The 71,797-nt window shown below is 38.7% G+C and overlaps 4 protein-coding genes across 4 annotated transcripts; 2 read left to right on the top strand and 2 right to left on the bottom strand.

The window, feature by feature from the left end:
• Positions 1-11,925: 11,925 nt before the first annotated feature.
• On the bottom strand, positions 11,926-49,960 carry drd3 (dopamine receptor D3). The gene is made up of 7 exons (XM_037694146.1): positions 49,645-49,960; positions 36,348-36,460; positions 32,524-32,660; positions 28,673-28,866; positions 25,090-25,155; positions 19,995-20,367; positions 11,926-12,133 (listed from the first exon to the last, which is right to left on the bottom strand). The coding sequence occupies exons 1-7, from the start codon at positions 49,933-49,935 to the stop codon at positions 11,937-11,939; spliced, it is 1,371 nt and encodes a 456-aa protein (XP_037550074.1). The 5' UTR covers positions 49,936-49,960; the 3' UTR covers positions 11,926-11,936.
• A 5,396-nt stretch (positions 49,961-55,356) lies between these two features.
• On the bottom strand, positions 55,357-56,685 carry si:ch211-161h7.8 (thiosulfate:glutathione sulfurtransferase). Its single transcript, XM_037693895.1, has 4 exons — positions 56,447-56,685; positions 55,991-56,116; positions 55,742-55,904; positions 55,357-55,544 (listed from the first exon to the last, which is right to left on the bottom strand). The coding sequence occupies exons 1-4, from the start codon at positions 56,646-56,648 to the stop codon at positions 55,490-55,492; spliced, it is 546 nt and encodes a 181-aa protein (XP_037549823.1). The 5' UTR covers positions 56,649-56,685; the 3' UTR covers positions 55,357-55,489.
• A 3,791-nt stretch (positions 56,686-60,476) lies between these two features.
• Positions 60,477-63,234, top strand: LOC119426910 (cystatin-B). The gene is made up of 3 exons (XM_037694500.1): positions 60,477-60,588; positions 60,691-60,792; positions 62,781-63,234. Exons 1-3 carry the CDS (start codon positions 60,517-60,519, stop codon positions 62,916-62,918), a joined length of 312 nt encoding a protein of 103 aa, XP_037550428.1. The 5' UTR covers positions 60,477-60,516; the 3' UTR covers positions 62,919-63,234.
• Positions 63,235-64,971: 1,737 nt separating this feature from the next.
• LOC119426771 (cystatin-B) lies at positions 64,972-66,179 on the top strand. The gene is made up of 3 exons (XM_037694351.1): positions 64,972-65,137; positions 65,221-65,322; positions 65,884-66,179. Exons 1-3 carry the CDS (start codon positions 65,069-65,071, stop codon positions 66,010-66,012), a joined length of 300 nt encoding a protein of 99 aa, XP_037550279.1. The 5' UTR covers positions 64,972-65,068; the 3' UTR covers positions 66,013-66,179.
• Positions 66,180-71,797: the final 5,618 nt, after the last annotated feature.

Genomic DNA, 71,797 nt, shown 5'->3' with positions numbered 1-71,797 from the left:
GCTTAAATTAGCAGAAAGAAGTCAATTAGATTGAAAGTAGCAGAAATTACCATGAAAAACTTGAATTTGTCTGAAAACAGCTAAAATGAGCTAAAAAAAGGTAGCTGAACAGGTAGAACAAGCTTTAAATAGCAGAAGAAAGCAGAAAGAACATGTTTGTCCAGTTAACCTGAAAAAAGCAAAAATGAGCACAAAAAAGTGGAAATTATCTGAAAAAAACTGAAATTAGCAAAAGAGCAGCTGAAAAGTAGCTCAAAAATCAGAAAGAAAGTAAAACTACAAGAAAGAAATTGAGCGAGCACATTTTTCACTGAATTAGGCTGAAAAAAAAGTTTAAATGAGTGCAAAAATGTGAAATTAGCTGAAAAACCTTAAATTAGCATAAAACCGCTAAATAGAAGCTGAAATAACAGGGAATGCTGAAACTTGCAGAAATAAGCAGAAAGGAGCATAACAAGCTGAAATTAGCTGAAAGAAGTTAGAGGAAGCATAAAAATGTTGTAGGAGAAAGAATGTGAGCACAAAACAGCTTAAATTAGCTGAAAGTAGCAGAATTTTGTTTTTTACATTTGCACAATGACGCTGAAAAATGCTTAAGCAGAACAAAATGTGAAAGGAGCAGTAAAAGGTTGTAAACAGATCTAAATATCTGAAGGATGTAAAATGAGCTCAGTTCATTTTCTATGAGATAAAAGTGGCAGAAAATGCTAAATATTTCAATAAGCTAAAGCTGCACCAACCAAAAGTCATAACATCATTCTCCTGAACAAGCTGAACATTTTAATACATGATTTGCTGAAATAGCACAAAAGTTGTGGAACGAGAAAGATGCCGAACAAAACGTACGGAAGAAAAATGGATCACTGAGTGCTTCATAAGCGTTCACACAATTAACGTCTCTGTATGTTTAAGATAAAACAAAAATAAAGCCATTAATAGTTGTCGTCCCAGGCATGACTGCACATTACCACATTCTGTCAGTCAGTTCGCCAGAATTAATTTGCCAGCACTGCAGCATTTCTACATCCTAACACTTGACCTTTCTACCTCAAAATGGCATTAAATGATCAGTCAGGCAGCACAGACGACAGGGAAGGGAGGATGATTATCGTGTTGCTTTGACACACTGGTGGGAGGATGAGTGTCGGGTGAAAAAGGACTGTGACAGACTCGAGGCGGGTTGCCACTACTGACTGTAATCAACATCCTGATCCATCATCATTATCCACTGTTAAACTCAGTAGCTGCTTATCATATTGTAAGTTTGTCCACCCACAGACAGGGGGGACAAAAGTCTTTGAAACACATTATGAAAGAAAAAGGAAGCAGGTGGAGAAACACTATCATTCCAAGAACTGGAAAATCAGGGGCTGTACGTTTAAGTTTAAGACCCGCACCTATTCAAGAGGAAGTGTGTACAAACTTTTGACTGATACTGTATATTTTACCTCCTCAGGCAGTGTTGAAATAAAAAGTTAGGCGTTTATACACAGGAGCCTGAGCACATCGTAATTACACAAGCAGCAGCCATCATTCAAGCAGGCATCCTCTTCCTTCTGAGACTCTCTGATAAACATGTGAACGCTGCTTTGCATTCATCCTTAACTTCCTCCGTGCTACAGAAAAATAATGAGCCGCACAGGCAAACACTCCCTCCACCTTTCACTCACACATGGACTCCTTTGCTTCTGACCCTCCTTGCTTACTTTACCAGTTTAGAAACATTCCATCTCGCACACTGCATTAACGCATACAGATAAAAAGGAAGCACTTGTTTGCGCTTGCAGGAACATGCACACATCAGCAAATAGTTTCATCCCCAACGGCCAGGCATGTGTCCTTTCAGGCACGGCTGCGTAGCATATTAATATCTTGTAATGTCTGTTCAGAAGAAGATGAATGCAAATGAAGTTGAGGGGCAAAATGAGTTTGCATGTCTGTTATTCCACTACAAATACCTCGACCTTTACCTTATAAAAGCTTCAAAAGCATTTGAATCAACTGTTTTCCTTATTGTGCCTTATTACAGGTTTGATATGCAATAGAATCAAATAGATTAGTAGCACTAAAACTTTCATGACAGACTATATTGTCCAAGAGATTAGAAACAAATGAAGCTTTACATGTTCATCCAGCTCATATATATGTTTGCTATCATTGTTGTATTAGTTAGTAAATAAATAAGAATGCCATGATATTGATTTGGTGTGTTAAAAATGCAAACTTTTCCCCTTAAACCCTAAGCTGTTTTTTTTTTCTTCTCTCATCTTATTTTTATTCTTGGAATAATTTAATTTACTAGAAATATAGCAGGGGAAATTAAACTGACAGAATGGAGCCCCATCCAACAAAGTCTCGAGTGCACCTGTGCAAAAATGATAATTAAAAAATTAATTAAAAAATTGCATGCACAAATATGAAAAGTCATGGTTTCGATAGGGTGGCACAGTGTCGTCCAAACAAGTGAACCGAGCATCAAAGTTCATGCTCAATAATCCAGGTAAAAAAAAAAATCCAACAAAATTCAGTCAGGTCATCTGGACGGTTTCTTTTTTATTTGTTGAGACATTTTGTCCTTCATCCAAAGGACTTCATCAGTCCGAGGAGCCACAACAAACTTAGTCCAACAAGCAGCACACTCACATAGTGGATCAATCAGTTTGTTGATGATAAGATGGTTTATCTCCCCCATCAACTCCTCTGAGGCAGCCATAGCCAAAGTGGTCCAAAACATTAAAGTTCATGCTCAATAATCCAGGCAGAAAATCCAACAAAAGGTCATCTGGACTCTTTATTTTTCTTTTAAAGACATTTTGTCCTTCATCCAAAGGACTTAATCAGTCCAAGGAGCAACAACAAGTTTGTTGTGGCTCCAGACTTAACTTTGCTGTGGCTCCTCGAACTGATGAAGTCCTTTGGATGAAGGATGAAACATCTCCAAAAAATAAAATAAAATAAAAAAATAAAAAACAAGATCCTGACTGAACTTTGTTGTATTTTCTACCTGGATTATTGCGCATGAACTTTGATGTTTGAAACCACTTTGGGTGAGCCGCTTGTGGGACTAAGTTAGCCGTGGCTTTTCAGACTGATGAAGTCCTTTGGATGAAGGACGAAATGTCCAAAAAAAAAAAAAAGAAACCATCCAGATGACCTGACTGAACTTTGTTGGATTTTTTTTGCCTGGATTATTGAGCATGAACTTTGATGTTTTGAACCACTATGGCTATGGCTGCCTCAGAGGAGCTGCTGGGTGAGAGCCCCAGAAACCATCTTATCACCAGCAAACTGGTTGGTCCACTATGTGAGTGTGCTGCTTGTGGAACTAAGTTTGTTGTGGCTCCTCAGACTGATGAAGTCCTTTGGATGAAGGACAAATTATCTAAAAAAAAAGAAACCATCCAGATGACCTGACTGAACTTTGTTGGAAGTGAACTGAGTATTCTGAATGTTATTTTAGCCCTGCAGCATTTCCATTCTTATTAAGATATCTACTTTTTTATTGCAGAATGTATCTAGATTCCTGATAGACATCATGAATATAATGTTGCGTGTATAAATAATGTTAAAAATTCAGCATATTTCTGTAATGAGAAAATAATTCAAATGGATATGACAGCAACGTTGAAACAAAGGAAAAAAAACGGCATTGATTAAAAACAGATTTCTTGGGGTTTGAACACGACAGGTAGGATTATGGCAAAATTTACGAGCTCTATGATATAATGATATAATGATCTTCCCAACAGGTGAATACTTTGATTGAACGACGCTCGCTTTTGATAAATGTTCCTTTAATTATTTGCCCTTTCCAAGCCATTTCTAATTAGAGCTACCCAGATGGCTCAGTGTAACAAATTAACTGCCACACAAGGTTGGACAAATTTAGCCACATGTAAATCAACACAACATGAACAAATGTCTATTAATTGTGACGTTCGAACGTGTTTGTATAGAAACGAGAACGCGTGAAAATCTTTAAGCATTGTGTAAACTTTTACAAGCAAAATAAATTATGTCCAAAATGAAACTTAAGTGCAAAACTGTGTTTTATGTTGGTGCGCAGAGTTGCTGCACCCTGAGGTTTTGATCTCTTTTCATCATTTCCTTTGTAAAAGCAACTCAAAATCTTCCTGTGTGAAAACACTCATCCATTAGTCAGTTTCATTTTCTTCACTTCTCCCAGGCCAGCTCTGCAAAGCCAAATTTTAGGGGATAATTTTGGAGAAAACTACAAAGAAAGATCTAACAGAAAACTCACATTAGTTGGCACGTAGCTTCATCAGAGGGCTCGGTGCACATAGAGGTTCAAATTAAAGACTTGGGATCTGAGGCGCCCCACGGTGCCGCCCCATGAAGGCTTTCCAACAAGCAGCAGGAGCACAGCAGAGAGGACTTTGAACACCGTCAGAATTTAATGTCCAACTTAACGGCGGTGGGTGAGAGGACCAGCATGTCTGTCTGGCCTGGACAGTGAGAAAACATATTTATCTTTGTCATTCATTTCCGTTTGGATAATTTGAAGTTTTGCACTTTATTTGTGTTTTAATACCGCCCATCTGTCGAGGGCCTGTCACACTAAAATGCTTTAAAGTTTAGCGCACAAATGAAAACATTGCCCAACAAGCTGATACGCTGAAGATGGAATAAAAAAAAGCCTCTTTTGGACATATACATATTGTATTGGTAACTTGAACTAATACATAACCCATGAGTAGCTTATACATAATTTATGCAAGCGTATGACAGCATTTCTGAGCTTATGATTAACGTTAGTTCAATTTATGCAGAGTACGTTGAAGTGTATTGTGGCGATCATGTGGTCATATTAAAAGGGCAGCTCTCTGCACCCTGCACCCCCCAGTCCATAATTTTACTTTGATCAACATGCCTCAGAAGAAATGAAACAAATCGCTGTGGTTGACCAATCAAACTTCATTCTCATCACCTTCACGCCCACCCACATCTGCATCTGTCAAAGGTTGTGGAAACATCTGATATAAGTTGCAGATATGTTAGAAGTAAGTTGCTCATAGGTACGTACGCTACACAACGGTCCAGCTAGTTTCGGACATATGTCATAACTTTCTTGTCGTATAATGCTTAACTTATGAGCAACTTGTCGAATGCTGAAATTTTTGTGCACGCACATGACAATTTATGCCATTGCCTATCAGCAGGTTTGTCATTTTTGTCACATGTTGGCACATGCAGATGCTCTACCTCTGGAGTTAGCTAAATGTCTTATGAACGCTGGACGAGTTTAAGTTAAACTTTCAGGAAGTGAACACTGGGTGTGCGTTTAAAACTACCGTAATTGCCGTTGTACAAGCTGCTACTTTTTTTGCCACACTTTGTACTCTGTGATTTATGTGCAGGAGTGTCTCTTTTTATTTTTTTGGAGCGTGGTGGCACAGAGGTTAGAGAAGATGGGCCTGTGATCGGAAAGTCACAGGTTCAACTCCCGGTACCGTCAACATCAAAATGTGGGTGGAAAAGGTGAAACACCCACATCTGCCTCCACCCTCACTTGCTCCACTCTGGGTCCCTGAGCTAAGTCCTTAACTAGTGATGTGCGGATCGATACTAAAATATCGATGCCAGACTGTTTAGCTCTAGAATCAATATTAAAATCAAACTATTGATAGTTTTGATACTTCAGCCAATTCAGGTAATGCATATCATTAACAGGAAGATGGTGGAAAGTAATTAAACTATTGAGATCTTGTCTAAATGATATGCGGTTGGAGGGAACTACTTTGTCTTCCAACTGAGTAAATGCGTAATGTGTTTCAGCGGAGCGGCACGCTGCTCGTCAGTCTCTCAGTCTGTAGACACAGCGGCGGAGCTTAACAGAGTCATGTGTGGAGCTATTTCAGCTCCAGAAACAGCCGAAAAGCGGTTTGTGGAAAATCTGTAAAGAGCTATAGAAACACAACAAACCTTGTAAAACACTTCCGGTTAAATCACAACACAGAATATGAGGCATTGATGAGGCAGAGAGAGAGCAAAGAGTCAGGTGCTGCTGCTCTGGAGGAGTCCCTCAGGGCTGCTGGACTATCCAGGTACAGAGGGAGGAAATGTGAAGCTTCAAGCAGTGCTAAGAACTGCTGCTGTTGGAGCTGTTCAAATTAATCAATCAACCTTTATTTAGACAGGTAAATCCCATTGAGCCTCGAGGACTCATTTACAAGAGAGACCTGATTTCAACAAAGAAGATGACAACAATGGACAACAGCAACAAGAATCCAAGCACGCCACCCCTTATGAGAAGATGCTATTTATAAGACTGAGTTTATTGCAGCTCCTCAGACTGATGAAGTCTTTTGGATGAAAGAGGAAACGTTTCGACAAAGAGGAATCCATCCAGAGGACCTGACTCAACCTTGATAGACTTATCCACCTGGATTCAATCAACCTTTATTTAGACAGGTAAATCCCATTGAGCCTACATATGGTTATGAAATAATTAAAATTTAAATTCATGCTTCAACAAATAGTTGCATGAGTTCAGTTTGGAGTAATAATATGTGTATCACTGAGATAATCTCACATGGGCAAAAAAGCCTAGATTTATTCAAGTAAGGTTTCATAAAGAAATGATAATTTAAAGTGGATTACATGTCATCAAATTATACAAAGCAACGGTGATAAAACAGCCTTGGTGAACTCTGAAAAATATATACTACAAAAAGGTGAATAAAAATATAACATATTATCTTTAACATATGCCATTATTTAATAGATATTTAATAATTTATTTTAATAGTTTTATGATTTTTCTTTTTATTGTTTGACAAAACATTTTCACATATTTTGTATGATGTCCTGTTTGTTTTATAAGTTCAGACTAAGTGAGGCCACTGCATCAACATACTCCTGAGTTTAAAATAAATACATTGTCTTGCATTCTTTATGCAACTTTGATTTGAATACACTGCTTTTCTTTTAGGTTTATTATATATTAGGTATATTTGCAAAAAGTATCAGCATCGATACCACCGATATCGAATCGGACCAGAAAATCCTGGTATCGAACAACACTATCCTTAACCCCCACCATCTGCACCCAAAATCAGGTCTCTTTTGAAAATGAGTTCTTGTGACTCAATGAAACTACCTGTATAAATAAAGAGTAAATGAAAAAAAAAAAACAATGTATTTTTTTTTCATAATTTTCAAAATGCATATTATTATATTCTATTTTGAAAGACGTCCTACCATCATTTTTCTTTGAGTGCTCGTGGTTCCTGGCACCACCTTTGTTAAAGTGAATGCCCTCAGGTAATCAGATCGGATCCAGAGCCTGTCGCTCACCGTTTCAGATTTCTTACCATAACTCCACCCAGTTTGTCATCATGTGACCAGAAGTCTAACCTTAATGACCAATGAGATACTGTCATTGAACTGAGTGGGAGGCTTGGATGACGAGCGGCGAGAAATCATTTACTAATACTGGCCGCATGCGCAAAGCAACTTTTGCCCAAGTTTGCCAGTGGATCCTGACAGTGTTGGGCCATGTGAAAAAAATCCACCATCAACAACGGATTTCGAAAAACTGGACTGTTGCGGGATGATGCAGACGGGACGAGGGAAAGTGACGCCAAGAGCGAGAGGGAGCCAGTGTGTGATAACGTTTTACCTTTTGGGAGTCAAAACTCAATTCAACATGGCCGCCACAGCCATTTGAACATCGCTAACATAAACTGGCTATAACAGTTAGCTTTACAGACACTGAGCTAAAATTTGTCTTGTAGTAGCTGAGGGTTATTACTAACACATTACCTGAGAGCTGCACCATTTTGCAAGATTTCACATGAAATTGAGCATAACGTTAGAAAATTTCACCGAAACAACCTATAAATTTTTATTTATTTATTTTTTTAAAGCAATGAAAGGTAGTGGGGCCTACCATTCCTTTAAGGCCTTCAAATACAATGAAGTATAAGTGTGATTTTTTTTATAAAGTTAGGATGTCTAGATGCTCACCACCCTCACAAGTTTGCTTTGCCTTCAGGATAAAATGTCAGAAGACAAGGATTCTTCCCGTGTAATAACAGACTGCCATGAAATTGGATGAACACTGAGAACATACATGATCCCAAAGGGGTAAACTCCAACGTTTTATTGACCCTGTAACTTTTCCTCCAGCAGAAATTAAGGACAAATGGAACTTTTTTTTTTTTTTATCAACGCTGCTGATAAAAATGCAGACCTGAATCCATTTCAACCACTTGATATTTCACATTGCAGAACGTAGATATTTTGCAGTATTCAAGCATTTCAAAACTCCAATCAGTAAAAGGTAAATAAAGTGTTTTTTAAAGTATTTTGAATGTGTGGTAAAAATCTACATGAAAGCAAATGATCAATACCATAAAATCCACCTAAGCTGAACTAATGCATATTAAAACAGCAAATCCTTTATCTCCGTTTGCTTTATGTTTGGATTACGCCCCTGAAATATACACTTATTCAATTCCCTGCTATGGCTTATGTATTGATTTCAGCTGCATGACAGAGTTTTTAATAGAGGGGAACATAAATCAGTGCGATGTACTATTGATATTTACGTTAAGACGATCACAACCAGAACGTTCCTCTCGCATCACGTTGTGCATCCATTAAAAAGCCTGCACTCACACGCACACACTAACACATATATTACATAAGGTGTGTCACTATCATAAGCACTTTCAGTGGAACAAGGCTGAGTCAACAGGCACAGAGTGTCAGGGGAGCAGGTGTTTGCGTCTCAGAGAAATAAAACGCCCAGAGAGGGACAAGCTACATGTTTTTTATTATTCTACAACCATCCACAACCTATCTTCATCCTCTCCCTTCTACAGTCGTTTTTGAACTCGTTCTCCTCGTTTCTGTCCTTTTTATCTTAGCACACTTAGCTCACCCAGCCTGCCTCAGCTTGTTCTCTGCTCGACTGTTTTCATATTTTCATTTTCTTCCTGTGGCTCAGTCTCCGCAGTATCTTGTTGATCCTAACGTCTGTGGGCTTTGCAGGAAACCAAGACTCTAGTGAAGTCTGTAAGACTATTTTAATGAATTTCACATGGAAAATATTCATTTTTATTTATTTACAAAGCACAAGTATGAGTTTTTATTTTATTTTATGACGATTTGAAGATCGCATCGCTGTCTAATCCTGGACAAACATAACTTAATGAGTTTTGAAAGCTTTTATAATATATGTTTTCTTAAATTAATTTTTAAGTGCATCAGTAAGTTAGCTCCTGACCCATTGAGCTCATTTATACAGAAGCAAAACAGTTACAGAGTCACTAGAGGATCATTAGAAAAGAATTGCATAACTCCCCTATGTATAACCTTGTTTGGTCAGACCACTTTTTCATATAAAAGCACAACATTATGGAACTAATTGCCCCCAAGCTACACCTGAACTTAAAATGTTTGTTTACATGACTCTTGGCTAAAGGAAAATCAAAGATGTGATCATTTTTAATACTCAGATTTTATGGATGAGAAAGTCTGTGTATGCATTAATGAGTTAGTATTATTTTTACAATTTTTAGTTTGTTAGCTGAATGAGTGTGGATGGGGAGGTATTGAGGATGTGTAAGGATATTAATATAAATTTGGAGGTTGCAAGGTTATTTTGGAATTTGTAGAGTGGAAAATGTTTTGTATTTTTATTGCATTTACATTTATAAATTGTTCGTATTTTAATGTATAGTTTTTATTATATGAACTTGGAAGTTGTAAGGTTGACTACATGAATATGTAGGCATGAATACATATGTATTCTTACTATATTTTGATTGATAAATTGCATTACTGCGTAGAAATGCCCAACCAGGGACTGGAGTTGTGAATTAGCTATAGCTACATACTCTTTGTGCAACGCATGTCACAGACTTGTTATGTTCTATGTTTGTGTACATTGTCCCTGTCAAATAAACTAAAAACAAGAAAAAATATATCTTACCTGTTGTAAATAACCCTTTGACAACCTCAGTTTTCGAGAAATGGAGTTTAATTGTCACCCGATTGACAAGCTAATCATTAAACTGAGTGGCAAAGTGTATTACTACGATCTTAAAACAATTCCAATCCCAAAACATTCATAAAGTTTCATGCAAATTATACAAACCTTTACGCCACTATTAGTTTTGTATTAAATGATTATTTACGTGGATTTCTTTTGTTTTCTGCAAGTGCAAATAGTAGCAGATATTAGCTGTAGTAGATTCTATTCAGCCTGGGCCCTTCATGTATAGAGCTGTCATTTCTAACCTGAACCCATAGCCCGGCCCCGCCCGACCTGGATTACAGCCGGGCTATATTAATGTGTTAATGTGCAGGCCGGATCGGGCTTTTGATTGCGTCAGCGAACACAATTGCCTGATGATCCAATTATATGGTAACGTTGCTTGCCATACTATCACCTGTCGAACGCAACCATTTGACCGCACGCTGACCGGCCTTGAAAGAGATAAAAAGTTCAGTTAAGCTTCAGGTGGACTAGAATGGACGCCCAGATGGACGTTCATTCAGCTGCTGCACTCAGCGGACGCATGTGGCCGATGACCCAAACAGGTGAGATCACAAAATATCCAACATGTCAAAGCAGGGTCCATGTCTGAATAATGCAGAATGCAGGCCGCGCACGTCTGTCAACCGTTAAGAACTATATAAGCAGTGGAGGGTTTGGGTTCGGGTTCGGACCTGTAATTACTGTTAATTCGTAGGGTCAAGTCGAGTTCGGAAATGATGGCTACGGGCTGGAGCCAGATCAGGTTGGATTTTTTTGAGCCTGAATGCAACTCTATTCCTGCACGAGTATCATATTTTTTCCAGAACAACCAAATTTGACGGCCATGTAAACCTTTAAAAAACAGGGTTTGCAAAAGCTGCTGAGAAAAGTTGAAGGACGGAGCTATGTTAAGAAGGCAGCAGTCTACTTAGAACACAGCTCTACTTTAACTTGTTAGCTCAATAGTCTAGGCAGAAATAAATTGTTCAAACTGGGGCCGTTCAAAGAATCATCTACAACAGGTAAGATACTTTTTGTTTATGCAGTTCAGAAAAAAATGTTCAGAAGATTTGAATTATTACTTTAATATATTAAAAAAAAAAACTTTTTTTTTCTCTAAGAGCAGCCAGCAAGCAGCTCTAAATCACAGTAAAGATTGCCAATAACAATCCCCCCGCCCTCCCAACAATCAATGAAAGTGTTTTTACAAATTTTTATTTCTGATGAATCCACACCGAGTACAATGCCTGCACATCAATACGTATGACAATCTTCAGAATGATTTGAGCCTCGGCAGGCACCAACGCAGTCCTCTGAACATGTTTTCAGCACAGCTGGGATTTTTCTGATTTGTACATGCGCTGGCGAGTACCTGAAGGTCGGAGTGATGAAGGAGGGGCGAGCGGAGGAGGTGAATATCATCTGTTAATCCACTCGGTGCGGAGGCAGAGGGCCTTCGGATGAAGTGGCCCACACATCCTTTTAACAGCCTTAAAGCTCCATTTGGGCTCCAAAGAGCCTTTAAACTCATATTGACCTGAAAGTCCTGAATTCATCAACCGTGCCAATGAGTAATACCAGTAATATACAATGCATTTTCTAAAAAAACAAAAGAAATAAAAACCCACCTTGTGCTGTACTGTGTGGATGTTAAAAGTTTTGTTTAAGGAATAATACTGTTCAAATCCAGCTTTATTAAACAGAACGATCTGAGTCATCACTGGAGTCGGGAAATAAAAATCCATTGTAGTTGCATTTATTGCTCCCCGCATCCTTTATTCAGAGACCTCACCTTGCCGGTTGCTGTTTGCTTCCATTCACCGGTGTGCATCTGGGGTCACGGTTTGCAAAACACGCCACGCTTGAGTTACTGCGCGAGCGCACAGCCTCATTCATTTCCATTTTAATCTCCTGACATGTTCTCCTCTCAGCAGCTGAGGATTTTGATGAAGGCCCGTCTGAACTCGATGTTGAAGGTGGTGTAGATGACGGGGTTAAGGGCACTGTTGACATACCCCAACCAGGTGAAAGCGCTGTAAAGTTCAGGAGGCACGTAGCATGTCCTGCAGTGGGTGTTCAGAATGTGAGTCACAAAAAAAGGCAGCCAGCAGATGAGAAACACCCCTGAAGCAGGAAGACAGCAGAGCCGTATGGAAGGACAATGGGGAATTCAGGATGGAAAGAGGACAAGGTGGTGAAAAAAAAATAGAGCAGATGGAAAAACATGAATATCGAATCAGTTTTGGGGGATTTGAAAAAAAGTGAAGAGACAAAAGAAAGAGAGAAAAAAGAGACAAGGTTAAGTTTGTGTCTTCACCGATTACTAAAGTACTGCTTTTCAATTACGTGAACACAGAAACATCTAACACGAAACAATACCTTTTTAAAAACATTAGAAAAGACTCAAACAAGCAGCAATAAAAAAAACTGTTTAAACACATTTTACAATTTGTAGCACAATCAAATGTTAACGTTTGACTAACACCAAAGTCCATGCTCAATAATCCAGGTACAAATCCAACAATGTTCAGTCAGATCATCTGGACGGTTTCTTTTTTTTTTTTTTTTCTGAGACATTTCATCCTTCATCCAAAGGACTTCTTCAGTCCGAGGAGGCACAAACAAACTGGAGTCCCACAAATACCACACTCCCATAGTGGAAATGGTGATGAGGTGATTTCTGGGGCCCGCCCTCTCCCCCGTCAACTCCTCCGAGGCAGTCATGCCAAAATTATTTAAAACACCTAAATTCATAAGCAATAATCCAGGTACAAGTCCAACAATGTTCAATCTCCTGGACTGAAGAAGTCCTTTGGATGAAGGACGAAACGTCTCAGCAAAAAAATAAAAAAACCATCCAGATGACCTGACTGAGAATTGTTGGATATTTGATTTGTGTTTTTGAAAGGGTTTTGTTCTGTGTTGTGCTTTTTCATTTATTTTTTGTTTGTATGTGCGTTTTGCGTCCTCATGCCAACATGAGTATTCTGGTGTTACCCATCAGCGGATGTTCAACGCTGAGGTGGCCCCTTTTTAACCACACATATTAGACCTTGTCCTCATTGAATTGTAGTGTTTCCAAAATGAACTTTTGTTTGATCTTTTCTTAAAGCATTCTCGCAAACAGAGCATTGTTTTTAAAAATGTCTTCATCCACACAGGAACACCATACACGACTCAAAACACCGTAGTACCAAAAACAAAGCGGGGAATGTGCAGAAAGCCACCGTGTGCAAAATGTAAGCACAACATGAAGAAAAGGGAAGCCGAGGCTCGTATGTAGGTTAGACTGGAAGAAATGATTAAACATGATTGTTTTCAAAAAGTTGTGTTTTGGCTGTCTACATGAAAAAACGCAAAAGAAGCAATTTTAAGGCATAAAAAGTGTTATCATGTAGACAGCCCTTCATACAGTACTTTCCATGATGTATTTGCATTCAACATTGCACAGTTACTGTACAAATATACTCTATGTTGCAATATACTGTTTGTGTCACAATCCTCAGTGTTGGAACCCAATTGCAGAGAGGCGAGCGAGGCAGGAGTTTAAAAATAAAAATAATTAATTTTTTTAATAACAAAACAAAAGGCTGTCGGTGCAGCAAAACTTACTTGGGCAGACAGGATCAGAAACAAGGCAGAGCAGATAATCAGGTGGACAAGAAACAGACAAGACAGAAGAGGACTGAGATGTCTGTAAACACAGAACAATGACCGGACAAGGAGTGAAGGAGAAAAAGGCTTTTTATAAGGCAGAGGGAGAGTGAGTAATGAGAGCACCTGGGCAGGTGGCTGATGAGGGACAGGTGTGAATGATAAAGACTGAGGAGTGGAGAGGCAGACTGAGGAGTGAGTGGAAAACAGGACCAGATACACAAAAACAGAAAACACACAAAGAGCAGAGGCTTAGGCAGATGGGGGGGCAGCGGGGGCCGCTGACCGTGACAGGAGTGGAGAGGCAGACTGAGGAGTGAATGATAAAAACTGAGGAGTGGAGAGGCAGACTGAGGAGTGAGTGGAAAACAGGACCAGATACACAGAAACAGAAACCACACAAAGAGCAGAGGCTTAGGACACAGAAACAGAAACCACACAAAGAGCAGAGGCTTAGGCAGATGGGGGGGCAGCGGGGGCCGCTGACCGTGACAGTTTGTGTTTTACATTCTTAAGTTTTACACTGATAATCATTTAGGAGCAAAAGAGAATGGAAAGTGGAGGTGGGGTTCAAAACAACTTTGTAAAAACGAAATATAACAACAACTAAGCTACAGCTAAGGCTGATGAAAGTAGGGGTGCGCAGAGTGCTGCAGCACCCCATGATGGATGTCAGAGGAGATGCACGTCCATGTACACAACTAAAGAACCAACTAAACAAAAGCCTGTTTCGTTAGTGTTGTTTGATAGTTTGATGTTAATAAAATTGGTAAATTTGGTGACCTGTATCAACCAGCACGGTTATTGTGCATGCTTGCAAATGCTTTAAAACTTCTTTATAAATTAATAGTTTTGTTTTTCCAGAGAAAACTGAATTTCAAAACAATGTAAACAAGCGATACATCGATGTCAATAAGCAGAGGAAGAAAAAATGCGTACCGGGGTTATTTCATTACAACTAATTAGTATCCTGTACCAGAAAGGTTACACCCAAAGAGCAAAATGTGTGAACAGTCGAGAAGCTACGAATAATTCTGTTTTTTTTTTCTTTTTGTTCATAAATAGTGTTTTTCACGTTCAGACTTCAGGCTTCGTTTTTTTTTTGTATCCATCAATATAATTACTGCTCAATTAAAGCAATAATAATAGCCATCACAGCTGCAAATTAATAAGGCTCCCCAATCTACTCAATAATTATCAGTGCTGTGCGGTTTGTTGTAATTTTCTTGGCTTTACATTGCCGTTAAAAATAGATAGTGAAGCTCGTAACTCGAGGAACTTACTCACCGATCTCCAGTGTGGATGTTTTTTTGTTTCACTGCATGAAAACCTGAGGATTCAGATGATTAAAGTCCTTGTTTTTAAGGTAGGAAACTCTCCAAGCTTTGGAAGAAGATGGTGTATTCTGTTGATTGTGAGCGACAATCTCCTGATTTAATGTGCAGAAGTGTCTGATTACCATTCTGATAATGATTTTATGTGGCAATATTCATGTTTAATTAAAGCTTTTCTCACCGATGAGAAGGTAGTAAGCTCATGCACCATCTTCTCAATCAATAAATTATGCATATGGTTTTGTCAAACCACCCCATTGCCACTGAGTATCTGCTGAATGTTATTTTATAACCTTTTCTTCAGTGATAAATAAAGAGGATGTGAACAATGTACTGGACGCTCTATATGATTGTGATTAAAGTGGAAAATAAAAAGTGAGCAGAGCAGCTCTATGGTGGCAATTTTATAGATATTGTCTGTAAATGTACAGAATGTTGTTAATGTCTATACTCTGACAAGACAACATGCATTGCCAGTGTGCATTTCATTGCAAAGATTTGGTAATATAGTATTTTTATATGGGTGTTTAGGGTCATGAAAAATTTCACAACCACAAATACACACTGCACGCCCAACTGAACCATGCGGCCATCTCTATAGCTACACCTTACAAACAGTGACAGTTCAGTTTTTAGACCTGCACTTTAAGCATGATATGACTTCTTACTGTTTTGGTGCGATGGATGAGGTGGCATCTAGAGTTGAACTTAACCTGTCACTGTTACGCCTCTGAGCCACCAGAGTTGACAGAGCCTTGTAAAATGAAATGAGAAGCTCTGCCTAGAAGGTGATGTAATTACAAACCACTTGTGTGGGATCCAAAATGAGTCCATCACACATTTTTTGTGCAGTGTTAAGCTAGATTTATTGCATAAACTGAAGAAATGCTGCTCTCTCTGACGCAGTCACAAAATAAAAATGACGCGATTTTTGGGCTAAACAATCGTCAAAAATAAACTGAATGGCCATCGTCCTGAAATAAGATGTTCTCCATCAAATGAAAGACTTCCGCCTCTGTGGATGTCGTAGTGAAACACAAAACAAACGTATTTCCACGTCATGCAGTTGATGTGTTTCTATTGGTGTCCAGAGCTTAATTTGAGCCGGATCCTGCTGGAACAGGATCCGGGAACTCGTTAATTTCGACAGGGTGCGTTCCGGTAACTGTTTGCTTGGATCCTGTAACTCTCAGGCGTACTAATAATAAAGATATGAACAAATATGGCTGCCTTGAATGAATAAAACTTATATTAGGGGAAGTGGTGGCGCAGAGGTTAGAGAAGGTGGGCCTGTAATCAGAAGATTGTCGGTTCAAGCCCCGGTACCGACAACATCAAAAATGTGGGTGGGGTAGGTGAAGCACCCACACCTGCCCCCACCCTCATTTGCCCCACTCTGGGCCCATGAGCAAGGCCCTTAACCCCCATCTGCTCCCTAAACAGGTCTCTCTTGAAAATAAGTTCTCGTGGCTCAATGAGACTACCTGTATAAATAAAGGGTAAATGAAAAAAAAAATTGGATATGTAAACTGAAAATATCAAAGTTCATGTTCACTAATCCAGATATAAAATCCAACAAAGTTTAGTCAGATCATTTGGATGGTTTCTTTTTTTTTTTTTTAACTGAAAATAATTACATAAACACTAATTTTAAACACAACAGCCACTTACAACTTCTTAATACCACATACGGTCTGCCTCTTCAAGCAGCATTCTACACTTAAAAAAATCTCCGCCCCTAAAAGAGTGGTGGAGGTGGGTGTTGAGCTAACCAGGCAGTCGTACGCGGGCAGGAGCCCACAGGCAGCAGAAATGAACAGACAGAGGAGGCGCTTGGAGGTTCACATGTGGAGTCGGACAGTGAATCCAGAAGAGTCAGCTTGGAACCATCCAGTAAGGGGGAGGACGGGGTAGGATGCTTGACAGAAGCGGAGTGTTTACAAATGTAGGTAAACATATATGATTAATAACTCGTTAAAATACACCAAAATGCAATCGCATCTACTCAAAATTTTCTGGGGGAGGACCCCAATATGCTCTGCCCCTCTCAGTCGGCCCGCCCACTATTTGCATTCCAGCATCTATTGGTTTACAAATTAAGCCCTGTTGGTGTCCAACAACTGAGCGCTGAAGAGGGTGTGACTTAGCAGAGGGGTTTTAACAAGAGTATAAAATATCCTTGCTGAAAAGAACATCTCACGATAAAGAGAGCTGATTTCTTCACTTCTCACAGAGTATATTCCAGCTTTAGTTCTCCTTGCTGGTGAGTTGGATTCCACACCACCTTTGGTTCTGTCATGTTAACTTCTTTTGTGTAAGCTCACTTCAGTGTGGGACAGACAGCTGGATAATTCATTTATTTTGTGTATGTTTGAAATTGTGACAAAATTAAATTAATTAGTTAAAAATGTCTTAGCTTCATAGTAACTGATTTAGTAAAGTAAGTATATGATCATAATCATAATGTTTATGTTATCAGCAGTTTGGTGCTCATTCGTTCTCATCTAGGAAGCCATTTTATGCCCATCTTTATGTGATTGTTTTTTCAGTATTTAAAATAGTTTTTACATTTATTTCTAGGAAGTTAAGGATTCCTTTTGACCATTCAAAGAATACTGATTTTAAGCATCTCATTTTAAATATCACACCTATTGTCTCATGAGAAAGTCATTAAAACAAGCCATGCTCGTTAAATGTTAAAATCTAAATTTAAGTTCACAGACATGTTCAGTCAGTTATTAAATATCATTTGAAAGATCAAACACTGAACTGAGCTAAAATAACGTCACAGATTGAAACAACTACCCTAAGCAGTTTAATCAATTAAACAATTCAAATAAACCTAACTAAACAATTTACATAACAAATTATTTTAGTTGGGCTAAAATAGATTGGCAAGTTCAAACACATACCCTGCGTGCACGTGAAGGTGCTCAGTGGCCTGTCTGTTAGCAAAATAACTCGTGAACCACTTTTAACAAAGACCTTAATCACTGTACATCAAATGATGAACTTTGGAGTTGACTTGATTCAAGATGGTCATTAAAGCTTTAAATCCTATTTTTAACTAAAGTCTCGATTAAAACAAAAATGTTGAACCGTTCAGTGTAAATAAAACAAATAGTAATGATAGTTGATGAAAAATAAAAAATAAAAAAAACATTTTAAACTACTATTTTGTTTGAGATATTGATTTTGATATAGAACAGTGTGAATGTTAATGAAGCATATCGTGATCCATTTTTCTTCTGTACGAGTGACGTTTTTCGGCATCTTTCTTGTCCCACAATCTTTGTGCTACTTCAACAAATCATAAATCAAAGCGTTCAGCTCATTCAGGAGAAGGGTGACTTTTGGTATTGGTGCAATTTTAGCTTTTTGAAATATTTAGCCTTTTCTGCCATTTTTTTCCTCATAGGAAATGAATTGAGCTCATTTTACATCCTTCAAATCTTTAGATGTGTTTACAACCTTTCACTGCTCCTTTCACATTTTGTTCTGCTTCAGCTTCTTTCAGCTTCCTTCTGCAAATTTTAACTTTTTCAGCTACAGATACTTTCAGGTGTTTTTTCAGCTGTTTCATCCGTTTTGTGCTCTTTTCAGATTATTTCTGCTAATGACAACATTTTTGTGTTTCTTCTAACTTCTTTCTGCTAATTTCAGCTTTTTTAGCTAGTTTTCAGTTGTTTTTTTTAATGTTGCTAATTTCAGCTTTTTTTCCAGATAAGATCCACTTCTTGCTCATTTCTTCTTCTTTAAGCCTAATAGGGCAAATGTGTTATTTCTGTTTTCTTCTGCTAATTTAAGCTTGCTCTAACTTTTCAGCTAGATTTTTTTTGCGTTTTTTAGCTAATTTTTGCCGTTTTCAGATATATTCAAGTTTTTCATGTTATTTTCTGCTATTTTCAGTTTAATTAACCTCTTTATTCTAATTTCGGCTTGTTATGCTCCTTTCAGCATTTTTCTGCTAGTTTCAGCTTTTTCTGCTCTTGCAGCTATTTAGCTATTTTGAGGCTAATTTTAGCTTTTTCAGCTAATTCCACATTTTTTAAGCTTATTTTCATTATTTCTGCTTCCTTCTGGTAGTTTAAGCTTCTTTCTGCCTATCCAGCTACTTTTCAGTTATTTTTGTTAATTTCAGCTTCTTTTTTTAGCCATTTCCCTAATTTTTGTGCTAATTTCTGTTTATTTAAACCTAATTTAGCAAATATGTGTTATTTCTGCTGCTTTATTCTGCTAATTTAGGCTTGTTCTTCCATTTCAGCTACATTTCAATTTTTTTGCTAGTTTCAGCTGTTTTTCATCAAGTTCACCTACAACGAGCATTCACACTGCATTTTCACAGGAAATGCAATTTCCCTAGTTAAGTATCACAGCGCACTCCTGCAGTGCAGCAGAAATTCAAACCCTGTAGCTGCAATCTGAAGAGAAGAATCACCTGAAAAAACAGATGGGAAACTGGCTGGACTGAGACCATCCTCTGTGTGTGTGTGTGTATATGCCTCTTTTCATTGACACCAGTGTAATATAATGAGACACCTCTTGATTAAAGTTTTGTCCAATATTTGCAGCACCAGAAATAACTGGACCAGGCCTGAAGTAACATGGCTGATTAGTGGAGCATATGGAAACCATGTCAGGAGCTGCAGTGTGCGTCCTCACACACACATTGTGGACCTGCAGTCTGCTAGGCTTCTTTTTGACAATTCAGCTTTTTAAAATATATTTCTGCAAGATCTACCCCTAATGCACACAGATTAGGCAAATGCAGCTGTGGTATCATGTCCAAAAGAGAGCAGGTACATGAGGCCAAAAGGTCATATGTAAAATGTGAAGGTAGCTGAAGTGGATTGAAGAACTCGGTTGATTCTATTAAACCACCTGCAGCAACTCGATCATATGAAATTTGCATAACATTTCCTCTTTTATGCGTCTCTGTGACATTTCCATTTTCATTTTCCCAGCTTATTCCATCGGAATGAGCTGCCTCCACTCACCAAGCACGATGGCCAACATCTGTGTAGCCTTTTTCTCTCGTGCGTGCAGGGTTCTGAATCGTGGATTGATGTGTGAAAGAGACATCGGCCGCAGCGCCGTGTGCGTCCGTCCGTTTGACAGGTCCATCACCTCGCAGCCCATCCTGACAGGAGGATGTTCGGCCTGGTTGTTGTCCTGTCCATCCCGCTCCCCTCGCTCCTGCTCCAGATCCAGCTCTGTGCGGCCACAGGAGGCGTGGCTGATGCTGCAGTAGTTGTGCGTGTCCACTGGGGGCAGCACCAAGTTTTCCACCGGTCCTGTTTTGGGGCGTTTGCGCCACAGGCAGCCTGAGAGTAGATTCGGCTTGGAAAGGCCCGGAGGTTCTACACTCTGCTGAGGAGACAAGAAATTAACAGTCAGCACAAAGACCCGGTATATGGGTTTAAGGTACGTAACATTTTCTCTTTTACTGTTTCTGCAGCTTAAAGTACTTTTACCGAACTCTTAGGTTAGCCAGAGATTAAATAGTTATTGCACTCCCCAATGATTTCTGCGGGCTGTCAGTCAGCTGATAAAATTTTTCCTCCACTGTTTTGGGATTTTTCCTGGTCTCAGAAGTACGACAGAGCTTTAGGGCCACGCTAATAAAAAAAATAATAAAGCCATAAAATTACGAGAATAAAGTCATAGTATCATGAGAATAAAGTCAAATAAAGTCTTAATATTACGAGAATAAAAAGTCATACGAGACTTTTTTTTTTCACCTCTCCCTTACTTATATTTTTGCCCGCGAGTTGGATCCATGATGTGACCTGTCAATCAATCTAGTACCATAGGCATGCCAGCGAATGACCAATCCAAAGCTAAATGCTCCTTACCTGCAAGGAGCTGTGCTGCAACATTTTTCATTTTATCACAGTTAAAATGTGGTAAACCCTGCTTTATCATGGAGCTCGGATAATATTACGACTCATGTAGTTTCGGATTGGCCATTGGCTGACACGCCTACTGGATTGATTGACAGGTCGCGTTGTTGATGCTATGGAGAGCCATTTCATTCAAAATTAAATAAATGAATAAATAGTGTTATTTAAAATGTATCAATAAATATTCCATGAAATAAATAAATGTTCCCATGAAATAAAACATTTAAATAGAAAATGTTGTTTTTTTCCCCCAGATTTATTTATTATTTATTTCAAGATTTATTTTTTTTGTTATTTCAAGATTTATTTTTATGCATTTCAAGATTTATTCATTTATTTAATAATGGAGTTTCATTTTGTGACAATTTTATTCTGTAAAGGTATATATATATAAATGTATGTATATATGCACTATATAAGTGTGACTTGCACAGCAAAGCTACTTATTTATGTTTTTTCCCACTTTATTATACATATTTGGACTGATGCGACTCTTACGGCAGTGCGACGTGTTCGACGGCAAGAACGGTAGTAAGATTTTTAGGCTTTGTCAGAAAAAAATCATGCTTATTGACAGCACCAAAATAAATAAATAAATAAAATCACAGACAAAAGTAAATGTGTGGCTGATTTTTTTTTTTCACCAAAAGACGATACAAGGGTTAATTAGCCGTGTTTGCCATCTTGAATCAAGTTGATTCCAAAAAGTTATTAATTGAAAATACACATCCAATGATTAAATTTTGCAAGTATTATTATAATCCATCCTCTGGATTACGTGATATTGTGCTAATGGACAGACAAAGTCACGATCACACAAACACACACAAACACACACATACACAAAGGCAATTCATGATTGCCTTTCTTTCATTGCAATGGGCACAAACAAAATTAACATGTGACGTTATTTTGGGACCAGTAACGGCACGAGTTATAACTGTTTTTTTAATAAAATCACAAGACGCTCTAAAACGTTTGGTTTAACACCGTGAAACCATGACACTGTGGTATTTTTGCTCAAGGTTATACTTCAGCACTATTTTTCGGCAAAAACAGCTCCCCCAACAGCCAAAATGATAAATAATAAAAATAAAAACCGCTGGAAGACAACACAAGTAACATGGAAACATAAAGAAGCCATTTATCGGCTGAATCAGATGCTGCTTTATGCCAGCTAACCATTTGTTCATACAACTTTAAAAAGGGATGTTTCTAAGCTTGTTTTGCTGCTCCTGTGTGTTTTTTTTTTTTTTTTTTAAAGAACATACAGTAATTATTGAAGCTTAAGGGGATAGCCTGGTCATTTTTAAAACAATCTACTATATCAGCTGTGACATAAGTCAAACATCAGAGCATAACGAACTTTAAAAATGACCAGACGACCCTTTAAAACGTTCAGACTGACACACTATATTACTCTGCGTTTTCAATTTCCTCAAATCTCCCGTGCAGTGGTTTTAATCAAGAGATTGCCTTTAGCTTATCCTCCTGAACTTTGTGCTTTGGCAGATCGGTGCTACTCCACTAAAGCCAACAAAGTGGTGAATAAAGCTGAGAAAATTGGATGTTATGGGTGATTCATGTTAGGAGCTCTGTTCAGATAAGATGCCTCCAAGTTTTTACACCGCATGATCATTCAACCCACGTCAGGAAGTGACTGAATGCAGTCTTTCTTCTGTTAGCTTGTTCATTTATCTAATATTCACTTTCTAAACCAGCAGATGACATGTGTGAGCTAATCGATTAGCGAGAATTAATTTTTATTCTGCTGGTTTTCCCCAAACTTAAACTGTTCCTGGTATTTGTTGTGCTCATGTGATTGCATATTTTCCTCTGAGGGAAACCGTCGTTTCTTCCACTTCTTAGCAGTTCTTGGTGGAAGCAGGTGCTTCGGTGCGTCACGCACACATTTAACAGACAAGGGAGCGTGATGTACATTAAGGATATGAGGCGCGCTTCAGAATCACAAGAGCCCTGGAAGGTGGGAAACAAAAAAGAAATCAAGTTTGCGTGAAAATGTACAACCCCAATTCTGAACAGGTTCGAAAGTTACTAGAAAATGTACAGAAAAACAGAATTTGAAATGTTCAAAAATGCATAAAAATCACATGGATTGTACGTGAAAATGTGATTTTCACATGTGACATGAACACATTTTTGGAACATATACCATGTAAATCATGTGATCCCATCTTAAACATACTTGCACAATGACAACAACGTATTTTAATACTTTATTCTTTTTAATTTAATCCCACGTGTGATTAACACAAAAACATGTTAAAGTCATGTGTTTTTCTGTAAAATCGTATATCAGTTTAAATGTATTCATATTTGTTTCAGTCGATTATATCTGACTGCAGGTCACTTCTGCTAGTCGATGTGCTTCATCAATGTCTTGTTAAAATATGATACACGTCTTTGCTCCTGGATGACATCTGAAAACCTGTATATACTTTTTTTGTAATCATGGTGTATTTTTAGATGTGTAAACTGTCCATTCCAAAAGAACTAATGCACCTCCATACCATCAGAGAGGCAGGCTGGGTTAGAGCTGTCATTTCTAACCCGAGCTATAAGAATGTGCTGGATTGGTCGGGTCGGGCTTTTGATTGCGTAAGCCGTCGCGTGCGGCTGGTGATCCAATGCGTCCGGCTGACCATGCACTAACCGGACGGTTGAAAGGGGTTTAAAAAAAGTGCAGATGGAGCACTGCCAGCGACCCACCTTAACCTTAAATGGACTCAGCCACTGCGTCAGCGGACTGCACGGCCGACGATCGTTAATAACTATAAAATTATAACTATAATAATACGCAGACTCTTGTTAATAAATAAGAACTCTTATAGCTTAAGCGGTCAGTTTTGGGTCGGGCTTGAAAAAAATGATACGGTTCTGGCTGAGTCTGATATTTTTAGGCCTGAATGCAACTCTAGGCTGAGTGGTTTCACTCATCTTTAATAAGGAGGACGTGGATTGTGGTTTCCAAAGAGATTTATACATTTTGATTCATCTGACCACAGAACAGTTTTACACTTTGCCTCAGTCCATTTTAAAAGAGCTTTGGTCCAGAGAAGACTGTCACGTTTCAAGATGTTGTTCACACATGGCTTCTTTTTTGTGTGATAGAGCTTTAAGCAGCGTTTTGTGGATGGCACGTTGAACTGTGTTCACAGACAATGATTAATAAAAGTGTTCCTAAGCACATGCAGTGATGTCCAGAACAGAACCAGACCAGGTTAAATGCAGTGGCCCCTGAGGGCCTGAAGGTCATCAAATATTGACCTTTAGCTTTGTCATATAAGCGCAGAGATTTCTCCAGACTCTTTAAAATTTGTAAAATATTAAGAACAGATAATGTGATGTTCAAAGTTGTCCTAATTTTTTGGTGAATGACTTTTTTAAACAATTTTTTACAACTTGGTGAACCACTCGTTATTAATGCTGAGAGATTCGATTTCTAAATGACTTATCTGCCACTCAGTCCTCTTACTGACCTGTTGATAATTAACCCAATTACCGTATTTTCTGGCATATAAGTCGCTCCGCAGTATGAGTCACATCAGTCGAAAAAAAGCATCATGAAGAGGAAAAAACATAAATAAATCGTTTTGGCGTAAAAATCGCATTTATTTAATGGTCAAAACTTCTTCATTTAGCCAGCCAACCAACCAACACGGCTGGAGCCGTTATCGCTCCAGCGTTCCTCCACCTGCACCAGCTGAGTGAAACAAAGGCGCACGGGACGACTTGCTGTTGCAGTTCTTCAAAATTTAAATCGTCACTCAAAAATTGCGTTATGAATATGGAAAAAAATATATATAAGTCGCAGGAAAGACAAATCTATGTAAAAAATAATAAATAAAAAAAACAGCGACTTATACGCCGGAAAATACGGTAGTTGCAAAATGTTCAACAAGCTGTTTCTTAATTCACTTACTTTTACAGTCACTTTTTAAAAAAGTGTTGCTGCTCTTTCTTTATTTGTATTTACATTTTTTTTTGTAAAACTTAATTGAAACATTAAATATATTCCATTATGGATCAAATATGGGTTTATGAGATTTGCAAACCATTGCGTACTTCACGTTTTCACTTTATCAAACTTATAGTTGTCGAAGCAGAACCAAAAAATGACACTCATGGTTGTATTTGATTCTATATCAAAATAAAATACATCACCCACCACTTTAATCCTTATAGGTGACAAGTCTTGCTTTGCCTTGGGAGTTTCCTCCTGCAGACACGTCTCCTAAGGGAAAAAGGGAATTTTAACGTAGAAAACTTTTCAAGGATGAATAGTCTCTCAATATTCCCATCACCTCTCCACCCCCATCAGTCTACAGGTACGTTTTACTTCTGCAATTCATTTGAACTCATTGATCCATCTCGGTTCATCTCAGAGGACTTTTTTTTTTTTCAAACTCAATCACCGAGAGTTCACAACACGAACAAAACAGATCAATGGAGTCAGGTTTCATGTATTTTTAGGCAGACTCATCTCTGACCCAAATACTGCAACTTATTTACAGCCCACAAATATAAAGATGTCCCTCTAACTAGGTCATGAGCTTTAAGTTTTATGGTCTCTGTATATATATATTTTTTTATTTTCTTACGACTGTCTCCAGTTTTGTCTCAGTTTTGAGCCCTGATTCCTAATCATGTCCTCTGTCCAGTTGTCCATCTCGTCTCTCAGTCAGACTCAGCAGGTCGAGGTTGTCAGATCCTCCTTCTGCCGGTGTTCATCTTAGGTTTTTGCTACAGCCTCCTGGGATCTCCTACTTGGGCAGTTTCTTTACTTTATTTAATTATTTATTTAATTGTTTGCCTTATTCTGTCTTTTATGGCATAATAGATGTCTGTATCTGGGTCCACCACACCACTGTCACATAACTTTGCATGATGACTGGTATAAATGAGGACCTCACCGCAAATTGAAAAGCACAATGACATCATCTACCATATTTATTAGACTATAAGGCATGCTTTAATATTCTCAAAAATCAACAGTGAGACTTATAATCCAGTGCGCCTCATGTATTAATTCTGGTTGTGCTTACGGACCTCGAACCGATTTTATGTGTTAAACCGCGCTCAAAAATCCGTCAAAATGTTTTAGTTTCGCTTTTCGCGCCTTATAATCCGGTGCGCCTTAGAGTCCAAAAAATACGGTAAATTAGAAAAATTCAAGAATAAGTGCCACAACTGACCAATATGCAGAAATAAATCTATCAATAGACTATTTATGTTTACAATAAATTACAGAAATGGAAAACTCATAAAGCATATGGCTCACAATCTCCTAGCCAACTATTTTAACAATAAATCCATTATTTATCTGAATAAATTACCGTCAGGAAACTATATTATAATGATGGATATTTTGAAAAGTGTTAATAAAACCATATCACAACAAAAACAACTGTTACGCTTTTGTTAATCTCTAAACTTTAATAAAATTTGATTCAACATAATTTATTTGCTCTAAACAGCACTAATTAGCTTTAGCTCTCGTGTCCGTGCTCCTGTGTTTTATGTCTGTTAAATCATGTTTGTATTTTGTTGTAGATTAAGCTAAAACATAAATTAATTGTATATTTGTGACAGACTGCTGGTAGCAAAGTGCTTTGAAAGAAAACTAATTTAAAAATGGTTCTTTGCTGTGCGTTGTGTTTGTCGCAACGCTGGTTCGTCACTTAAACTTATGCTGGAATAATTCACAGGTCAGAATTAATTGGCTTTAACAATAAAAAAATAAAAAAAACTTTCCTCTGAAAATGTTCAGGCGCAGAACTGAAATTAGTTTTAAAGAAGCGTCTAAAAACTTTGGAAGACCTTCGAGTGTTTCACTTAACCTGTCAGAGCTTTTCAAAGTTGTCTGGTCGTTGTACAGACGGTCGTTTAGCATGAATGAGCTCGAAGACAAAGGCCAACGCAGAATGTGTCCCTCTTGATTAAACATACTATTTTTAACTTGACAATTCATTCTCATTTAGTGGAGCTTCAGTAGCACAGACAGGCGTGACCGCTGCTCATAAATGGAGCTACACATTTACATTTCCTCTCTAACCCCCATCCAACTGAACGCTCCGCTGCACTCCACCCACATTTAAACAGCTGCCGCGCACAAAATGACAACGCTTGTCTATTATTAACCTTTTGAACCCTTGATTCTGGAAAAAAAAATCCTAAAAAAGTTACAAAAGAAGAGCTCAGTTTTACCCTTTGTCACCGTCTACACTGTGTTTTCTGCTCTGAAGTAAAAAGAAATGAGGTCTCCACTATAGGGATGCACGATATTATCGGCATGGTATCGTATCGGACGATATTAGCGATAAAGTTAAATATCGGACATCGGCCATTCCGTCAAAATAACTCGCTGATATAAAAGGCGCTGCTTTTGTATGACAACCCAGTGACAAGGATGCTTGCAATGCCAGCACAATGTGATGATGTCACACGTGCCTACCTGATCTGATCACAGTGGAGAGGAAAATTCAAAATGTTGGCAGTGTGGAAGATTTTTCGTTGAGGATATCGGATTTAGAGGATTTTTAGACTACGTTGAGTCTCGCTACATCATCTCTAGTCGGAGATATTTTTCCATCGTAGCCTTACCCGAGTTACAAGCCGTCGTTTCTGACATCATTGAGAAGCTAATAGCCGATAACGCTTGGGTGAGTTTTACCACAGACGTTTGAACGTCGTGTTAGCACCGTTAGCATGATTAGTCTTACGGCACAATGGATAGACATAAACTTTGAACTTAAAAAGTCTGTCCTTCATGCACAGGAGTGCAGAGGATCCAACACTGCAGCTAGGAACCTGGAACAAGCCTCCACAAGTGAGACAGCATCGCAGGTGACTAATGCTAATAAATAACATTTAACATGTTTCATTTAATATAAGTTAAAGTGCTATGCATTTTATATGTCTGTTACTGAATATATGTCACCAGCTCTTACAGCTGTTACACAATATTTGTAGCAAATAAGCCTAAATAAGAGGGCTACGTTCTGACAAAGGAAAGTACATAAAATATTGGTTATTGGCCAAATAAGTTTTAACATATCGGCATATCGGATATCAGCCAAAAATCAAATATCGTGCATCCCTAGTCTCCACTGAGGTTTTTATGAGCTATGTGTCAAACAGATAAAAATGTTATCGGTGTGAATACAGCCGGTGAAAGTTAATGAGAAAGACAACGGCTAATTGATGTTTATAAAGCTGCTGCCAGGACAAAACTTTGGAAAAATGAAACTATGAAATAAAGATTATGAGCTGGATCATAAAACTTGGTCTTTTTTTTTTTTTACAATAAAATCTAAATATCGCACAAGATTTTGAATAAAAATACATACTAAATGCTCAACTGTGTGTGTAAATGTTATGTAACTGATATGTTGACAATTTTGAAGTGGTTTTATGTGGAAAACGTGTGAACAAATAATATCTTACCTGTTGTACATAGTCTGACAGGGCTAATGGCTAGTCTTAAGACACTGCAATTTAAAATCTTTAATAGCAGTTTATGAAAACATCGTTTACTGTTAAAAATGAAAATAATGATTTGAACATTATCAACACATTATTTGGTATGACGTGCCAAAAATAGACTTTTATAAAGCCTTTGCTTGGTAGTCATAAAATAACTAAGTATAAACACTTTAATAAAGGTCGACTAACTTTGTATCATAGTACCATATTTCTGTAAAAGTCTAAACCTCATCAAAAACAGAAAATGAATTTAAAATGAGCCTCACCACGGACAGCTGGGTGGAGCCAGGCTGCACTTTTCCGCTGGCCTGCCCGAAGGTGATCCTCTTCCTCCTCATCCTGAGGAAGACGTAGATGCGGATGTATACGAGCAGGGTGACGATAAATGGCAGGTAGAAGGACACCACGGAGGAATAAATCACAAAGTCGGGGTTGGAGATGGAGCACACTCTGGGGTCATCTGCAGTAAAACGAACAGATCTTTTTGGAAAAGCAACCTCCGGTTCACGAGATCCATTTTACAGCTGGAGCGGACCTCTGATCCCAGAGAATTATCTTGGCTTTTTAAACGACCTCAATCGTTTGTGCTCTTTAATATGGAGCGCACAACTAATATGACAGTAAAGTACTGTGAATTCATGATAAAAGACTCTCTGGAGCAGTTTATTAAATCAAAATTCCAGAGAAAAACTCCTCAGGTGAGCTAATAGAGCTGTAAATTGAAGCTAATGGCAGAATAACTGGCTCTGACCTCAGCTGTAAAATGTACCACAAAACTCCAATACTGCAGAGAAAAAAACCCATATAGTAAAGTATTTTTTGGTCTTGTCTCCAAATGGTTTCTAGATATCTTTCTCGTATAACAAAGCTGTTTTATGTTTGACTTGCAAAGCTCCTCCTGTTCAGCTCACTGCTTCCCTGAAACAACGCATTCTGCACCTGATCGAGCACGAATCGAGCCGTCCGACAGAACAACAGAGTTCCTGCAATCAACAGCCATTGTTTTCATGGATTCTAAAACAAGTCTTTAACTGGCAGCGAGCAGCTCAATTATGTGCTTGACTAATGCTCGTTGTTGTGCAGTTTATTGTTGTCTTTTGGAACCACAATAGTTGAGAAGTCTCATAATAAATTGTTTAGATGTGGGTGTTCGTGCTTGGAAAAAAAAAAAAAAAGGAAAACGCATTACAGCAAATGTTTGGTTTGAAAGAAACTCCATGTTATACTTTCTTATTTCATGTATTTAGCCAGAAAACAGTTATTTGGGTAGATAATGCACAATATGGTATTCCTGCAGGAAGGGCCTCAGACTGGACTGGGTGTCCCTTTAAGTCTCAGGTCATCTGCAAAGTCCTAAAGGAAAACCTTAGTTTAAATTAAACCAAGGGCCGGACTAGTCAACTAAATTACTCAGGGGGCCATAGTTACTGAAAGCAAGAACTCAGGGGCTGGACATCAGCAGTTATTGTCAGTAAGTTTGCTTTATGGTTTAAAATCTAGTTTTATTTAAAAATGAAACCATTGGTGGGCCGAACTGAGCTCACCCGAGGGCCTGATTTGGCCCCCGGACCACCAGTTGAATAGCCCTGACTTAGGGAAAGCTGAAAATTTAATAAAAAGTTTCATTAACCGGTCTAATTAAAGACAATTTAACTTCGACAGGCACAATTTTTACACCAAAATGTCGTCTTTTTTCACACCTTAAAGTTTTGTAACCCTCTAAGCTAACAGACTTAAAACACTTTTTGCAACAGAAGTCGACAAATGGCAGTAAAACACTGACGCTCACATCAATGTGTGTGAAAACGCTCCGGGCTACTCATAGTTTCCATTTCAGAGTTAGTTTTTCTGAAAAATGAAAAACGCAGCTGCTTGAGTCGAACATTTAGTGATTTTTTAGTCTTTATTTAACGTCACCGTGGCAACCTGCGGTCACAGCTGATGGACATATGATAATCAGCAGCTTCTCTCTTATTTGCAAACGGTTTGACTAACAGATTAAACTTGCAACTAGCAAAACATGAGAAATTTCAAGGGGCAGTTTGAGAAATTTATATGCAATTTCAGCAGAAGTTTCACTCTGAACTTTAGCCAACCATATCAAATACATTTCCTGTTCTACAACAGAACTTTTTCTCTAATAAAATGCCAATAACTCGTTTAAATTAGCCTTTTTATTTGAGCTAATCTGATTATAATGTTGTTAAAACTTAATCTTATTCGGGTGCTATTATCATTAAAGTTGTTTTGTTGTGACAGATTCTCTGCAGTTCTCTTTTTTCTATCAAGTGAGAGACTTTGAAGGAAAATGTGAAACTGCAATTCAGTTTGGAGGCTGAAAGGTTTTTCTTTCTCCCCCACTCTTTCCTCACTAATCATGTCTCGGATAACACGGCATTAACAGGATAGTTCGCCCTGTCTGCTCAGTGAACAGACATCTTCATAACGCAGGTTCTTCTTAAACAACATCTGCTGTCGTGTCCTCAGACTTGACAAAGGTTAACATGTTAACATGATGCTACAAGGACATACAAGGACGTTTAAGCTACTTTTGTGATCCTTTCTGATTCTTTCTGCTAACTACAACATTTTTGTGCTTCTTCTAAATTCTTTCTGCTGATTTCAGCTTGTTATGCTCCTTTTAGCATATTTGTGCAAGTTACAGCTTTTTCTGCTATGTCAGCTACTATTTAGCTGGGTTTTTTGTTGTTGTTAATTTTAGCTTTTTCAGCTAATTTCACATTTTTTGCACTCATTTTAACTTTTTTCAGTCTAATTCAGCAAAAAAAAAAAAAAAAAGATATCTCCACCTCTGGTAATTTAAGCTTCTTTCTGCCTTTTTAGCTACTTTTCAGCTGTTTTTTTCTTCCTTTTTTCAGATAATTTCCACGTTTTTCTGCTAATTTCTGCTTCTTTCAGCATAAATGTGTAAACATGTATTCTTTCTGTTTTCTTCTTCTAATTTAAGCTTATTCTAGATATTGAGCTACCAGCTAATTTAAGCTGTTTTCAGATAAATAAATAAAAATGTTGTAATTTCTGCTACTTTCTGCCTACTTAACTTCTTTCTGCTAATTTAAGTTTTTTATGATCCTTTCATCTCATTTATGCTAGTTTCACCTATTTCAGCTACTATTTAACTGTTTTTAAGCTAATTTTAGCTTTTTATGTCCACATTTAGTCCACATTTTTTGCACTCATTTAAACTTTTTTCAGCCTAATTCAGCTAAAATGTGCTCTCTCCACTTCCTCTGGGTAATTTAAGCTTGTTTCTTCTTTTGTAGCTACTTTTAAGCTGTTTTATTGCTAATTTCACCTTTTTTCAGACAATTCCCACTCATCTTTGCTTCTTTCAGCCAATTGGGCACAATTGTGCTCTCTCTACTGCCTTCTGCTATTTTTTTTGCTCATTATATCTTTTAAGTTTTTAGCATTTTTAGCTCATTTCAACTGTTTCCAGATAAATCAAGTTTTTCGTTGTAATTTTTGCTATTTTCAGACTAAATAATTTTTTTCTGCTATTTTCAGTTTGTTATGCTCTGTTCAGTTTAATTATGCTAGTTTCAGATATTTATTCTACTTCAGCTACTATTTAGCTGTTTTTAAACTAATTTTAGCTTTTTCAGCAAATTCCTTTTTTTTTAAGCTCATTTCAGCTCTTTCCACTTCTTCCTAGCAGTTTAAGCTCCTTTCTGCCTTTCAGCTACTTTTCAGACATTTTTTTTTTTTGGCTAATGTCAGCTTTTAAAAAAAAACTACTTTAAATTTTCTGCTAATTTCTGAATATTTAAACCATTTTCAGCAAATATGTGTTATATTTTTTTTTAAATTTCTTCTGCTAATTTAGGCTTGTTCTTCCATTTCAGCTACATTTCAGCATGCTTTTATTTATTTTTTTTAGCTAATTTCAGCTGTTTTTCAGCAAATTATTCAGCAATAAGCATTCGCACTACATTTTAGCAGGAAATGCAATTTCTCTAGTTTATAATGTTGTCTGCTTGTGGTGTGTTTTTGTGTGTGTCTGTTCCCAAAATATCTCATGATGGAGAGATTTTAATGAAACTTATTTAACTGGGACATATCTGGACAGAAGGTAAAACGCTGCTTTAGCTCTGACCTGTGGTGTTGAAGCCAAACAGCAGAGGACAGGAGACGGTGAATGCAAGAACCCACACTGTGGCGATCATTGCAAAAACTCTCTTCCTCGAGCGATGAGTCGTGTTGTACAAAACGGGCATCACCACTGCTGTATACCTGCAAATGTACGCATTAGTGTGTACGGCGGATTTAGGCGGTGACATTAAAAAAGTGCTGATACAATAATTAGAAAAAAATACCCTACAGAGAGCGAGAGATAATACAAAACCAAAAATAGAGAGTTACATCAGGCACTTTTATTTACAGACAATTTGGGAATTCAGCAAAAACCCCAAAAAGAGCTCTTTGATTTAAGAGTTAATCAGCACACTATACACCACCAGTATAATGAGCGCAGGGGAAACTGGGTTTAGCAGTAGCTGTGAAGAAACAGCAATTATGCTGGACTTCAACCCAAACTGGATGTGATGTTTTGTTGTTTAGAGCCAGATAACTGTCATCATTGTTTATTCTCATCAGAATAATTACTCCGGTCCAGCTTCGGGTAAAAACCCAGCGTGAATCCGGAAGCCACACAGACACCAACTTTAACCTAAAACACTCCATTTTTCTCCTCTGTTACTCTCATGCCATTGATGTTTCTGGTTAAAGAAAAGTGGAAATAAATAAAAAAGCGGCGGTAAAAGTATTACGCACAGGGTTTATAGATGGAGCGCTGCTTTATGTTACAATAAAAACAAGGTTGATCAGCTCTGAATCACAGCTCAGCTGCTTTTTACTGAGTGCTTTCATGACTGGTTTCACCTTGGGCTTGAGGAGAGAATTTCTTTTGTTGTCTGAAAAAAAACATCACTATAAAACTTATACATACAAAAGGCTGTTAAGTAGATAAAAGTGGAATGTCACATAAGATAATAAATACTGCTGGTGCTCCAAATAATTTGGAACTTCAAAAACCATGGAAGCTGTAGGGCTGTTGTTCACTCAAGAACAAATAAGCAGCAAATAATCTCATTTCTTAAGTGCAAATTAGCTATTGTAAATGAAAGCAGCTTTCCAACAATGTGCAATTAAAGAAACAAAAGATGCTGGAAGAATTGCCTGCCAGCTAATCTGTATTATTCCTTAACACTGGAGTGAGGCTTTTAAATTGTAACTTCAAGTGAAAGCGAGGCAAAAAGAAACTCAAATAAAATGTCAAAGTTTCTTTGACTAACTGGACTCATTTCAGATAAGAGGTTAGAGACCATGCTTGGAAGATTTTAATGCCAGTTCTTTTTTTTATTATTTTTTTTATTTTAATTGAAAATACTCTGGTTTTGACCTGGTTGCGCAGCAGCCTCTACGCTACTCTCTTTCAGCGTGACTTGCTGTGTGACCAGTCTGCAGCTGCAGGAAGTGGATTGATCCAAAATGTTGCTAAATGTCCATAAACAGCTCAGAACCGGGCAATATGGATTTTGTTGAGATCACGAAACAGCTTTAAAACAGAGTCTGAGAGCTGAGTTCATATCCTTGGCACAATGTTGAGTCTGTTCTCAGTGCAGGTTGAACTCCGGCAGGGCTGTCCCTACTGATCCTGCTTGTGGCGCTCTTATGGATTTCAAGGGGCAGTCGTGAAGAGGAAGGTGTCTGGTTTGGGAACCCCAGATATTGTGCTTCTGTTGGTGACTTCAGGCCAGGAGCGTCAACGTGGGACAGTTCGCAACCGAGTGTCAAGTAGAGCTGTCATTTCTAACCCGAACCCGGAGTCCAGCCCCACCCGACCTGGATTAGGGCCAGGTCGGGCCATATTAATGTGCTTAATGTGTGGGCCGGGTCATTGTCGGACTTTTGATTGCGTCAGTGGACTCGCCTGGCCGACGATCCAATTATATGGCAACATGGCTTGCCATAAATTCAAGCCGTACACGGCCATTTGACCACGCGCTGACCGGCCAGTTGAAAGAGGTAAAAAGTTCAGTTAAGCTTCAGATGGACTACAGCCAGTGATCCATCAGCCCAAATGGACGTTCATTCAGCCGCTGCACCCAGCGGGCGTGCACAGCCGACGACCCAAACAGGTGAGATCACGAAATATCCGACATGTCAGAGCAGGGTCCATGTCTGAATAATGCAGAATGCAGGCAGAATCAGGGATTTAATGCGCTTTGACGGTCATGAAAGGATAAACACCCCCTCAGTGCCGATCTTCTGCCCCCTTAGCCATACGCGTCCGCCGATCGTTAATAACTATATAAGCAGTCAAAGCTTAATTAAGAATGCCGGGGGGGGGGGGGGGGGGTCAGACCTGTAATTACTGTTAATTCAATGGGTCGGGTGTGGTTTGGAAATGATGGCTACGGGCTGGGTCTGGTCGGGTCAAATTTTTTGGGCCCAAATGCAACTCTAGTGTGAAGAGGCTCAACTGGATAAAGGTACTACGTTTCCTCTGAGTCAGAAACGAGTCTCTGCTTTAAGTGGAGGAGTTCAAGTATCTGGGCCTAGTCCTCGGTATTGAGGGCGTTGTGTTGGTCTATCGCAGTGAATAAAGAATTGAGTTGAAAGACAGCGCTCTCAATAAAATGATTTTGTCTCCGTTCAAACCCTCACCTCAACGAGGTTTGGATCAAAAACACAAAAATCCCAGATCAAGATGAAATGAGCTTCCATTATACAGTGTCCAGGCTCAGCCTCAGAGACAGGGTGACGAACTCCGTCATCCTTTGGATTGGAGATGTTGCTCCTTACCAGTGAAATAAGTCAGTTGAGGTGGTTCGAGCAACTAATTAGGATGCATCCTGGACGCCTTCCTTTGGACATTTTCGAGATATGACCCAGAGGGAAGAAATCCCGTGATACAGCTAGAATTTACTGGAGGGATTATTAATCCTCTCTGGTTTATAAACACACAGATCTCTAAGGAGGAGCTGGAGTGTCACTGGGGAGGAGGATGGCTGAGAAATACAGCAAGGTTCTTTAATAACTAATTACAAGTACTTGCTTAGTTCTCAATGAAAACAATAAAAAGTTTAAATAAATAAAAGGTGTTTGCATTTATTGGTAGGAATTCAGCAACAACAAAATATCAAGTAAACTACTTAATTTTCTGTTTACCAGTATTTTAGTGATTGGATGCAAGCCTTTGCTTTATTATTTTAAAGTGGAACACATATAGACAGAGCTCACGGGTTAAAAATGCCATTTTTAATCGTCCCTGTTTCATAATTATGTTTAGTATTTTCATTTCTCTTAAATTGAACTTATAACGTGTTATGGACAGCACAGGAAAAACATGGTTTTGCACTTTTTTTCCCCTGTAAGACAAAGACTAATTATTAATTAATAACAAATTGGAACATTATTTCAAAGTATTAGACACAGCAAATTTGAGCCTAACAGAACATCATGTAGTTTTATGAGCGCTCTTCAGTTTAGCTCACGTCCCAATACGAGCTGTGTAAATAAATCCCTCGACACCTCCAGTTCTTGTGCTTCAGTTGATTATATTTTACTGTACTCGATGCCTGCAGCTTGTAAGTTCAAAGACCTCAGAGACTTATCAAATATTAACTGTGACACAAGAAGAGAACTAAGCAAATAAATAATGTAAATATGCTCATCTAGAACAGCAAACATTCAAACACAACCCAGTTCCCCACATTTTTGCAAAAAGGTGTTTCGAAATTAGATGAAAACTTCTTTGTTTTGTCACGTTCATATTTTTGACACACTGAGAAGATATGAGCAATATATTGCGCTGCAGAAAGAGTTTAAATGTCCACGAGGTTATGTCATGGAAACATTTGTAGTCATACACAATAAATAGTGAGGTTGTTACACTTTTGCCCTCTGCACACTCACCTGTCAATGCTGATGGCACACAGGTTAAGGATGCTGGCCGTGCACATCATCACATCCAGCGTGACAAAGATGTTACAGTAGATGCGGCTGAAAAGCCAAGCACCGCCGACCACCTGCACAGGACAGACAGGCTGATTAGCAAAGCACACATTTTCTCCTCCTCCCTGTCACCATAAAGTGTGACGCACCTCTGAATGCATTCATCCGTAAAGGTGATAAATGGGTGGGAAAGGAGGAAAACTGGGCAGAGTGGAAATGCTATGGCCGACATCATGCATAGAAAATAATCCAGAGCTGCCAGCATTTTTCTTTTCTACTCTGATCTAAAATAGGTTTTAATCCAGCCTATTTGCGTGTTTTTATAATTAGTATTCTTTACTGCACTCAAGCACTTACTTTCTCTGATGCCATGATGGACAGCATTTATTGCGTTAGCATAGCAACAGGTAAAATTACCATAAAAGGGGCAATATTTTGTTTCGAAAAGGCATAAACCAACAGCTAATCCTACAATACCCCAATCTCACACATCTCCTCCGGGTAATAACGGTCTGACAGTGATAAATGGAACTCGGGAGCCGTTGCCTCGTTTCTGAATCACTCGGATCCAAAATGAGAACACATCTACACAGAGCTACATACAGTCTGTATACAAAAGTGTAAATAGGCAGCGATTTCTCCTCACTCGCAGCAGATATTTATAGGTGCAAGTTGTTTTTCTTCCAAACACATAGTATGAATGCTCACTAACATTAACACAAGTTGTCTTAGAAAACTGGGTCAGGATGAGATCTGAGCATTTAAGGTAACTTTTTGTTCAAGCTGTTAAAATGCAACAACAGCATCAGCTTGCCACAAAACACAAAACTGTTGGATTGTTTTTCTGATTTTATCCAATAGAGATGGATAAAACACCAAAAATACTATTTCATATACACTCACTGACAAAAAAATAGCTAAGCCCCCAAATGGACCATGGAGTTAAAGTGAAATGAAGAGGCACATGTTGATCTTTAAGGTAATATGGCTGTAAGTCAAGTCAAATTTATTTGTATAGCACATTTAAAACAGGAACTGTTACCAAAGTGCATTAACAAAAGAAAGACATACATTCGGAGACTAGGCTGCAGCCACTTCAGCGGCGCCACTTTTTTAGATAAGGAAAGTGACAACATGAGGAAAGGGGAGATCAGAAATGACCTCAGCACAAAAAGCAACATAAATAGACATAAGACATATGCATTGATGCATAGAGGTCAGCAGAGGCGGTGAGTTGTCCATGGACATTCCAGAAAGTTCCAAAGTTCTGATAAGATGGTACAGTGTCTATCAGCATCACAATTCTGATAAGGCCACAGATATCCTCGGGGGAGGGGCAGATCTTCTAGTTTCCGTATCCTCCAGGAGCAATTTGAGATAAGTTAGCTTGTCCAAGGCCAGCGGGGAAGCCAAATTCAGATAAACATTTGTTTTGTGCAGGCAGACTCTGATTTCTGTTTGCCTTCAGTTCTGTTGGTACACTCAATGGCAAATCCAAACAGCCAGATTTGTGGACATTCCGCCCGGTCCGCACTCGTTAGCTTTCTCCAAGGTCGAATCCTTCATGCTGGCGCGTTCCAGAAGCCGTAAGTGGCCTATGATTCTCAGAAATCGCATCCAGCTTGCTGTTGAGCTCGTTAAGCATATGAGTCTTAGAGCCCGAGCCACGATTTAATCTTTCACATAAGGCTGGCAGCTTTACCATAGGTGAAACTGCTGCCGATGTCTTCTTAATTTGTCGATATCCTAGGTATCCGACGATTCCAAAAAGCAGAAGCTTGTAGCATACTTGATACTTGAAGCATACTCCATTCGAAGTCGCAAAATCAGACCTCATTGATGTAGTTGTGTGAAGAAAATTGGGACATTTTCTTCTCAGGGTAGCTTCGCCCACTCTTTCTTGACAAAGGCCTGGCCCCAACTTTTTGTCACAGGCGTATACATAGGTGTATGGCCAGAAGTTTGAGGGCGTGTTCGTCAATGAAGAAATGCACTCGAACATTCAGCTGTGCATCTCTTTTTAAAACACAATAAATTTGTCAAATGGTCAAAAACTCCTGGATGGAGATCGTGCAGACATTGTGTGCTGAAAAGTGAGGCGCTTTCTTGATGGTAGATTTGTGGCCAAATGATGATGCAAGGATGGAGTGGAGACTCTGGTACATCACCTGTGCAGTGATGTATACTGCAGCGAGAGGGGTTTCCCAGGAGCTCTGCTCTATGTGTTTCGTGGCGTTGTGTGTGAAAATGAACATCCCGCAGCCATGTGACCACAAGTTGACTGTTTGGCTTGGAATGGCGTACACTGGGTCCTTATTTTAAACAACTCTTCTATTCTGTCCTGCAGTAAATCAGCTGTTGAAACTGGCCCTCGATATCTGGCAGATGTGCAGTGGGTTGGAGGTGATGTTCGTGCTTATATTCTGACACGAATGGACGAAGATTGGGGGACTTGGATGGCCATAAGAGGACTTCATAAATATTCAAGACAAAACAACTGGACTTTATTTGTAACAAAAGACGTTTCGCTCCTCATCCGAGGAGCATTCTCAATTCAAAGAGCAGAGCGTGTGTGATTCAAGTTATAAAGCTGATAAGATACACATACATATGTAGATTGACAAATCACACCTCACACCTTAAGAGTAGGGGTTTCTTAAGGTCTTTGTTACTCTAATTCACAGATGAGGCCCCTCTGTTCCCATCTAATAGTTGTGAAACTGGCTGGGTAACAATCCTAAAGCTGCATTATAAAGCCCCTAGTATACGCGGAGGTACGCACGTACGTATGCGGAGGTATGAGCGTACCCCCGCAGGGCATGTCTGCACAAAGCTCAATTTTTACGACTGTGTACTCGGTGTCGCACAATAATCTGTTCGGCGACGGACTGTTTTGTATGCGACACCAATGTATTAAATTCCTCTTCTTCAACCCTGATCTGGCCTTTTCTTTTGGTTTTTTTGCCAAAAGGCAAGTGATCTCTTCCTCCTCCATTGATGCCATGACTGAAATGGTGAGAAATGAAGGAATTTGTCACGACTGAATTAAAATCAGGTCCAGCATGGCTGTGGGAGGGTCTGGAGATTTCCTGGTGGGCTGGTCTGATGTGTGGGCTGCAGGGCCAGTGCTCTATGTTTTGTTTTTTTAGATCTTTTTATTAACAACATATAAACACAGAACACAGCTGCAGCTGCCAGCACTCATTTAAAAAAAAAAAATCCCGACCTGTCAATCAATCCAGTAGGCGTGTCAGCAAATGACCAATCGGTGACCTCCCGAAGGTAAACGCCCCTTGTCTGTGGAGCTGGTCTGCAGACGTTCAGGGTGGACGCTCGAGTATAAAGTCTGAACCCTCTGCGTACTGTACGCATGTACGTACGTGTGGATGGACATACGTGGGAGTATACTGGGGGCTTAAGTTTTGAAACTTGAAATCTGAGGCCTCCTCCTCTGTTAAGAGATGTTTTTTTTCTCTTTTTACATAAATTGCTTCCTTCACCCCCTCTCAAACCATCTGTGTTCTTGGACCAAAAAATGCACATTTTGGTCCTCAAATGAGTGTCCCTTATCCGTGAGGTGGAGGTGAACAGCTGAGTCTTGTCCAGAGGAGGTGGCTCTCCTGTGTTGAGCCATGCGTCTGTGAAGAGGCTGTTTAGTTTCTCCAATGTAGAGGTCTGGACAGTCCTCGCTGCACTGGACTGTATACACTACACCACTCTGTGTATGGGTGTTTTGTCCTTTTGTCCTCTTAAGAGGACCTCAACATGATGCAGGCTGTCTATAGACACATGCTGTATGTGGACAAGTGTTGTCTTTTTTAAAGCAAGCAGTCAATCCACATTTATTTACAGAGCCCTTCAGAACAACCAAAAGATGCACAAAGTGCTTCACAGTACAAAAGATACAAGAGCAATAAGAACAATACAAAAATTTAGAGTGCCACTAGGTATCAAAAGCCTGCCTGAATAAAAAGGTTTTAAGATTAGATTTAAAAAAGGCACAGGTCAGTGATGGAGTGCCAGGCATGAGGAAGTTGGTTCCACAGTCTGGGTGCAGCGACTGAAAAGGCCCAAAAAGACTCCAACATTTATTTTTGGACTGTAGAACATACAGTAACAATATGGCAGTTAAACTTAAGGTCTTCTCATACACCCAGACAGCGACTACATCAGCTAAACAAGGCGGGGCACAACAGTACTAGAGTGGTAGCTCACTAAGGACTCAGGATGTTACTGACATAGTATAGTAGTCCCTCGATACTTCGCGGTTCGACATTCGCAGATTCACTCTTTTGTGTGTTTTCAACGTAAGATTGTACACAACACACAATTGTCAACTTAAATATTACTAACGTCACGTGATTGGGATGGTACGGGATAAAAAGTTACGGGATTGGGAACCAACCAATAGGACTCAAAACAAACAAACAAAAAATTCAGACGGGCTTCACCATTTTGTAGTTTTCTTTCAATAAGCCTATACTGTAACGCAAGTCAAAAGAACTACACGGCCCAGAAGCCAACAGTGCTTCCAGCCGCTGCTTTCTGACGAAGTTTAAAGAACAACAATGGAGGGAGCAAATACTAGCGGAGAAACCGATGTGGTAAAAATAGTTTTGCAGCACAAAGTCAGGAGTAACAATCTATCTATTAAGTTCACAGAAATGGCAGTAAAGTCACAAATAATCCTGAAGCTGAACTCATCCTTCAAGTTGTAGTATCTTCACTGGTGAGTACCCAAATAACATGTTACAGTAATACATATATGTATGTTGTTAAAATGACATCTTAAGAGTTTAGAACATTGTTAAGAAGACTGCAAGATTGTGGGAAAGCCTTAAAAAATATATAAATACTGAAATAAGTATATCGTTCCTACTTTGTGGCTTTTCACCTATCGTGGTGGTGTCTGGAACGTAACCCCCATGATAATCGAGGGACTACTGTATTGTGCTGTCTCTTGACCAGAGTTGACCTGAAGATGGACCCTATCACTCCCTACATCATAATGCAAGGATTAGCACCAACATCCCTTACAAAACATTGTCAAGAGCTGTTGTCTAATGTATATATTAGGTAATCTCTGTGTCTGATGATCTTCACTCACAGCTTTGATTGACTGTTGCACAGTCCAGCAACTGCCTGATAACACAATGCCCCTATGTCAAGCTGCCACAACTTATGCAAGCAAGCCCATCTCTAGTCTGCATGCAAGCCAGATTACATCCAAATCAGACATTTTTTTTGTTTTTCAAAGTATAAAGGTCCACCTTCAAGTTCAGATATAGCACAAGGTTAAATTTTTGTTTTGGCTTTGCTGCAGACTCCTGAGCTTGTGCGCTCACAAGCTCACCTTTTGCCAACAGCGAGAAGAAATAGGGGTTGGGGAAATCGATTCCCACCATTTACACACCGTGCCCTCAATTTTGTTATCCGTGTGTAGGGGGTTGTAAACTGTTCCCAGGGATTTATAAACCACACACTCCACATATCTGCCCCATCCACTGCCTCTATATATGTTTTTTGACTGTTATGGTGCTCCCACACTAAATTTTGTCTGTTTTCTTGGTACTTATGTCTGTGTGAACTATCTCTTCTTCAAATGTCTAATGTGCGTATCATGTTGCTGCTGCCAGTTTTTCACAAAGTTGCATTATTTCACCCACAACTCATATTACCTAATGCTTTTCTGGTGTTTATTGGTGTTTATTCTGAGGCACATGTGGAACAGAAATCTTAATGTCATTATTGAAATCCTCATGAAGGTGTTTTTTTTTAAGATGAAAATGACTCATTACATGTTGGAAAACAAGGCATAGAGGAAATCTTGACGTGTTCGTTTTCTAAACAGAGGAAATGCACTAGACACGATGCACAAGATGCAGCTTTGACACTTACCATATTTTTTGGCCTATAAGTCACAGTTTTTTGCACGACGACTTATTTATGTTTTGTTTCCCATATTTATAAACCAATTTTTGGCTGAGATATGACCATTTTCATTCATTCTGACATTGAAAATATTGAACACTACCATTTTCAGCCGCTAGATGGCACTCGAGTAGTATGGCATGCCATTGTGTCATGTAATAAGGTAAAAGTGGCTAATGACACAATCAGCTTGCCACAGTCTGCCACCTTCTTCCAGCTCTGGGATCATGCCTGAAGCAACCGTCAAATCAGCTTTATTTCACTGTGCTGCCCCGGCAAAATGCAGCTAACTTGACCATTAAAGTGTATTTATTAAGTAAAAGTTCAACTGAGACACACCTTTCATATAATTCTGAGCAAACAAATAATTGTTTTTAAGTGTTTATCTTGTTAAATTCTTGTTAAAGTCCTCTCGTGCACAAACCCGTGACCGCCATTTGACAGCCAATCGATTTTCGGCACAACACCAGCCCACATTTCCAGGTTGTCAGCGGTGACGCATAATAGATGCGACTTATACGGCGAAGCGACGTATTTATGTTTTTTTCCACTTTATTAGACATATTTGGACTGATGCGACCTATACGGCGGAAAATACGGTAATTAAAATTCTGTGTTTTATAATTGCCTGCCTTCGAAAAATGAAAGTTAGATGTTAGCGTTTTTGCTTATGTCTGTGTAAGGACAGATTTGGGCACGAAAACTACATCAGTGTTGGGAAAAATATCATTTGACATAAAAATAAATACACTTTCTGTTGTGTTATGCAACCAGTTATGAGGCCAAGTTGAGATTTTGAGATTAAAAAAAAAAAAAAAAAATCAGTCTTATCTGACTCAGAGCACTGCAACACTCATACATAATTTGCAGAAACATTCTCCAACCTCCTCCTTCTGCTCCTCCGGTCCTCAAGTGCCTCCATTTTCTCTGCTTCTGCTTAATTGCAGGAGTGGAAACACCTGTGGAGCTGCTGTCCAGCTGCAGCCTTTCCACGATTAGCCTCTTGCAACATGCCTGCTCTGCGAGCGGCTCACTGCCTCGTCGTAGCAGGAGTTCAGGGTGTTCGTCACGCTCCAGCCACATCCTGTGGGTTTTTTTGCCGCTCTGTTGGTATTCTAATTATTAATCCTTGGGATTTCTTTTGTTTGCAGTGTTTCTGCTCCGCTGCTTCAGCTCCCCAGGATTCTGGCTCTTCTCTGATTTCTTCCAGCCTTCAATCTCTACTTCTGTCATTTACTAATTAGTGAAATTAATACAATTTAATCAGCTTCTGCCTGTACTCAGTGAAGTTTAGAATGGCCAAAAGTGCATTTAGCTGTGTGCATGGCACAGAGTCTCATTGAGTAAAAACACGAGGCTCAGTCTTAGTTTAAAATCCAGTTCCTGACAATAAAATCTTATCTGTCGGTGAGTCTTGCACACTGGGAAAGGGAAGCATGTATTTAATGTTTCCACAGAGAGAAAATGTTGGCTCAGTGGGGCTCCACAGATGTCCCTGTGCTGTCAGCAGGGAGGCATCTCTGTTAAAAGGCTCAGCAGGTGCAGAAACCTTTGACAGACCTGAGATGACGTTTAAAGGTGAGAAAAGACAGTTTTCTCAAAATGAGTTGGGTTGAAAATTAAGTTGTTTTTTGTGCTGTCGGAAAACGATTGATTTGGAAATGAGCATGATTGTTCTTTATTGATTGCAAACGTTGCAAATCTTTGTTTGTGCATGCTTTTTTTTTATAGCGTTATAAAATGTAACTCGTCCTTAAAATAAAATACAAAATTAAACCTGTTTTACAGCCTGGCAATACAATATGGATTAAAATAATTCCGTATTAATTACGCGAGTTGAAACGATATACACGTCTTGTTTCCATCCCCAACTGCTAAAACTTTCCAGCTGATCAGTTCTTCAAAAAAGGTGAAATTTCAATCCATTCATGCATAGAAAACTTAAATCTGAGATTTTTTTTTGCTTCTTTATAATAAAAACAATCTTCAAACCCATCTACAGTTGATTTTTTTTTTTAATTCAGACTAACATTTTAGTTTTGTGCCATTAAAAAAAAAAAAAAAAAAAAAATCTAGCTCTTTATGGTTGGTAATTTTGATCTTAAGTTTATTTTTTAACATGTTAGACCAATATGTATCCATGATGATAAACCACTTTGACAGGAAAACATGGTCCAAACTGTCCTGCTTTCACTTAGTTTTTTTTCTCTTCCAAATGCTTTAAATCAACTTAAAGCTGCATTTTACGCTCATTCATCCACAAAACCTTTTCCCAGCTGCTGTCTGAACTTTGTAAATGATTCACTCTGGGGGAGTTTGAATTTCATTCTTTCTGTCTGATCTTATTAGAGTGTGTGAAACAAAACACCTGACGAAACAGGAAGCAGACTGACTTCCTCCCTACAAATGAAGCCATTTCCACAGATAGGTAATATATTTAGAGGCTGAGAAACATCATTTAGAATGAGTTGTGTGCTCATTCGCTGCTGCCAATACGGCCATTTTGCTCAGGTTTATGTCATAGCTCAACTCAACCATCCTAGGAGGAATTACACAAGGACACTTGATTTGTTTCTGCCGAGGGCAGAGAGAGTGATCACCATGTTTCTGGCAAAGACCACTATGGAAAGCCATTTGTGTATTTATTGGTTGCCTTGGATATCAAGCGACATGTTCACAGCAGCATTTGCATGTTTGGTCTCAAGTTCAATATTTTGCTGCACTAGTTCAACAAACTGTTTACAACCTTGGCTTCTTTCAGCTTCCGTGTGCAAATTTAATTTCAGCTCATTTCAGCTGTTTTGTGCTCCTTTCAGATTCGTTCTGCCAACTACAACATTTTTGTGCTTCTTCTAAGTTATTTCTGCTAATTTCAGCTTCTTATGCTCCTTTCAGCTTGTTTTCTGCAAGTTTAAGCTTTCTCTACTATTTCAGCTACTTTGTACCGGTAGCTGTTTTTATGCTAATGAAGTTTTTTTCAACTAATTCCACATTTTTTGCACTCATTTCAACTTACTTCAGCCTAATTCAGCAAAAATGTACTCTGTCCACTTCCTCCTTAATGTAATTTCAGCTTCTTTCTGCACTTTTAGCTACTTTTCAGCATTTTTTTTTTCTTTTAGTAATTTAAGCTTTTTTCTGATAATTTCTGCTTCTTTCAGCCTAACTGGGCCAAAGTGTTATTTCTGCTTTCTTATGGGGCGGCTGTGGCTGAGTGGTTAGAGCAGTCGTCGTCCAAGGCAAGAGTTGGGGGTTCAAATCCACCAGCAGTCACATGCCAAAGTGTCCCTGGGCAAGACATTGAACCCCTCATAGCCTCCGATGTGTGTCCCATCGTTGTATGAATGTGATAAATCACTGATTAGTCTCTTTAGAATGATTTGTTCAGTCTTTGTAGAGATCTAGTAGAGTGCTGTGTGAACGGGTAAATGAGGCACAGATTGTGTTGTAAAGCGCTTTGAGTGTCTTGATAAGATAGAAAGGCGCTATATAAGTGCAGTCCATTCAGGCTAATTTAAGCTTGTTCTACATTTTCAGCTTCCTTTTTAGAAATTTCTTAGCCAATTTCAGCCGTTTTCAGATACATTCAAGTTTTCTTGGTAATTCCTGCTACTTTCAGCCTAATTAACTTCTTTATGCTAATTTCAGTCTTTTCAGCTAGTTTAATTTATTTCCTGCTATTTCAGCTACTGCCTAAAATGCAAATTTAAGCTTTTCAGGTAATTCCACTTTTTTTTTTTAATAGCTCATTTAAGCTTTTTCCACTTCCTTCTCATATGTTAAGTTCTTTCTGCCTTTTCGGCTACCTTTTTAGAAGTTTTTTGCTATCTTTGGCCTTTTTTAGCTGATATCTTGATTTTTGTGCTCATTTCTGCTTATTTAAATCTAATTCAGCACATATGTGTTATTTCTGCATTCTCCTGCTAATTTAGGCTTGTTCTTTCATTTCAGCATGCTTTTAGCTAATGTAAGCTGTTTTTCAGAGTGTTGTTCTGCAATAAGCAGCCACACTGCATTTTTTTTCAGGAAATACAATTTCTCTGACAGTGTGGTCCACTGGTGCTTTAAAAAACTACTTGTTGAGACTTTTGGGCAACTAGTGCAGCTCAACTGTTGACTGGTATAACTTATGAGGAAACATGTTTTTGCAGAGTTGAGATTGAATGTTTTTCTCCCCCTCACTTAAGATAAAACACTTCTTTACATTTAGCTGAAATGAGCACATTCAGAAACTTTATGTTGCACTTTTATTTTAAAGCTTTAGTCCGTGTGGGATTACAATCTCCCCCACTGAATTCCAAATGGCAACATGTGCACTGAAATTAAAAACAAAGCACATTCTCTAGCAGCGTGACTGCACACAAGGAGGTTAAACTCATGACTAACTTCAGTCATGGTTTGTGGCTACATTAAGTTACCATTCATAGGATGCAATAGTTTTTAATCTTTTTAAGCTTTTGCCCAATTCTTTTTTTATCCACCCAAGTTGACGTGCTGTTGAATATTCTGTGTCCTGTAACAATACCTTCTGCTGAGACAGATCAAATTTTATCCAGAGGGTTGTCTGCTTGTTAAACAGAAGTGGGCTTAAACCAGATTATTTTTTGACCTCATGGGTAAATCTGTCCTTGGACAACACACTCTGTCCCTTCAAGGCTATCCTTCCACACACACACGAACATGCCTGTGTGTCAAAACTCAGTTCATCTTCGGTGTTTTGCATACTGCGTTGATGAAATATGGATGCCTGAGGCCCATGCACTCCTGTACACATAACAAGGTTGCTGAGCAGCAGTTAACGCGGCGTGGGATGCTGAGGAAATTAACAATTAGCGGAAAAATAAAGATCAACGAAGACAAACAGCCGTTTTCTATTTAACCTTTATTCCTTCAGAGCTCTCATTGAGTGGTTATCTCCAATTAGGACGAAGATGTACTTTAACAAATAAACTGGTTTTGGAGCTAAAATTATTACCAGTTAAAGAAATATACCGTACATCTATATTAAATATCAAATAATAAATTTGCTAAAAAAAAAAAGAGGTATGCATGCAGCAATGCAAATTATAGGAGCAGAATAAAAAGCACTAAAGGAAAAAGATTGTATAGATCAATTTCTATACATGTTTAATATTTATCTACATAAAAAGGACAAAGAGCATCTGGAAAATATTCACTTTTTCCACATTTTGTTACAGCCTTATTCCAAATTGTATTAAATGAATCTCTTTCCTCAAAATTCTACACACAATACCCCATTATGATAACGTGAAAAAGTTTTTTTTTGTTGTTGCTATTTTATTAAAAATTAAAAACTAAAATCACATTTAAGTATCCACAGCCTTTGCTTTAATACTTGATCCACCTTCAGCAGCAGTTACAGCCTCAAGTCTTCATGAATATGATGCTTCAAGCTGAGCACACCATCTTTAGACAGTTTGTCCCATTCTTCTTTGCAGTACTTCTCAAGCTCCACCAGGTTGGATGGGAGACGTCTGTGCAGCCATGTTCAGAAATCTCCAGAGATGTTCAATCAGATTCAAGTCTGGACTCTGGCTTGGCCCCTCCAGGACCTTCACAGAGTGGTCCTGAACCTGCTCCTTTGAGATCTTGGTCATGTGCTTTGGGTTGTTGTCCAGATGAAAAATGAACCTTTGCCCCAGTCTGAGGTCAAGAGCGCTCTGGAGCAGGTTTTCATCCAGGATGTCTCTGTACATTGCTGCATTCATTCTTCTCTCTATCCTGTCTGGTCTTCCAGTTCCTGCTGCTGGAAACCATCCCCATAGCATGATGCTGCCACCACTATGCTTCACTGTAGGGACGGTATTGGTCTGGTGATGAGCTGGTTTCCTCCAAACATGACACCTGCTCACACCAAAGAGTTCAATATTTATCTCATCAGACCAGAGAACTTAGTTTCTCATAGTCTGAGAAAGGACCTGTGCTTCAGGTCCTTTTGTCAAACTCCAGATGAGCTGCCATGTGCCTTTTATTAAGGAGTGGCTTTCGCCTGGTCACTCTACCATACAGCCTGATTGGTGGATTGCTGCAGAGATGGTTGTCTTCTGGAAGGTTCTCCTCTCTCCACAGAGGAACGCTGGAGCTCCAGCAGACTGACTAAGGGCCTTCTCCTCCGATCGCTCAGTTTAGACACTGGCCAGCTCTAGGAAGAGTCCTGGTCGTTCCAAACTTCTTCTGTTTACAAATGATGGAGGCCACTGGGGGGAGAGGGAGTGGTGGCGCAGAGGTTGGAGAAGGTAGGCCCATGATTCAACTCCCAGTACTGACAACATCAAAATGTGGGTGGGATAGGTTTAGCACCAACACCTGTCTCCACTCTTCACCCTCATTTGCCCTACTTTGGGCCCTTGAGCAAGGCCCTTACACCCCCCATCTGCTCCCCCAGGTGCCCTAGATGGCAGTTCTGCGCCACAGATTAGTGCCTCAACACAATCCTGTCTCAGAGGTCTACAGACAAGTCCTTTGACTTCATGTGTTTGTGCTCTGACATGAACTGTGGGACCTTCTATAGACAGGTGTGTGTGTTTCCAAACCAAGTCCAATCAGCTGATTTGACCACAGGTGGACTCCATTTAACTTGTAGAAACATCTCAAGGATGATCAGTGGAAACAGCATCTGAGCTCAGTTTGAGCTTCATGGCAAAGGCTGTGAATATTTACGTATTTGTGATGTCTTAGTTTTCTATTTTTAATAAATGTGCAAAAATCCAAAATCTTTTTCCACATTGTCATAATGGGGTTTGACCACAAAAAGACCAATTTATTACAGTTTGGGAAAAGGCTGTAACATAAAATGTAAAAAAAAATAATAATAATGAAGCGCTGTCGATACTTTTTGGATGCGCTGTAACTTTGAATCTGATCAAACTGACCAAAGTGGTTAATGAATAAATAATAATCAATGACGATTAAGGGGTAAACTGGTGACATCAGTAACTAAATACTGGGTGTATTACAATTACACACAATTTAACAAGTGCAAAATCCTGCATAAAACCTAAATGTAAGTTTAAATCAAAATGAGGCACAACTGGTGGTTATGGGTAAACCAAAACTAAAAGCGTGTGGCAAAAATTTCCAAACCTTTCATCTTCCAACCCACAAAATCAGTATAAACTTTCAATTAGGGCAATTAAATATGAACAAAATGACCACAGCCACCATAAGACTACTTCTATTATAGTTTCAGTTTTATTTTGTACCTGGAAATAACCTAAAATCTGGGAACCACTGATTTCGAGACACAGCTGTCAGTACTTCTGTATATGATTGAAAAAAAAAAAAATCATGGAATCCAGGTACTCACCTCCAGGTACACAGCCCAGGGCATGACCAGTGAGGCCACCAGAAGGTCAGCCACAGCCAAACTGACCACCAGGTAGTTGGTGGTCGTCTGGAGGGAGCGTTCCCTCAACACCGCCAGACACACCAGCACGTTCCCAAACACGATGGCCACGATGAGCAGGGAGTACAGCATGGCGTAGTAGTTGCACTCCCCCTCATCCTTCACCGACACATCCGAGCTCTCGTTCTTCTCCTCCCATGCAAAGCCGTCAGACTCGTTCCAGAGCCGCTCGGCGCTGCTAAACATCGCCATGGAGACGTCCCGGTGACATGGAGGTGAGATGTTTGGCAAACCTACCCAAAGAAAGAAGCATTGTTCAGTGTTTGCCCAGCAGACACAAAAACTTCCTTTGGATTCCCATGCAAGCAGTACATTTCTCACACCTCATTAGTCAGATAAGTGCAACATAATAGTCCTCATATGACAGCAGCATATTTCACAACAAAGGCCCACTGGGAAATTGCCTCTTAGCAACTGTAGTCAATTGCACTGATAAATAAAACATAATGGCTGAAATGCATCCCAGCAGTAAAGCTTGTTGAAGTTTTTATGCTGAATGAAAAATAGAAGCAATATTGTTGGTGCACCTGCGTTTCAATAGAACATCCTCTAAGAAATAAATGTGTAAGATTAGTCTGTGCAAAATATGAATGAAGTTTTCTTTTACTGCCCTGCACAATAAAAAGGAAGCTGTAGAAGCATTAAGGGGCCGGCAGCATTCTTCAGAGCAGTGTCAGTGAGGTTAACTCATCATGGAGGGCTAACCAGTCCAAGCTGCCACCCAGTGATGCCCAGTTGGATCCGTTCCCACGTTCTGCTTCCTGCACTGCATTTGTCTCTAAACCTCTCACTCTGGCCCATAAGTCCAGATGTCATTTGCAGCGGTGAGGCTCGCACATGTGTTCACACACGCTGCTCAAACTAATCCATCTTATTTCCACTCTCCTCCCTTTCTGGTGACAGAAATGCAGGGAGGAAGACTGGGGGAGAATCAGATCATATTTAAAGAGCTGGCGTGCACCCAGGCTTTTAAAGATTCTCTCGGTCTGTGATTCCACTTGGCTCCAGTATCGTGTTATTGTCCACAAGAGAAGCTGACGAAGCACAGATACCAATCACCTTCAAATCTCCAAGAACTGGAGCACGGTGAAGTTGTTAGTCGAACCACATGGTGGTAAAAATATAACATTCTGGTGAAATATTTCCTCGTATTTGGTGCAAAACTTTAAACTGATTGGCACTTTTTGCTCATGAGAGGTGACCCTGTGTTGTGCAACAGCCTGATTCTCCCATGTGTCTGCAAAATGTGCATCACCGGACCCTTCAGAGCACACATGCATGCACAGATTTAGATTTTGGTCATTGTGTTCCTCAAGTCTGAGGATGCTTCACTGCCTCCACAAACCATTAGAACAAAATATGTATCAAGGATTAAAGGCGACAGATTCGGAATGATTTCTGTCTCCCATGTTAGGTGAAATTTATCACAGCTGCAAGGCGCCTTGATTTGCCAGAGCAGTTAATCGACCAATCCTATTAAATCTTGTGGCTGGAATCACAGTCTGCAAAGGATTCGGATCAGTGAAGTCAAAGACACATAAAGGAACAATACAAAAATATTTATTTCACTTATTACAGCATATGGAATATTTAACGCAGCAGATGGAAGCAAAAACATGTCACTTCTGGCGCTTTCACGCGCCAGAGCCAAATAAAGTCCACAAATCTTCGTACCTGTTACCGTTTCCCAGCAGAGGAGTCATCAGATGCCACAGAGGAACGGCTCCATGATCCGCACAGATGTAAAAGTTGTCCGCTCCCAGCGTCCAGCAGCGCTCGGTGCCATGGCGCGCGCGCACAGAGAGCCCGGAGAGAGAGTGTGTGTGTGAAATAGTAGAAAGCTCGAAGAGAAACCACGAAGCTCGTTACAGCAGCTCTCTGAATGCTCAGCACCTCTGAGGATGCACGCGCAGCACTGTCTTTTGGCTCGTCCAGGCGCGCGCAACTGGAGACGCCAGGTGGCTCCTTGCGCGTTTGGATGAAAAACGAATGGTTCCAGGCAGGAAATTAGTTTTGATTTCCAGTTGAACTGACTCTTTTTTTTTTATGGTCATGTGTGAGTTTCTGCCATGCCCCATATTTGCTTTCCTCGCGACCCCACTCGGGACATACTTTGCAGGAAGTGACTTCAAAGTAACTTGATTTTGGCCTCATAAAAATAAAATAAAAAACAAGGAATGAGAAGAGCAGTCCCACAGAGCCTTAATGAGCTCAGTCTGGGAATAAACAACAAATAAAGAGACTGTCACCTCTTCCACTTGTCTTCTTCACTTAAAACATGTCAGAAAAAATAAAAATAAAAAACACCAGTAAGGATAAAGCCTCTCTGGAGTTTGTCTTTTCCAGCTTTTTGTTTTATTCTTCTCTAAATTTAGGACACAAAAATGAAGTTTAGGAACAAACTATTAAATGTGGTGACAGGTTCTCCACAGGTTGCAAAACTGATGCTTTTGTCCATGTCTCTGTTAGCAAAATATCTCATGGGCCACCACTCCCAGAAAGTAAACACTGGATGGAAATTATAACATCTGGAGTCAGCCCAGTTCAAGATGGCTGCCAAAACTAAGCAACCTTAGCTAAAATACAACACAGCCTTTTGTACATTGAGTCGAAATCTGGTGTGGTAGTAGCTGAGAGTTATTCCCGTCACATCTGTTTTTAAAACTCTGCCCTTACATCCGAGTCATCTCTGCCTCTCTGTCAGCAAAATATCCCACAAACCACTGGATGAACATCTGCAACTAATGCTTGGAGTCAACCCAATTCAACAAGTGACTTTAGCACAAAAATGACAATAACTCAAGTCACATACAGACATTGATGTGAAAATCAATAAAACACAAACAAATCACACATTTTCATCAAAATGGTTTTATCAATTTTGGGCATGAAGGGTGGTGGGCAATATGTATTCTTTCAGAGGCCTTTAATTCTAATTGTAAAACAAGGAAAGTCACTTTCCCCCCTGGATGGGAGACACCTTACTATTTAACAAGCAGTCTGACACATTTCCAGTTATCAGAGTACGGCTATAGATTTTATTCCAATGGTCTCAGTAAAGTGCATTTTAAACAGCCCTGAGCAGCAGGAAGTCGACAGACTGCTCTGTGTAACCACAGTCGCTGACAAACATGACGAAGCGATCATTTTTCACGTCAGACCACCCGCCAGTTTATGATTTAACTAATGTAAAAGTGTCCAAACGTCCTTGGTGCTCATTGGAGATATGACCCATCCTTCTCCTCTGCTCTGTTGTGCTGCAGAGAGCTGGAAAGAATCCTAATGCGTCCTGCAGCTGAAAAGAATGTGAATCCTGACAAACCAGTGGTGTTGGACATCCATAGAGCATCTTTAACTTTGACTGCAGGCAGTCGTGGTGCACAGCGACTCATCTGCTCACTCTAAACTAGCATCTGCTAATTTCTGCTGTCCTGTTTTCTGTGCGTCGTGCAACACTGAGGAAATCCATCTGCACCACATGAATGGCAGCTGGTACTTCATCTTGGATTGGGTTTTGCCTCACTGAGCTGGAGATTTATTGCACACAAGCTGGAAACTGTTGTGGGTCTGAGCATCGTCTCCAATCATCACATTAGACGAGACATTCATTGCTCTTTAACGTTTCCACTGAGCCACAGAAACCCACAGGAGTGGGACGGGACAGAGTAAAGTTTGATGCTTTCCCTCTGAATGTTGGATGCTGAGGCCTTGCACACATCAGATGCTCACAGAGCTGTTACTGTCAGCATGTAAATCTGCAAAGACTAGTAGCGGTGTGAAGGTCAGGCCTGTGAAAACAATGTTCAAATAAAAAATTATTAGGTTTGGGGAAGAAGAGCCTTTTTTTTAATAAAGTTGCCTGAAATGTTGCTGCCATCTACTGGGATTCAAATGTTTTTTGTCCTCCAACTCACAGCTCTCAATGAGCACATGATGCAGTTGAACCTTAAATGAGATCAAAAGTAGTTTGAGACTAAAAAGTTGTTTCTCAAAGAGAAATAAGCTGCAAGCTTGACGACAGATGCATCTCTCAGGTCACTTTTTTCCTTTAACATTACAGCGAGCAGGTCCTTGGTTCAAACCCCGGTCCAGGGGCCTTTCTGGGTGGAGTTTGCATGTTCTCTCCGTGCATGCGTGGGTTTTCTCCGGGTACTCCGGTTTCCTCCCACAGTCCAAAAATATGCATGTTAGGCTGATTGGTAACTCTAAATTGTCCCTAGGTGTGAGTGAGAGAGTGAATGTTTTTTTTTTTTCTCGTTTGTCTCTATGTGGCCCTGTGATGGACTTGCGACCCGTCCAGGGTGTACCCCGCCCCTCGCACAGTGATTGCTGGACATGGGCACCAGCGACCCCCGTGACCCAAAGTGGAATAAGCGGGTAAAGAAAATGGATGGATGGATGGATTATTTATATGCTGTAGTTACGTTTTTTTTAGGCCTGATTTCTTTTGTCCTTCACTTGCTTTACTCCGTTTTTTTAAGCTGCACACCACGCTGTCATGGTCAGGTTGAAGGACGGGATGGAAAACAAGAGAAAAAGCTGCCGAAGTCCAAAGGATGATTGATGACCTTCGAAAATCTTATGAAATTATGGATCAAGATCACTTTTTAATGTTACAGGAAAAGTGTGGCTCGTTAGATGATTTATAAACTTGCATACAATGTATTCAGTAAGAACAAATCAAACTAGATGAACAACAGTTGATATTTTTGATGTTCTTGTCCTAAATGTGCCTCTGATGTTTATTTTTTAAAAAGAAAATCTCATCCTTTTGGTTTATGAAAAAAAAATTGACGCCACCACTGATATTGTGGATGCTTTTATCCTTTGTAATCTTCCAGGCCTTTAACTTTTCTGCCTTACTTTGCTTTTATGATTTTTGAGTTTTCAAAATGTAATGGATGAATTTCAACACTGAAAATGAAGCCCTTTGCACTTCATAAATAATCAAATCACAAATTACACATTTCTGTTAGAATAGCTCTATAAATGTCTGACCTACACAAAACTTTTCTAGAGCTGTGTCATATTAAAAGAAATTCTAAGATAAATGGTTTAATGTTTGTAATGGTGAAAAATGCTAACAAAATCAAGTCAATACAAAAGAAAGAAATCAAGGACTTTCAAAATATTGTCTTTACAGTTTCCTGGTTTGCTACAAAACCCTTAAAAATAAACAAAAAACTATATTCATTTTAAATTACACGAGACACATTTTAAAAAAGAAAAATGCCTCACACTTTACATGTGAAACTAATGACAAAAACTGATGAGGACAATTAAAAAAAAAGAATAAAAAAAGTTTTTTAACTGGTTGAATCAGTCTCGACATTAACGATGTTGTGGCTCTGAAACAAACCAACTACTCCTCGTTACAGCCATGACCTTCTGACTAATTAACAGTCAGCAAAGATAAAAGTACCAAAGCTATTGTTGCATAAGACACCAGCGATAATAGAAAACAAAGGTCCCCGTATACCACCCTCATAAAGATAAAAAATTATGATCATGACCCGAGTCCTCATTACAGTGAGGAAATTCACAAACTTCAAAGCACCACTACAGTATATATAAATTTTATTAAAACAGTGAATTATAACATTTATTATGTGGAAGACATTTAAAAAATCAACAAAATCCAGGCACTATATATTAACATGAAACATTTCCCAACAAAATTCAGCAGTCGTTTTCAGTGAATTCTCAAGTTTTGAATATTTAAAAAAAAAAAGATTCCCGATTGGATTTATTGTCCTTCCTGCTCAGACCACTCGACGTATCCTCCTTTATAATGTCTTGCCCTGAAAGAAAGTAGCAAATAAAAATAAAAGGATGTCAATTCTTGTTTTTCTACACGATCAGCACTTAAGCAGCCAAAACAAGACACTGCAATCTAGAATGAAAACTTAAAATACACACGCAACCATGATGATTTGCAGCTCTGGTTAAGGCAAATCTAAGCTATAAATGAATAAATAGGGGTGCGCCATGTATTTACTTGTGAAATCCCAGCCGACGAGCGATGAGCAGCGCCTTGGAGCTCCGGACTCCTGTTCTGCAATGAAACACAATGTTGTCGTCCTCTTTTCTCGGCGCCTTCACCTCATACTTCTGCAGAAAGTGAGCAGGAGCCAGCTGCAAAGACTCCTCCAGGGTGTCCACTTGTACACATTCAGGAGACGTATTATTAATGCACGTTATCCAGATAAAACAGCTCAAAGACTTGAGTTGTAAGTGGAAGACATACATGGGATGTTGACAGCCTGAGGAATACGACCAGCTGCATACTCATCCGGTCTTCTCACATCAAAAAGCTGGATGCTATGGTTTGCCAGCATGGTCTTCAGCTGGGGAAGGGTCACCACTGAGGCTTCTGTAAAAAAAGAAATATTAAAATGAATAAACTATAGGAAGCAACCACTTTTTATGCCCAAATTTCATTGGTTCATTTCATTGGTTTAACCTTCAGGGAGCTCCAGCTGATTCTGTCTGGAAGTCTCTATTAAAACGCAGCTAACTCATTAAAAACATTCTTGTTTTTAATAAAGATGACCATCAATAACAAAAACTGTTTCAAATTCAGAAGCTGGAAATAGTTGGCCGTTTTTGTCCTCGTTTCTTACAGCAACACTGTAAAACATGTCAATGCGTAAAGATAACCAAGGTTATTCCTGAAGGACGCAGAGAGAAGTCTGATAATTACCGTCGACTATTACTTCAGGTACTTCCTCCTGTTTGCCGCTGCAACATGTCGACCCTGAGGTGGAGAAAGACCGAATAAAGGAAGCTAAAGTCGGACAGGACCTCCGGTTGACTTCCGTTACAACCTGGCAGAAACTCCGGGACAGAACCAAAGACAGCATCATAAAGACAGGCACGTTCAGAGTGCTTGAAATTGTTATCATGACGTATTATTTATATTATTGCCCTCAAGATTACTTCTTCTTCTACGGAAATTTATGTTCGCCGTTTTTCTTCGTCGAGAATTGGGAACTTTCAATGTGCGGTGCTGCCCCCTGGTGGCAGAAACACCTCCCTACAGCTCCTATTGTACTGATCCTTCACGTTTCTTCATTCAAAGCAACATAGAGTTGTTACAAAAAGCTGCTTGTTGTCTTTAGAAACTTATAAAGTTGATTATTAGGATTTTTTTTATTAACTATTAATTTATGGTGGTCTTAATATTTGCCAGATAAGTTCTAGTTTTCTAATGCTTGAGTGATTTTGTGTTATAGCGTTCAGCAGTGGCTGAAGCAACAAAAAATCCATGGCTTAATATGTTGTTGTTGTTTTTTTTTTGCAAGCCTTCCAAGTCAATTTCACATCAAGCAAAGTCTGCAGACACCAGAACTTGGTCTAGCTTTAAATAAAGCTCACACGTCATGCACATATTTTATTCCAGATGACCATTTCAGCTTCACAGTTTTTCTCATTTCTACTTATATCTGCAAAGGGAGCTTGGTGTAGCTTGTAGTGTAAGTAATGTGGCAAATATTCCCAAAATATGCCATCTTTTTAGTTCTTTTTCCTCAGTCAATGTCTCTAAGGGGGGCTTCGTTTTAACAGGCGTCTACTTTTTCTCTAGTGGACAATCTCTCAGTTAATCTCTTTTCCTGTTATTATTACTTACCGGTAATCAGTTTGGTTTCCATTTCCCAGAATTGCAATTGCAACAGGAAACAGTGACCACCCAACACAGCTGCATGAGAGAAAACTGCAGCTTTTTAAAGTGTCTTAGCTTTCCCCCAATGTTTTCATCCACTTTTTCTGCTGCAACAAGCTGTAAAATCTTCTCAAGCAGATCATCTTCTTTCCAACACCATAATTATTGTCAGTCGTGCTGTATTTTATCACAGTGCATCGCCAAAGCAAATAAACAGATAGTTTCCTGTTAGATTATTGCAGTTCATGAAATTTGCATCGGTGGACAAGTCAAAGCTGATTGTGTACAGTGTAGGCCTGCAGTTTAATCCTGGGCTTAAGACACCTCAGGGTGTCATCAGATAAATCTGAGGGACTTAAAGACACTTAACAAGAAAACTGTATAACAAAACCAAATCTGTAAAGGTTTAACTTCTGACAATGCTTCTATACTGTACTGGGCTCGAGCAGCTATGTGGGTTCCTCACTAATTGAAGATGAACAAATATCAAAATTAAATAAATATTTGTGATAAAATACTATTTTGTAGTAGTTTCAGTCCCAGAAATGTGGTTTTCGTGGCTCACTTCCAAAGCATATACTGTACATGGCAGCATGATGGATAAGTGTTTATCACTGTTGCCTCACAGCATGATGATCTTGGGTTCAATCCCTGGTTGGACCTGGAGTCTTTCTGTGTGCAGTTTGCATGTTCTCTGTGTGTTTGTGTGGGTTTTCTCCAGGTACTCCTGTTTCCTCCCACAGTCAGGCTGGCTTCACGCCCAGACCTCTATGCAAACGAAATCTGTGATCTCAGTGGGATTGGTCAAAAGAGAATATGAGGATCATAATACGCTAGGATCAGGAGAAATTAACGTTCCTCACTCAGGCTTTCCCTCATTTTTAGCACACTGAAGTTGATTTTTAATGACTTTGTGGGCTGAGTTGATTAAACTTACAGGCCACATTTAGTTGACTGTTGCTGCTACAAACCCTTTCCAAAGAATGAGAATATCATGGAAAAGTTGTTTAACTTCCATAACTCCATTCATAAAGTTCACCTTTAATAGATGATAGATTCAGGGCCCACAATTTAAACAATTTCAAGTATTTAATTGTTTATTTTTACATAATTTGAGCTTCCAGCTCATGAAATCCACAAAAACAAGATTTAAAAAAATTAGAATACTTTGGAGAAAACAGCCCATATTTTTCAGGGCATGCATGTTTTAAACTGAGTGTGACACTAATCATCTACTAAACTCAAAGCACCCACACAGGTTTCCCCAGGTGCCATTAAATTGCTTCAGTTTGGTTCAATTGTCTCAGTTCAGTTCAATATGGGGAAGACTGCAGACACAACAACTGGTCAGAAGACCATCATTGATACCCTCCATAGGATGGGTAAGCCATAAAAGTTCATAGCTAAGGAGGCTGGCTGTTCACAGAGTGTTTGTTGTGATCCTAATGTCTTTCTCTTTTTTTTTTCTGCAAAAACTGAGAAGTAGTGTGGGCTGATTTCTTCACAGTATTCAAACTTTTTTGAAATCCTGTTTTTGTGGGTTTCATGAGCTGGATGCCCAAATTATATATAAATAAATAAATACTTGAAATTGTTTAAATTGTGGGCCCAGAGTCTATCATCTATTAAAGATTAACTTTTTGAATGGAATTATGGAAGTTCAACTACTTTTCCATGATATTCAAATTTTTTGGAAAGGGTCTGTTAAAAAAAAAAAAAAAAAAAATTTATATATATATATATATATATATATATATATATACACACACACACACACAATATAGGGGAGTGGTGGCGCAGAGGTTAGAAAAGATGGGCCTGTGATGGGAAGATCGCCGGTTCAAGCCCCGGTACCGACAACATCAAAAATGTGGGTGGGGTAGGTGAAGCACCCACACCTGCCCCCACCCTCATTCATTCCACTCTGGGCCCTTGAGCAAGGCCCTTAACCCCCACCATCTGCTCCTCCGGGTGTCCTAGAGAGCAGCTCTCTGCTCCACACAGAGGGCTGTGGTAGCTCGGTGGTCTGTGGTTGCATCAGGAAGGGTATCTGGCCTAAAAATAACTGCCAAGTCTTCGTGCGACTTAGTTCGCTGTGGCGACCCCTAACACAGGGAGCAGTCGAAAGAAGAAAAAAAATATACACAATAAACACTTTAATGTTTCTGTCTGCACCTGACCTGTTTTAGACCTTAATTGTTGGTATTTAATATTCTCTATTATCTTTTAAAATGATCTGTTATTGTTTATATCTTGTGTGATGCTTTGTCTATGTTTTGAAACTCTGGCACAACAATTTCCTGCAGGATCAATAAAATTCTCTTATCTTATATGTGGACACTAAAGAAGCACAGAACAATGAAGAATTTTACTTAAAAATACCAGTACTGTGTTTAGATACAACAAAGAAGGGATATACATATATATATATATATATGTATTTATGTATTTATATATATATATCTATATATATATATATATATATCTCCAATTTAGCTAAGAATAACAGCCTCTCAGTCTGATCATAATAAATTTAAATACAAATTTAAATTTGTAAAATATTTTCTCTATCTAGCACAACGTCATCCGCTTTTGTTGACTGTCCCTTTTGACTGCAACAAAACTCCTAATGGAGACTATTGGCAGGAACTGCTTTGATGCATAAACCTGACACAGAGAAGACGACGAGACCCTATGAGGTTTTGTAATTAGTACGGGACTTTTTAAGAATTTTGCACTCGGGTGTTGGTTTCCAGTCAGAGTTCATTCCCAGCAGTCAGTTCATTCCCAGCAACCAGCAGCGTCATGACTGAGTCACGTGATTCAGAGGGTGGGAAATGGTGAAAAGTGGAGAAATGTTTGACCATCTTACCTCGATGTACTGAAAACATCTGTACCTATGTGGCTATATGACTTTTATAGGCAGTTATTTACAGATCAACACACATTTCCTCTTTGTCTGATGGGGGAAACATAAAACAAGCAACACTCCTCCTCCCCTCTGAAGCTCATGGTACACTCCAAAGCTTGCCTGATAGTTCCCAGCTCCACTCCTCTCATTCTTCACTCCTTCAGCTGCTTTTACTTCTGCTCCTTACTCAAAACAAGCCATGCCTAGAGTAGGAGGAATCTCCGACGAGACCTACGATGCAGATGAAAAGATTCAGAAGATCTGTGATCAGGTAAACATAAATGAGTTTATGAAGCACACTTGGACCTGAGTGTTTAGTTCTTACATGCTTGACTGTTTCATTTTTTTCCCCTTACCTCATTTTGTTCCTTAGATGAAACCTCATGTGGAGCAAAAAACAGGGAGGACGTACAATGTTTTCACTGCCAAAAGCTACAAAACACAGCTGGTGGCCGGGATCAACTACTTCATAAAGGTAACAATACTGCAGTAAAATGTTACAGTTTATTTAAAATTTAGGGTGCGTTCTTCTTTTTGCACATACAGAAAGCGGATGACGTTGTGCTAGATAGAGAAAATATTACTTTATTTTCAGACTCTGAAAAACACTACAAATTCGTTATGATTCAGGAGTTATTTATCAAGTTTTACAGATATCAAAACTATTTGGCGTCACTGCAAAAAAATACATCTAAGAAAAGATATCATCTAACAGGGATGAGCAACCTTTTTGTTTTGTGGAGACAAGATTGGGTTATTAGAACAATGAAAGGTCTGCAAAGTGGATTTCTTTAGGAAGATATTTCTAGTCTTTTGGTGTCAAACTCAAAAAGAGCCAAAATTTAAAAACTTTTTCTGAGCCATGGGCCACTTTCAGCTGATGCATTAACTCGAGTCAGATACCTGATGTCTTTTCATGGTTGCAGGTTCATCAAAGTCTGTCTCATTTGACGTTCTGTTGCTCTTTGCACATCAGAATCAATAATGATAGAATGATCCAGCAGTCTTTCTTGTTTCAAAAGTTAGCCAGCTGGCAAGAGAAGTCTATACTAAATAATGTATTTATCAGGTTTTTTTTTTTAAAGAAAAATTTAGAAGTGTACCCCGCCCCTCGCACAGTGATTGCTGGAAATGGGCACCGGCGACTCCCGTGACCCAAAATGGAAGAAGCAGGTAAAAGGTAATGGATGGCTGGATAGGGACCAGATTTGGCCTGTGGCTCTTGAGTTTGACAATCACTACATTGCCAAAAGTATTTGCTCACCTGCCTTGACTCACATATGAGCTTAAGTGACATCCCATTCCTAATCCATAGGGTTCAATATGACGTCGGTCCACCCTTTGCAGCTACAACAGGTTCACCTCGTCTGGGAAGGCTGTCCACAGGTTTAGGAGTGTTGGATTTTTGACCATTCTTCCAGAAGCACATTTGTGAGGTCACATACTGATGTTGGACGAGAAGGCCTGGCACTCACTCTCCGCTCTAATTCATCCCAAAGGTGTTCTATCGGGTTGAGGTCAGGACTCTGTGCATGCCAGTCAAGTTCATGCACACCAGACTCTGCCATCCATGTCTTTATGGACCTTGCTTTGTGCACTGGTGCACAGTCATGTTGGAAGAGGAAGGGGGCAGCTCCAAACTGTTCCCACAAAGTTGGGAGCATGGAATTGTCCAAAATGTCTTGGTACTAATCTGAAGGCCACATGAAGTTTGGAGGTCTGTAGTGATTGACTTTGCAGAAAGTTGGCGACCTCTTCGCACTATGCACTTCAGCATCCGCTGATCCCGCTCCGTCAGTTTACATGGTCTACCACTTGGTGGCAGAGTTGCTGTCATTCCCAAACACTTCCATTTTCTTATAACACAGCTGACAGTTGACTGTGGAATATTTAGGAGAGAGGAAATTTCACGACTGGATTTGTTGCATAGGTGACATCCTATCAGTTCCACACTAGAATTCACTGAGCTCCAGAGATCGACCCATTCTTTGGTTGTAAAAACAGTCTGCATGCCTAGGTGCTTCATTTTATACACCTGTGGCCATGGAAGTGATTGGAACACCTGATTCTGATCATTTGGATGGGTGAGCAAATACTTTTGGCAATGTAGTGTATGTGTGAGTCTAGAATGACCTTTCTATAAACTGGCTCCGTGACAACATACCGGTACTTATTTTATTAACAAATGCAATTATTAAACAAATAATAATAATAATAATAAAGTTAGATGTTTGCTTTTTGGATTCTTTAAGGTTCAGTCTAGTTATGGAAACACAAACAATGACGTACGGGCAAAAAAAAAAAAGAAAGTTTAGGCTTATTTTAATACAAATATTTTACATGTATTTGTCCATGATGTTTAATTTAGACTTCTTTGAGCTTTATTAATAAAATGCAGGTTGTCTTCAACTTATTAAAAGTTGCTGTTTTTTTAAGTTGTGTGCTCTAACTCTGTGTTTTCAGGTTCATGTTGGTGGAGATGAGCACGTTCACCTTCGTGTTTATGAAACACTTCCATGTTACGGGGGAGAACTTGAGCTGAGCAGTATGCAGCAGCCCAAGAGCTACCAGGACCCGATCGAGTACTTCGACCTAGATTAAAGTCCAGCGCCTGCACTGAGGACATGAAGTTATCAATTTCTAATGATTGAAGTTCATGGTCCATCTCAAACCTGTTTACAAAACCCTCAGAAGAAACTACGTGTATATAACTCACTTACTGCAGAAATGTACCACACTTCCTCTTTTATAACTTGAAATGAATAGAATAAAAAATAAAAAAAAACACACTGTTAGCAATAATCCCCAGTTTTTAGTCACATCTTTGTTTTATCTTGTGATTGATGTTCCTCTTTGTTTGGCACACAATGTGTGATTTCTGTTTCCAGCAATAAACCTGAAGTGCCTTTCGTCTGTACAGTCCGTGTCTGTGTCATATTCTACATGGCAAAACTGTTGCTTTATGCAGAAGAAATATTTTTCTTTAAATTCACGTGTAAAGTTAGAGATGACAGGTCATGACTAATCTATTTTTTATTCAGTGTTTTTTTTTTCTTCTGCTTATCGGGATATAAATCTACAGTACATAAAATGCTGACCAAATATATATAAAAACGATATAATGTTCAAAAACTGACTTATTTAAACCGTGACAAAACATAAGAAGAGCTTATGAGTAAAAACATATAAATACAATCTTCATAACAAAACAACTAGGACCAATTTTTTATTTATTTTGTGCTTTTGCAAATTGATTTGCTGCAGAATGAATTAAACTAATTGGTTAGATAATCACATTCTTATATTTTTCAATTCCAAAGCTCAGATGTGTTTTTTTTCCACATAACACTCCCCATTCCCTTTTCATTTTCAGTTTTCTGTTAGTGAGGTAAGGTTAACAAACTGCTAAAAATAAAGGTTGAATGAAGAAAAAAAAAAAAAAAAAGGTCTAGACTCTAGAAAATCTGCAGGCCCTGATGACCTCCCTCTTTATTTCTTAAGGCTGGACACACACATCACTGCAGAACTGGTGTCTCACATCTTTAATCTGTCCATAAACCAAAACACCAGTCCAAACGATTGGAAAACAACCTTTGTTCAACCTTTATTGAAGGGAGGAGACCCCATACTGAGCAACTATCAACCAATCTCTAAACTCTGTATTCTTGCTAAGGTTTTAGAAAATGGATAAACCCTCAAGTCAAGAAGTATTTGGATTCTTTGAACATCTTACCTCTCCATCAATCTGGTTTCAGGAAACAACACGGCACGACGGCTTCGCTGAAGGTTTTTAATGATGATGAAGCATTGGATGCTAAGGACGATTGTGCTGCACTTTATTTAGATCTGTCTAAAGTTTTTGACTCTGTGGACCATGACATGACATACGCTCTCAGAAATTGGTTTCTCAGATCACACCATTGGTTGGTTCTCTAATTATCTCTCAGATTGGAGGCAATGTGTTCAACATAATGATACTTCTTCCAGCTGTTAACAATGGTGTACTACAAGGTTCAATATTAGGACCCACCCTCTTCACAAACTACATGAGTGATGTAGGTCAGAGAGCATCCCTGATGCATCCTTACATTTCTATGCTGACAACACATTTGTTTATTGTTGCTTTATATTGTAGCTGTTTTTTGTATCATTTTTTAATATGATTTCTTCCATTTACTTTTCATTTTATATGCTTTTTTTTATGATTGTCTACTGTTGTCTGTACCTCATCTTCTTTGTACCTCATCTGTGTTCGTTTAAAACAGGTCTCTCTTGTAAATGAGTCCTCATGGCTCAATGAGAATAAGTTGTATAAATAAAGGTTGAATGAATGAAGAGTCACCAGACACCAGACACCAGAGAGTCACCCAGCACCGAGAAAAACAAAAACACGTAAAAAAAAAAAAAAAACCCACTTCCGCATTCCGGCCTGAACCATACGCCGGAGAGGAACTCAAATAAAAAGAGAGGCCTTACATAAAAACAATTTTTACAAAGATTAGCGTGTAAAAAGTAAAAGCTACAGACTATAAATAACTTATAAACATAATAATAATTTTTAGTTTTGCTTTTTTTTTCTCCGTTTAGTAGAATTTAAACCCGTCACCCCTTCAAGTGTGAGCTAATGGTACGCTCCGACATCGACATCATGTGATTGCCTGAGTCAATTTAAACGACCCACACGAACCTAAACTCGGTCAGTTTTACACGTATTTGTCTGTTGTTTTTTTCAACATTTAAAACTCGTCATAATGCCGATGTGTGGAGGAACCAGCGAGGTAAAGGATGCCGATAAAGATGTACAGCAGATCTGCGACAAAGTGAGTAAAATCGAGTTCATTACTATAATTTCTCTGGATTGAAACGCATCCTGGTTGACTTCTGTTAACTGCTTTCTTCTCAGGTGAAGAGCCAGGTGGAGCAGAAAGCAGGGAAGACTTATACTGTTTTCACTGCCAAGCAGTACAAAACCCAGGTTGTGTCCGGAACCAACTACTTTGTTAAGGTAATATTACTCTAGTTATAATCAGAGAGTAGCAAAACCACTTAATCCATAAGGTTTTATGATACTATCATAATACAATTAATCAAATATATAGTGCTTTGAGGTTCTACAGTTAGATTTCTTTGTATTCCTCCTTATTCACCACATCCCATTTACCCGGCTCAAAATCTGCACCTAATTTCCAGTTAGGTTGCTCTTCTGGTCCTTGAAGTCATTTTTCATTTGGCTGCTGTAACGATCACTTATCTAAATGTGGGATTATAGCTAAACCCGAGTCTTCGCTTACTTCTCAGGTAGATTTGCGGGTCACATTTTGCAGGGTCACACCCCAACTACAACTGCCATGACGGCAGAAATGAGAATGAACGTTACCACTGTAACTTTTTAAAAGAGGCGTAAAACAAGTGATTATAAAAGCAAAGTTTTAGATTTGTTTTAAGGGGCTGATAAGAGAATATCAGCCTTAGCCAGATTATACAAAACCAACAAAAAAATCTCTAATATTTATTTGATTAGCTGCGTCAGTGAATGCATTCTCACTTGGTTTGTATGTCCTTTCAGGTCCATGTTGGTGGAGATGAACACGTTCATGTCCGTGTTTGGAAAAAACTCCCGTGCCATGGAGATGCGGTTGAGCTGACTTCCGTGCAGCACAACAAGACCCACAATGACCCGATTGAGTACTTCTAAAGGGATCACTATCAAGGATGCTCCAGTGCCTGCCTGCATTCTCACAGTGATCAGTTAGAAACCTGACAAGCAACAACAAAACCGTAAACAGAGATGTATCATGATTGATTATTGGCTAAAGGGAACTGTTTTGTACAAGGTCTGTTATTAAAAGAATTCTGACTAAATGTTTTATTGCTTTTTTTGTTTTTGTTGATCTGTGAAGACGCTTCGGGCAAGAATCTCATAAAACAGAGATTTGTGTTGCACTATATTTGAAAGGAGATGAAAGTAATAAAACATGTTTTAACCCATTTAAAAGGAAGTGGAACACACCCATATGGCTCCAGTCAAAAAGCCGTTTTAAGTTTTTGGAAAGATACAAACTACTACCGGTAGTTTTCTTGAACCTACAATCATGTCGATCAAAACAAAGCGTTCTATTTAAATCAATTTTACATGTTATTTTTTTTAGGTACATTTTTTTGGTCACGGTTCACGATCTTTATTCTGAATTGAAAAATTGAGTGAAACAACCTTTTATTAATAAGTTATTCATGACATAAGCAGCAAAATATTTAGCATAGGGAGCTCAGTCTTGTTTTTGATTTCTAATTACTCTGAGATCACGATCTCCACCGTCTGAACTCATAAGCAGACTTTAATTTTACTTGAGAGCTTCAATAGACTCCGTTTATGTTGCATAGAGGTGAAAATTTAAAAAATGGTTTACACAATTTGAATTGTGCACGTTCAGCAAACTTGCAAGGTTTGCTTGCTCTACCTTTTTTTTGCACAGCATTTTCTACAGCTTATAGAATGAATGAGCATGATTTATTCAGGTATCATTACCTCTTGTCTAAGAGTTTGTTTTGCGTGGTAGCACTGCACCCCACCCTAAATGCATACAAAGAAGGTATGACGGTATAAAAAACATGAAGTAAACGGTAAGCTTTGTGTAAGTGTCACACCCTCTGGCAGAAAAAATAGCTTAAATTTTTTTATGTTGGGATATGGCTTCAGGCACTCTGAAGGGCTAATCACAACCGGCTCATGGGCGTTTTACATTCTTTCTCTCACAAATGGATATCTGTTACGATGTCACTGAGAGAATTCAATTCAGTTTACTGGTATATAGCGTCAAGTCACAACAGAAGCTGTCAGGGCACTGTACAAAAACATATATATATAAATATATATAAAGCAATTGATAAAAGTTCTCTATCTAAGGAAGCCAGCAGATTGTGTTGAATCTTCACTTTATTGCAGTCTCTCATCCTGAGCAAGCACATCGGCAACAGTGGGAAGGAAAAACTCCCTTTTAACAGGAAGAAACCTCCAGTAGAACCAGGCTCAGGACGAGCGGCCATCTGCTTCGACCGGCTGAGGTTTGAGAGGACAGGAAGGAGGAACGGATACACAATGGCAGGTCCAGGTGCGCTTTCTATTGGAAGAAAGACAAAAAACAGATGTTAAGATAGAAATAATTACAAATGCAAACAGGTAGAGGATAAAGAATTTGCATGACGACTTGGTAACTGGTTTACACTGGAGGCCCTTCAAGACGCAACCACAGACAACACGGTGGAGCAGGCTGCCACCTTGTGTACCCGGGGGATCAGATGGGTGCCATTGCCTTGCTCAAGGGCTCATAGTGGGGCAAATGAGTCTGAAGGCATGTGGGTGTTTCACCTTTTCCACCCAAATTTAGTTTTAATGGTCAAGGGAATCAAACTAACAACTTCCCAACCACAGGCTCACCTCCTTTAAACTCTGCACCACCTAACCCACACACACATGGGCTGCATGCCATAGTCATGTTCATTATCACTCATTTGCACTATTTAAAATTAATTTAGATTTAAATACTATTACCATTATGTGCTTTATATTTCTATTTTTATATTTACGGCCATAATGTGTTCACCTCAGTGCACGTTTACAACCTTTTACACTTTACAGATCACAGAATTTACTTAGATAATGATTCATTATCAATTAGCCTCTGATGCATTGTTGTTTATTTCAAATTGACTAGTCGCTGCACGCTATTTTTCAACTGGTCATAAATTTGGTTGGTCCACCAGCAGTAAGTCTCAAATTTATTTCTATAGCATCTTAAAATGACCTTTAGTTACCCCATCCTGACTCATTAAAAAATAGTCAGGAGTTTATGAGTAAGTAATGATTTCAAAATCAAAACTTTCTAAAGCAAATATCAGGAAATGTTTCATTACTTACATTCCTTTAAGCTTTAATGAACATTTCCTTATTAACCGAATGCTGTTAAATAATAATGACCTAATTATTAACTCTTTAACTAAATTGTGATGAAAATTTTATTTGGTGGGCTGAAGTTAAATAATTGCCTTTGGAGAAAATATAAAAAAAGTTGCTCATTAGTTCATTTTATGCCAATATTATAGTAAAAAAAAGGCAATACAGTAATCTCTGCCTTCATATGTTCTTACATAAAATATCATATTGTTTATCTAACATGTTTATTGCCTCACACAATAAAAGATATAGACAATCATGTGATTTTTTTTGTCTGTGTGTTTTCATTACTGTCAGCAAAATATCACATGAACCGCTAGACAGAAATGAGTGAAATATTTAGAAAGTAACAAATGAATGTGCTTCTGCTTAACTTTTAGAGTCAAACCTTTTCAAGCTCATCAGCTTTAGTGAAAACAACTAAACAGCACTGAGTTTCACAGATACTGAGCTAAAGTTTGGTGTGGCAGCTGAGTTTGAGCGCTAACAAATTATCGAATGTATTTGTTGCAAACTTTTGTTTGCAAGGTGAAGAACAGTATTCCTTTAAGGAGTGGTGTTTTCCTTAAATGAAGAATTCTTAAAAATCCCACATCTGCCAGAGTTTTGTAAAAATATGTGGATGTTTTATCTCCGTCGTTGCGCAACACAGTCACATTTGTCGTTTCTTGTGACTGACGTTCCTCCTTGTTCAGCACATTCCTGCATTCCATCCAGACAATCACTAAAATGCCGAGTTTTGTATTTTCAGTTTGTGCAACAGAAAGTAAGATTTTTTTAAATTCAGCTCATAAGTTAAAGGAAAAGTCCTTATTATTAAAAAAAATCAACTTTTTAAATAAAGATTGATTAAAAAATGCAGCAGTTTATCAATGAGGCTTAAGGAAATTTTAATTAATCTTACGCAAAACTTAAAAAAACCCTTTTTAAGTCATTGTGTCAGAACTAGACTGAACTTTAAAGACTTAGAAACACAAATTTATAATTTTGTTTTGCATAGTTCCCCTAGCATGTATAACATGTTAAGCTAACATGTAAGATATTATCACAAGAGCCACTTTACAGAATATCTCTTATAAGACATATTCTGTAAAGTGGCTCTTGTGATAATATATTTCAATAAGAAAAAAGTCTTCTAGATTATCTGTCATAAAGAAAATGTATTTTCCAATTCTCTATGTGGCCCTTTGTAAAAAATAATGTTGCCCACCTCTGACTTAAAGTACGTTGTGTTTGTATATCATGTGTTTTATTGTTCAATGGCAAATCTCAACTCTTTCAATACAAAAGCTATTATAAAAACTGTTTTATAAATTGTGCCTAAACTGAACATTTGTCACGTTACAGAGTTATTATTTGACAACAGATTTGCTCATTTCAAACAGAAATGTGTGGGAAAACTACAGAAGTTAACTTTCACTGCTTCCTCCAGGATTAGGTAAATTGATAGGTGCTGATTATCAAATTATCCTGAGCTCAGATCTTTTATAGTGGAGTTCTGTGGAATGGTTGTGAGAAATTAATATCTTACCTGTTGTAGATAGCTTTTTGATCACCCTCATTTGAAAGAAATTGATTAATTCATTCACATTGGGATGAACTAAAAGCTAGTGTGATTGTGACCAAAGGGGACTGCTGCTGTTTTAAAAATAACTTAGTTATTTAATATTTATCTAAATACTGTAGTTTTTTCTGTGCTGTGAGACCAAATAGTAACAATAGAAAAAGTAACAAACTCTTTGGCATCCCAGCTTTGTTTGTCATGAATTGGAGCCACAAAATTCATGAATGGATGTATATTAATAAAATCAAACATTTTATAGGCAGCGGTGAAAGTGCATTGTAGTAATCTACTACTTTGTCCAAGTATCACCTTTTGGGGTTATATGTATAAGCAAGTTTTTTTATTTTTTTTTTATTAAATTTTAACTTTGTTTCATTAAAGCCCACAGGGAGGACATATTCTTTTGAGGAATTTAGCGATAATCTCCAAAAGTATGAACATTTACCACAACAATGTGAGGGGCTGTGCACATTTCATAATTTACTGGAAACTCCTTCCAGCCTGATTCAGTAAATAAATAAACTCAAATCCAACTGATGTTGAACATTTGAGAAAGATAAAAACACTTTTATAACTTTTTCTGTCAAAAGCCCAAACTCCAGAATGATGAAAATGATGAGAAAACGTATCTGCCACTGAGAAAACTCAGAAGATTTGTGATCAAGTTCAGCGTCACTTTTCAGAACAAACTTTATTCTCAGAACTCAAGTCTCATTTTTTTTCATTCATTAACTTGTGAAGAGTCAAGTGAAAGATAAAAAAAAAAATATGAGGAATTCTAAGCACAGGTTGTGTCAGTAATGAACTACTTAACTAGAGAAATTGCATTTCCAGCGATAATGCAATGTGAAAGCTTATTGCAAAATAACTTGCTGAAAACAGCTGAAATTTGCTGAAATGCAGCTAAAATGGAAGAACAAGCTTAAGTTAGTAGAAGAAAGCAAAAAGAACACGTTTGGTGAATTAGGGTAAAATAAGCAGAAATTAACATAAAAATAAGGACATTTGATTAAAAAAAGCTGAAATTAGCAAAAAGTAGCTGAAAAGGCACAAAGAATCTTCAACTAAAAGAGGGAAGTAAAAATAGCTGAAATGAGCCCAAAAAATTAGAAATTAGCTGAAAAAGAATAAATTAGCATAAAAACAGCTAAATAGTAGCTGAAATAGCATAGCAAGCTGAAAGTATCAGTGAAAAGTTAATTAGGCTGAAAGTAGCAGATAATGACCACAGAAAACTTGAATGTATCTGAAAACAAGCTGAAATTAGTTAAAAACATGCTGATATGTAGCTGGAATGAAAGAACAAGCCCAAGTTAGCAGAATAAAGCAGAAAGAACACGTATTTGTCTAATTAGGCAGAAAGAAGCAGAAATTAGCACAAAACAGTGGAAATTATTTGAAAAGAGCAGAAATGTGGAAAAAAATAAAACAGCTGAAAAGTAGCTTAAAAATCAGAAAGAAGCTTAAATTACCAGAAGTGGAGAGTGCACATTTTTGCTGAATTAGGCTGAAAAAAGTTTAAATGAGTGCAAAAAAATGTGGAATTAGTTGAAAAAGCTCAAATTAGCAATAGTAGGTGAAATAGCAGAAAAGGCTGAAAATTGCATAAATAAGCTGAAAGGAGCATAACAAACTGAAATTAGCAGAAAGAAGTTAGAATAAGCATAAAAATGTTGTAGTTAGCAGTAAGAGTATAAAAGGAGCACATAACAACTGAAAACAGCTGAAATTAACTGGAAAACAAAAGTTTAAATTTGCACAAGGAAGCTGAAAGAAGCTGAACCAGAACAAATTGTTGAAATGAGCAGTAAAAGGTTGTAAACAGATCTAAAGATGTGAAGAATGTTAAACGAGCTCTAATCATTTCCTATGAGGAAAAAAGTGGCAGAAAAGGCTAAATATTTTAAAAAGTTAAAGTTACACGAATAGCAAAAGTCCTAACACCCTTCTCCTGAACGAGCTGAA

The sequence above is a fragment of the Nematolebias whitei genome, chromosome 20 (genome assembly GCF_014905685.2).
Source record: "Nematolebias whitei isolate Nwh7 chromosome 20, NemWhi1, whole genome shotgun sequence".
Taxonomy (NCBI): domain Eukaryota; kingdom Metazoa; phylum Chordata; class Actinopteri; order Cyprinodontiformes; family Rivulidae; genus Nematolebias; species Nematolebias whitei.
This window is presented reverse-complemented; position numbering and strand designations above follow the sequence as displayed.

Coding starts and splice junctions, on each gene's coding strand:
- drd3 (XM_037694146.1), bottom strand. CDS start 49,935: ATGGCGATGTTTAGCAGCGCCGAGCGGCTCTGGAACGAGTCTGACGGC. Junction 36,461..49,644: donor CCTGGGCTGTGTACCTGGAG/GTGAGTACCTGG, acceptor TGTCCTGTGCAG/GTGGTCGGCGGTGCTTGGCT. Junction 32,661..36,347: donor TGTGCCATCAGCATTGACAG/GTGAGTGTGCAG, acceptor GTACATTTGCAG/GTATACAGCAGTGGTGATGC.
- si:ch211-161h7.8 (XM_037693895.1), bottom strand. CDS start 56,648: ATGATAACAATTTCAAGCACTCTGAACGTGCCTGTCTTTATGATGCTG. Junction 56,117..56,446: donor ACCTGAAGTAATAGTCGACG/GTAATTATCAGA, acceptor CTTTTTTTACAG/AAGCCTCAGTGGTGACCCTT. Junction 55,905..55,990: donor TCAGGCTGTCAACATCCCAT/GTATGTCTTCCA, acceptor AATGTGTACAAG/TGGACACCCTGGAGGAGTCT.
- LOC119426910 (XM_037694500.1), top strand. CDS start 60,517: ATGCCTAGAGTAGGAGGAATCTCCGACGAGACCTACGATGCAGATGAA. Junction 60,589..60,690: donor TTCAGAAGATCTGTGATCAG/GTAAACATAAAT, acceptor TTTGTTCCTTAG/ATGAAACCTCATGTGGAGCA. Junction 60,793..62,780: donor GGATCAACTACTTCATAAAG/GTAACAATACTG, acceptor CTGTGTTTTCAG/GTTCATGTTGGTGGAGATGA.
- LOC119426771 (XM_037694351.1), top strand. CDS start 65,069: ATGCCGATGTGTGGAGGAACCAGCGAGGTAAAGGATGCCGATAAAGAT. Junction 65,138..65,220: donor TACAGCAGATCTGCGACAAA/GTGAGTAAAATC, acceptor CTTTCTTCTCAG/GTGAAGAGCCAGGTGGAGCA. Junction 65,323..65,883: donor GAACCAACTACTTTGTTAAG/GTAATATTACTC, acceptor ATGTCCTTTCAG/GTCCATGTTGGTGGAGATGA.